Source organism: Grus americana, chromosome 6 (assembly GCF_028858705.1).
Source record: "Grus americana isolate bGruAme1 chromosome 6, bGruAme1.mat, whole genome shotgun sequence".
NCBI lineage: Eukaryota > Metazoa > Chordata > Aves > Gruiformes > Gruidae > Grus > Grus americana.
This window is the reverse complement of record NC_072857.1, coordinates 14,561,131-14,631,977: the sequence shown is the minus strand read 5'-3', so window position 1 is coordinate 14,631,977 and position 70,847 is coordinate 14,561,131. Positions and strand designations below refer to the sequence as shown.

General features: G+C 46.4%; 1 protein-coding gene across 3 annotated transcripts; it reads left to right on the top strand.

The window, feature by feature from the left end:
* Nucleotides 1-22,195: 22,195 nt before the first annotated feature.
* MRAS (muscle RAS oncogene homolog) lies at nucleotides 22,196-63,182 on the top strand. 3 transcript variants are annotated; one of them, XM_054830550.1, is made up of 7 exons: nucleotides 22,196-22,307; nucleotides 22,804-22,984; nucleotides 44,670-44,880; nucleotides 54,209-54,362; nucleotides 57,699-57,798; nucleotides 59,108-59,187; nucleotides 62,232-63,182. In XM_054830550.1, the coding sequence occupies exons 3-7, from the start codon at nucleotides 44,688-44,690 to the stop codon at nucleotides 62,329-62,331; spliced, it is 627 nt and encodes a 208-aa protein (XP_054686525.1). In that variant the 5' UTR covers nucleotides 22,196-22,307; nucleotides 22,804-22,984; nucleotides 44,670-44,687; the 3' UTR covers nucleotides 62,332-63,182. The 3 variants fall into 3 exon arrangements, with proteins under 3 accessions (XP_054686525.1, XP_054686523.1, XP_054686524.1); XM_054830548.1 differs by lacking the exon at nucleotides 22,196-22,307 and adding an exon at nucleotides 22,402-22,550; XM_054830549.1 differs by lacking the exon at nucleotides 22,196-22,307 and adding an exon at nucleotides 22,402-22,550 and having other exon boundaries at nucleotides 44,667-44,880.
* Nucleotides 63,183-70,847: the final 7,665 nt, after the last annotated feature.

Here is a 70,847-nt window from a genome sequence, read left to right as displayed (position 1 = left end):
TAGGTAAAAAGTTTCCGTGACTACTTTCCCCCTGCCTCCCCCCCTAAAATTACAGCCAATATTACCAAACTCAGGAGCTTGAATTTAATGTTTTGGGATTTCCCTACTCTCAGGGCTGCTACTAGAGTGGGAATAGATAAATGGGGTAGGGGATGCTATCTCCAGTCTGTCAGAGCCTGCCAGTGTAACTTCTCCCTGCTTCCCAGAGAAGATGGTCCTTCTGGCTGCTTCACTTACTAAACTGTCACCAGTTGCAACTAGAATTGACTCTGAACTCAAGCCCTGGTCAGACGTTTTCCTAACCCAGGTACAGGGTCAAGGAGTCAGTCTTACAGATGGCTCCTATGATTTCCAAAGGAGTATGCAATTAGGACCTTCATGCACAAACTTCAGTCACTACAAGGCTGAAAATGTAGATTGAGCTCCTAATTGAAAACTTGGAATGGATGGGGGGGTGTGAAACCTTATTTAATGAATAGGAATATGAAGATACTTCAGTTGTTGTCGTAAGGGATCCTAGTTAAGCTGCCACTGAGCAAAATTTACAACTGTCACAAAACTATTCTGTATTGATGGTTTTAATAAATCTGCTTAGCTATCAGAGATGATCTAAGGTTATAGTGGGAACAGGTACCTCTCAGGAGCTGCCTTACACTTCCAAGTCACTTCTCTACTACTGCTCTCATAAGCATTGAATGGGATCAGAAGGTAACACTGACAGGTCCCTCTTTGAACTGAAACCCCATGTCTTCTTGCTTTAAACTTCTCCTAGACACTTGTTGAATAAATCATCATTTTCTATGTGCAATAGCTGGGTAGAAAACTTACCCTTCTACTCATCTTTCTGCACAAGCAAAGTGGAAATTCCCTCTGGCTGTGAAAGTAGCAAGAAAAAAAAGTCCACAGATGATGTTGCTCTTTTGGGTCAAGTGTAATAATCATAGAGGATCTATTCTAATGTCTGGACCAGATGAGGAAGATATTGGAAAAGGTAGGAGATGCTGTCATGCTTACCTGACTGAGGGCTACCTGCTTGAACTCTCCTAGCTACAGCCCTGTTGCATTTGAGAGGCAAGATAACAGTGAACCTGCAGTTGGGTACCCAGTAGAGCTGGAGACTGTTCTGCAGAGCATGAGGAGGGGAAGACGTCCATGGTCTTCTCTGTATACTGCTGAGCACACTGTTTTTCATGCTCTGCGCACACCTGAACAACCTGTCTCCGGGCCACGTGAAAGGCAGTGGGATGCAGCAATGCTGGCATGGAGTACGCTGTACTTATGGGCACCATCACAGTTTGCTGTTGAACCATTTAAGAATCACAGAAAGGCCCCTTTTAGTTGTACTGCATGGGAGAAGCTTTGAGTAGGAGATCGGGACCTTACAGGATAATTGTGGACAGTTTCAGAAATGGAGGCATATAAAATAGCTGAAGAGATGCTTTGAAACAAGCTGCCAAATAATGAATAATCACTGAGAATTTAAATGAGACCCATAGTACAGCCTTTTGTTTCTTAAGGCAAGCTACCTCTCTTGGACTTTTTTCCCCTCGGAGAACAAAAGGCAGAATCAATAAGCCAGTCAATGAGACTACTGGAAACCACTTTGAAGTTTGTGATGAAAGAGAATTTTCCTTCCTGTTTGAATTGCAGATTCCTTAGCACAAAACATGGCTGGTTCACTTCCACCTCAGCAAATCTGACGGAGGAGTCTAAGCTCCCATCCCACCCCGCTGCCCAACCCTCCTGAGCGCGACTTCACCGAATTAGTTCAGTCAGCTGTAGTCTGTACTGCAGACATCGCTTTTCACAGTAGGAGCTGAATCTATTGTTTCACATCCCAGCTCTCAGGAAGTTTTTCTGTGGCCATTTTAAAGGCTTTATATGTTATCTGGAGGGGGGGAAAGTTTTTCAAGCTGTCCTAAACTCTTTAGCCTTTAGGTTTTGCTTTTAGTCTATGTCAAGAGAGCTGCAATAGTACTATAATAAGTGTTAAGTTGCATGTGAATTAGCACTTGATAGCCCCAAACAGTTAATGAACTATCAGTCAGAAACTGGTTGGGAGCTAAAATGCCTAATTCTTAAATATTAAATAGTCTGAGTGCTAGGAACCATATCAGTCTTACTTTTAGCTTTTAAACTAGATAACAGGGTGAAGTTGGATCTCTCTTGACTTTCTAGCTCATGCTTGGAAGACAGTACTGCTTTGATTCTGGCAGCAAGGGGACATTTGGTCACTACTTGGTTCCTACTTTGCAGATGTACAGTTTCTTCTCTGCAGTTTCAGAACTGTTCAGTGGCACAGCACCAGCGAAGTAACTAGTATATGGGTAATTGAGGCCAATTACATTTTAATTTTACAATAGGCAGTGCTTCTCATCCTTTGCTGTCATTATAAGTTAGAGACCTCACCAGAGACAGGGGTGGTCTTTATTAGCGTGCAATCATGTAATACAAGATTGTCTTTGACCAAGGCAGCTCTCATTTAAAGTATCCAAGACAGAGATGTCTTCTGTGTTCTGCATGTTTGCAGCACCTGGCAGTCTGCTTTCCATGGAGGGTCCTTAATACAGTCATTAATTAATATTTTACCCCATTCAAAGATGGGACCTGAGACATTAGGATAGCAAGTTCCAGCTAGACTAGAAATGGGCAGAGTAGAACTCAGGTAAGCTTCCTTACCCATAGAATTTATCTCGCTAACACTGGATGGTCTATAACGTCTTCTTGCATCTCACTGCATGATTGTTAAGCTTTCAGTTGGTAAACTACAGCCTTTCAACCCACCAGGGCCTGCTTCCTGTCTCCAATGGCTTGTGCTGCTCATCTAGTGTGTCCCAGGAGATCTGGCCTCATCCCACCTAGCAACTCCCTGTACAGATCTTGGGTCCTTCAACTAATCTCCCTTTTAGAGAGGAAATGCAGAATGACAAACCTTGGTGCCTCATCTTACTAACGGTAAGATGGATCCAGGATGAACAGTGTTTCAGAGATCCAACAGAAGACATCTCCACCTTCCCTCAGCCTCTCCCAAACACACTCCAAAGGACACAGGTAAGCCCTAGGCTTCAGTCAAAGACTTTGTGTCCCTGTCGCTGCTTCATTGCTCACAGAAATCTCTACCAGACCAGTCATTTCTGGAAGAAGTTCACCCAACAGAAGTGCTCTGCTACTGCAAGTTGTTTTAAACACTTGATTTCTTTCTGAGTTAAGGTAAACAGCGGAGTCATCTTCAGGTGGCCAGTGGGGAAGAAAAGGTTAACCAGCCAACTGCAACACCATCTTTTTTAACTGAAGGCAGGGAGGCACACTGCATTTTTTATAGCATGGGAGAGAAAAGTGCACAGTATGTGACATTGATGCAGAGTAAATGTTTCATGAGTTGGTCTCCTAACACGTCTCCCTGAGAGGAAAGAGCTGTGACAGCTTGAGTGCCTGCAGGAGTGGGCCATGAAGTCTCTGGTAGCTGAGGTGGCTTTCTCAGAACCTGAGGTTTTCTCCCTTGGACTTCCATAGCGTTTTGTTAAATAAAGTTTTAGCCCCGTCTTAGCAGAAGGGTGCAGTGCATCCAGCAGATGCTGCACTGATGGACATCAGAGCTGAACAGTACTGGTGATGTGTTCGGTGGCAGCTCTGAAGGCTGCAAGCCTGCCAGTCCTGTACTTGTGAACACATGAATAATTGAATGCTCTGCCAGACCATGCTCTTATTTTTAGTAGCATTGTTGCAAATGTCCTGTGTGCTACAGACATCTCTGAGAAAAAAAAAAAGTCGTTTGCAACCTAGTTTTAACATGGGTAGCAGATTTTGCAAACATAATAGTCTTGGAAAAACTGTGCAGGATAAAAAACTTTGGTTTAGTCTGAGACTGTTATTATTCTACCTCTTATGCTACCTCAGATCTACAATGGCAGGACAAGTTAGAGGAAAAGTTCTTGTCACAGCTTGCAGTGAAAAGAACCAGTGTGGCAAAGGAGCCAAAAAACAGTGATAAGAAAGTCAGTGATATATAGCTCTGTAGGATACTTCAGTCAGGTATTTAAAAAATGTCAGACAACAAGGTATTGTTTCAGCTTCCTGGCATCTAATAGAGATGTCAGATTTTTTCTTTTCAGAGTAACTAAGTAAATTTCTCCACATTCTTCTCATAGAAAATCACTTTGCTCCAACTACTGGTGAATGATCAGGCACCTTTTCCCCCAAGTGATGCTGATGCCAAGGTCCTTTCACAGTCCCACCACCAGAAGGTGCTGAAAAATCTTTTTCCCTGATAACAGCATAGCGATCCTCACCGCTCGTAAATGAGATGTAAAAGTCAGTGCTGTATCTTATGTCACTCTGAATAAGCTGAAACATTAAGCTGGCCAGAGCACTGAGCTAGCATGAAGAAACGAGGCTTGGAGCATGGAAGGACGAGGGTTACGATGCTTATTACACTGCCAGCAAAGGGGATCAAGTTTTGTCATTTATTCTGTACAGAACTTGAGCAGGATCTTAGTGTGCTCGTCTGGAGGTCAGTGGTGCTATGGCTGTGTGTGTGAACACTTGTGTGACCATTTTGCTATTTGGTCTGGCCCTGGGCAGCTCCAGTGGCCACTAAAACCAAGATATTGCTTCCTGGCCTCCTGCGGAATAGGGGAGCTGCCTTCCACCGAGAGCCACCCGCAAGCTGCCTCGGGTGCGACGGTGTTATTATGTGACTCTCCACGTAGTGTCCTCGCTTGCTTGCTTTTGGGATCAGCTAGCAAAAGGGAGGGCTCTTGTTTCAGTAAGGACACAGGCTAAAAAGCAAGAAGACCTGAGTATCTGCATTAAGGAATTAATCTGCAAAATTAAGCCCTTTCTAGGCTCTGAGCACCGTGGGGTTTGCAGCATCTCTCCTAACAGCCTGTTGTGTTTGAGTGGCTTCAGGACACGACCCATACTTTGTAGACAGTGTAATCCATGTTCAGGGGCTTGGCTTAGCTCCCCTGAAGCCTGTGAAGCGTGGCAAACTCTAAAGTGTAGGGCTCAATAGCTGAAAATCCCTGGAATCCCTCCCGATCCAAAGAGCACAGCTGTCCCATCGTGGATAAGCAAGTGCAAACGCTTTCACACCATATCTGCTAATGAGTTACGGCACAGACTGTATTAGTCTCACTTTGGGTCCTGATTCTGTAAAACATCGGCGTGTGCTTCATGCTGAAGCCAAATCCTCCCTTACATGTTTATTGATAAATAAGTGGTGAATTGAGAAACCTCATGTAGTTCTCTGTGTTTGCTTCAGACTGAAGGAAAGCTACCTGTCTGTTGGGTTTTGGGTGGGGTTTTTTTCAACTTTCCCTGTTAAACTAATATCACAGTATCTATCTTTAAACTTCATCTAGCTCATCACTAAAATCTTACTCCCGAGATATCTAAAGCTGTAAAGAATAAGGTCTATGTCCATTAGCTCATGTATTGTGATTGCCTGCACATCACAGGTCATTTAATACCACGTGGACTTGCAGAGCAATCTCTTCACATTTCCCCCTTGCCCTATTCGTCAAAACTGAAATGGGTCTCTTTGTGATGGGAATTATTTTAATAAATGTAATCAATGAATTTTTTACTAAGTTGTTAATTTCAGTATGATAACTATCACTCACCTTAAAGAAATGTCTTCATAGTATTTACATTATGCAAAAAAGGAGATCCAAAAGTTTTTACCAGCCTGGACAGAGAAGGGATTGAACCAGAGCTCCATAGTGCGGATCAGCCCTGGGCTCTGGCACACTAATTGTCACGGGCAATCTTTCTTTTCTGTCCTTGGGACTGGGGACTCCTGAAAGCTTCACTTCTGTAGCTGGTGGAAGACAAAAACCTATTTCAAAACTGAAATCTTTCATGAAGGAACAACATTGTGTTTCAGATGATCCTAATTTTACTAAGTTCCTCCATTTTAAGGTCAAAAACTGTGGGGTTTTTTCCAGATCTTATACAAAGACATTTTGTCTCCATACAAAAGCACAAATGGGAGAAAATCCAGCCCTTCCACCAGGGATTTGTTCCAATGATAAACACCAACTTTGGTTTAGAATACTTTGCGTTATTTCTTTTGTGAAACTTTTCCAGCTTCAGTTTTCAGCAAGTTGTTCGAGTACTGCCATTCCCTGCTAGGGTAAACTCCAGAGGGATAAAATTTCCTGTTAATAGGGAATATTTGCACGCATCAATTCATGAGTTGGACTTTCACCCAGTAATTCCACCAACAATTTAGTAGTGTAATAAGAGGATTACCTCCTTCAGTTCCCATTCCTGTTCCCCAAACTCAATACTCATCAGCCCAAAGTCTCCTAATTATTTTCTAGGGCTTCCATCCTTTGTCCAATTGAGCATTAACTTGTACAATTGTATCTGACAATATTTTAAGTCTATTTAAATCCAGCTTAATTTGATCTTTCTCTTTTGCTATATAATTCTTGACTCCTTTTCTTTGTCCAGTTAAATCTCAGGACATGGGCTTCTAACCTGAACCTTTCTCTTACGAATTGTTAGGATCCAGCTTGTGGCTATTGGGAGCCAGTTGGCAGAGCTGCTCTTGTGTGCAAGATCAGGACCAGAGCTGAAAAAACAGAAGCATTTATTTCTCCAGGGTGTAGTCTGAGAGCAGCTGGAAGGCTCAGGCTGTCACTAGTATATTAGGTGTGAAATAGCCACTGTCTTTAACTAGGTGAACCTCTGACAGCAGAGCCTGTTATTCATGGTGCTAGCAACAGGACTGCATCAGTGGGCCAATTTTCTCTGTAACCATAAATCACGCTGCATTTCTTCATAGAAGAGAAAACAGAGAGAACTGATTCTATTTGGGTGAGTTGTACTGAAGGAATATTGCTATTTTAGAAATAACCATTATTGGTTTTGATTTGATGTGGAATACAATAAAGCCTAAGCCAAATTATGCAGGGTTACTATAATTATTTTGAAAGCTCAGCATGGAAAAATTTGTAACAGCTCATGTCCTCGCATCAGGGTTCGTTTCAATTTTACCCTCATGAACAGTTGTTCATTCATTGCTGATTGCAACAATCTTTTAATCAAGAAAACAGCGTGGATATTTTACTCCAGCTGATACCAGGGGTTGGGGGAAATAGATTAATTTTACAAGCTGAATTGAGAAGTGAATTTCTTCAAAGTAATGATACTTGTTTGTCCTGGTTTCAGCTGGGATAGAGTTAGTTTTCTTACTAGTAGCTGGCATAGTGCTGTGGTTTGGAATTAGGATGAGAATAATGTTGATAACACACTGATGTTTTGGTTGTTGCTAAGTAATGTTTTCAGCTTCCCATGCTTTGCCAGTGAGGAAGTGCACGAGAAGCTGGGAGGGATCATAGCCAGGACAGCTGACTCAAACTGGCCGTTCCATGCCATGTGATGTCATGCTCAGTGTGTATAAACTGGGGGAGTTGGTGGGGGAAGATGTGCCATGGCTTGGGAACTAGCTGAGCATTGCTTAGCAGGTGGTTAGCAATTGTGCTGTGCATCACTTGTTTTGTATATTTATTATTCTCATTATCCTTTATGTCCTATTAAACTGTCTTTATCTCAACTCACAAGTTTCACTTTTCCGATTCTCCTCCCCATCCCATGGGGAGGGGGGAGTGAGCAAGCAGCTGCGTGGTTCTTAATTGCTGGCTAGGGTTAAACCACAACATTGCTAAATAGAAAGAAGTGGTTTTAAAGCTTCTTTAAAAGGAAAGATGGTGTCAAATTCAGCCTTTACGCATTGGGTTGCAAATGTGCTCCAATCTTAGAAGCAGCAATGGGAAGGTCTGTGTCAAAGGCAGCCTACAGAGGTGGCTTTCCCCATTGCTCTTCATGTGGCATCAAGGGGCAAGAACTCTGGTTTGCTTCACCAGCAACAAATTATGAATCAGTAAATCAATGAGCCAGCACACAACAAAGCAGCTGGAAGTAAGGATCTCTCCATTCATTCTCCTCACTGCTCAAATTAGCTCATGCAGTGCTTGCTTACTCTTCAGTGTCCAAACCCAGCGTCTTATTGAGTACCTGAAAGGCTGGTGTTATTTGACAACAAAAACGTGGACGGATGCTGCAGCTATCTTCCCAGACAGGTAGATGTAGGGAGGGGATAAGATAACAAGTCTTTTCTGCATTCTCAAAGTCCCATATCCCTTGCAGGTTACCTTCACAGCTGTCTGGAAAGCACCTTTCATTATTTTCCCCACTCTTAATGTGAAAGAGGGGAAAAAACCAGGAGGATCTCTTTAGGTGTTGTTGTCATTGACTTTTGTGGTTTTTTCGCCCTGCAAAATGTTGGGATTAAAAGTGTTAGAGGTATTTGGTGAAAGCATGAGAATTCTTGATGAAAACTGTTTTGAGGGTGTGTCATCCCCCAAAAAACAGACACACACACTTTTTCAACAGAAAATGGTACTTCTAGAGGAGAGAAATCCAACTTTTCTGACCACTGTTTGCACAGCTGCAGGACCATGACAAATCCTTCAGGTTCTGATCATAGTCTGATGGTGTCTCCCATCATCATTTTTAAGCAAGGTCCACCTGGATATGATTAGCATAAGCAACAGCATTTGCATTGCAGGGTTGCCTTGAAGGACCCATCTGGGCATCACGAGTGTCAAGTGAGCATTCAGCTTCAGGTTCTCGCATGGCCCAGTTGCCTGCTTGTACTGTGCCTGCTCTGGCTCTGCTATTGACCAGTTTGGATCCATGCTTCCTGATGGGACACTGCACTGAGAGTACGATGCTAGACAGACTTCTTAGATGGCCCATCTGAGGAGAGAAGAGCAAAGGAGAGTTTACGCAACAGGCCTCACAACTGGTTTCAGCGACCAGGTTTGGGGGGATGTGAAGGAGACATCCAGGCTATGAGAATCCACTCAGACTACTGCAAACAGGCAGGTATGAAGCAGGACCAAAGCCCTGCCAAGCCACGTAAATATCTGGTTTGCAATCAGGAGATATAAGTAGTCCATACTGAAATGGGACGCTTTGCTTTTATAAGTGTTTTTTTAAATCTAGTAAGCAGAGGAAAAACTGTCTCAAAGATGTAGTTTTTAACAGGAAAATGACACTGCTAAATTATGTACAACTTAGGAGCTTTTTCTGTCAAGTATAAAAGGATATGGCCAAGATGCTTTAGCCTTTGCAAGTACAGCTGGAGTGACTCCAGATATGAAAGGTGCAACTGAGAGGCTTCCCTCCTCCCTGCCCCAGTAAACTCTCAGTGGCTTCACTGGGAATCTTGCATACCTGCAGAATTAACCTGTATCGTTAATGCAATAAAAAGCAAATGAGAAATCCCTGGTTATGTACTACCTGTTTTCCCAGCTTACTTTCCAGACAGATTGGGTTTAGGGGATTGTTTTTTCTATTGCCTGTCCTGGAAAGCTAATAGGCGCTGGGAGACTTAAACATATTCATATTGTTCTCTTGATATTTCTCATTTATTTTTATATCGAGATCATTCCATAATGAGAAAACATTTGGATTTGTCAGACAGAATCAAGCAGTTTTGATATGCCATGCTGTACCCTACCCCGTATCTTCTACATGGAGGGACTATAAATTGACCTCTGTCACAATCATATTTTCCTTATCTTTCTTCGTAGCATGGAAACTGGCAAGTAAATCTTCTAGAGAAGCTCCCAGCACAAAAATGAAACTGAAATATTTAATCTCCATGGGAACAGTTTATCATGGACGGAGGATTTCCCCCAAAATCAGCTTGTGAGCTTCCAAGAACACACCCTGGAAACAGTGATTTCACATCAAAGCTGAAAAACGGAGTGGGAGGAGAAGAGCTGAGCTTTTGGGGAGGAGGGGGAACCTGACTGCTGGTGTTCACCCAGCCTGTGCAGTCTCAACCTCCGTGATCTGACTCCTATGGATTTAGTGTACATATGAGCACTTCCACAGATTTTAAGCACTCCAGGCAGAAGTGCCATTGTTAGGTATTTAGTCTGAAAGCAAAGAGGATCATCTTTCTTCCTTTCAAATCTAAATCCCTTGTTAGCTTAGTTGCTTAAGAGAGGAACACAATCAGTTTTTTTTCCCCAATACAATTCAGAGTCAGGCTTTTTTTTTTTCTTTACTCCCAAAGAAAAGTACAAGTTACAAAGGAATGCTTACTTTTATTTGTAGGGTTTTTTCTGATCACTGAAGTGCATGTGATTTGTCAGCTCCTTAAATCCCTTTATTCTGTGTCTGAGTATGTACTCTTCCAAGTATTTTATTTTCAGTCTGCTGCCTCATTTTCTGCTTTCCTCAGAGGTTTTTCTTTTAATTGCAACACTTTAAAATTCAACACCCACATACCATCACACATTGAGACCGACTTCTCTTAAGTCTTAGATTTCCCGCTCCTGTTAGTGGATCTCTACTTCTAGGCAACGATGCAATGCACTTGATTGCTTATGCCATCCTCCAGCGGCAGAAGAACAGAAAATCTCTTATGAATGGCCCAGACCACTGTCCACAACCCATGGGTGAACTAGGACCCCCTGCCCCTGTGACCCAGGATTTATTTTCTTTCTGCAAGTGACTGAATTTTCCTCCTACTCTGTTATGGTATTTCCTCAAATGTCTCGAGTCATGACACTTGGACTTCTCTTTTCTGTGGCTTCTCTGCTTGAGAAACACTGCTCAGGCTCTCAAATCATGTAACTGCTCATGATCTTTGCACAGCTGAGGAGGAATGGGTAGGTCTCACTTTGTAGTCAACTTTAGAGCCTTTTATTTCTAGGCTTGCTGGTTTGGATCTTGGCTGGGGTCTGAGTGAAAACTGACATTACTTGACAGCTGCTTTTAAAATAAGCTTACAGCTTCTATTTTCTAAAGGGGCATGGCTGATATGGGATACTGGAAATTTTGGTGGCACGCTCTCAACAGAAAAGAGGCCTGGGCTTGAATTAGCATGTAATCTGAATTACTGGAGCATGCTGAAGTATCACTTTAGATCAATGCAGCTTCTTGTCAGTGCAAACAACACCCACGTGCTCATTCAGGACACACTTTGGATTATTCCTTGGAACCCAGACTGTCAAAGAATTCAAAAGGTTACATCCTTAGATACATTACCTGTGCAAGCAACATCCTTTATCCAAATGGATTTCAGAGTAGCACGATGCTGAGGGTAAGGCGCAAGCAACTTTGCATGTGTCCATGCAACTATATTCAAGCAGAGGTTCTTGGAGCACTAGACTTCCACTGAAGTTCTGCAACCCTTAGCTTTGCTTCTTGCAGAGATATCGGTAAAAATATAAGCCTTCCATGAACACCATCCAGGCCTGGTGAGTAAGGGGATGGGGAAAGAAGGCTGAGTTCTTGCTCATTCAGCACCATATCATTGGTTTCCCTCCAAAAAGAAATAGTCCACTTTTATAAGAACTTGGAAGCAAGCAGAAGAAATGTGAAGAGTAGCACAATCCAAGTAGCGTCCCCATAAGGTCTCCCAGTGGTGCCTGGATGCTGGGTGAGCAGTGACTCTTCAGGCTGAAATCATTAGTCTGCCTTTGAAACTGTTCCAAAGTCAATTCCCCTTCAGGAAGCACCAAAAAAGGACCAAACCTGTACCAACCATGATGGTGATCTTAGCAACTTTCCATTTCAAGGCCTTTTTTGAGTAAGGAGTATAAGTTTGTTTATGACCTGATCTAATGCCTAGCAGATGCACTGAGCTGTGAGTAGGCTGTGTCCTCCTAAAATTTGCTGTGCTTGAAGGTTTTCCAACGACCACCTTTAAAACTGTGGGGCAAAGAGGTGTTGTTTTCCCATTTCCCATATGTGAAATGAGATAACAGTTCCTCTGAGGCTTGATTTACTGATGTTTGTAAAGCGCATGGTAGCTTCTGCTTGGGGATTTCAAACGGCTGCACTTCTGTCTAGTGTAAGTACCCTGACTTCAGCAAAACTACGAACTAGATGAATATCTCCATCTTATGCTAGTAACTCCTAACTAATCTTATTAAATCCTTTCCAGACCCAGATCAATATCTGAAATGCACTCTGTCCTGTAATTAATCTGATGAGCCATGCTACCCATGTTTACAGGTCCCTTCAAATTTTTCTTCAGAGTTTTTTATTTTAAAATTAAACTAGTTTAGCAGAAGCAGGGTCATGATCTCTGTTTCTCGGTAGCTTTTTCATGCCCTTATTAAATATCCTGTGCTGAGTGCACTCAGTAATTCAATGATCCTGCCCTGGTGAATAGAGGTGGATACCAGGGTCTTAAAGGCCCTGCACAGGGGCAGGTCTAGCAGTTTGATGGCTCATGTGTGAAAGGCATCAGTCAGAGCAGTCTGACAGATGCAGAGATTTGTAACTCATAGACATAAATATGTGATGAAGCATGTGGACCTGCATGAGTTAGAGCAGCGTCATGTCAGCACTCCTGGTTCTTACCTTGTGCAGTCATGTGTCCTCACCTACGCTTGGTCAGCTTCAGCTCTTGAGGGCAGGATCTACTTCTTGGTGAGGACAGTATTCTGACACCGGGCTCTTTTGGAGCAAAGGGCTATTCAACAACAACCCTGATGATCAGTGATGGAATAAGGTACTACTAATTGGTGAGGGCATAAAACCACCACCTTTAGTTTTATGTGCTCTCCAGAAAAATGGACGTGTGATCTTAGTTGGGATTCCTGACTTCACTAATAGTATAGATGACAGCAACACTTAGGTAAACTGTAAGAACAGAAGGAATTAATGTAATAATGTTCTGACTCAATTTTGTTGCCGTTGACCAACGGTCACATAGTTCAGGAATAGAAAAGTGCAGCTGGCAGTAATTAACACACTACAGTTGTGTCTGGGTTCAAGACCACGGCTGGCTGGTCCAGCGTTGGCAATAACTTCCAGTTTGAGCAGGAGGTTGAACTACAGATATCCACAGGTCCCTTCCAATATACTTTTCCAGGAGTCTGTGACCCTGCCCAGGAATCCTGTCCTGTTGCACGATGCACAAATGTTCACACCCTAGTATCATAGCAAGGGGTCTAAGGATGGGGAGAGGATATTGGATATATGCACAGGGAATCATGAGAGAGCTGGAAAAAACATTGCAGTGCTGCTTTCTTTTTCTTCATCAGTCTTTAGTGTGCTTCTTTGAAGGGGACTCAGGTAATTGGAGGCATCAAGAAGGAGGCACTGGAAAGGTTTATGGCAACGGGGACAACAGGAAGTGCAAGGCTGAGCCAAAACACTGAGATACTGGGTGGAAAGCAAAGCAGTCTGTACCAACCAGAGAGATTATCTAGTCTCTAGAGTTTTCCATGGAAATCTGAAGTTTTTCCTAGTTAAAAAGTAGAAATCACAAACATTTTTGGTCTTAGATTTAAGGTTTCTTCATGAGACACAAGAATATTGCACAGCTGAAAATGCAGTACTTGGAATCAGTGAGGACGTTTTGTTCACCTCTTGGCCAGTGCAAGAGTTGCTAAAGGTGCTCAAAGGTCCTGTGAGGAGGTTCATCCCAACCCCTTCTAGTATTTGAAGTTTACATGGTCATGGAGAGGTGAGGAAACAAATGGGCCCTTGTGTCCCTTCTCTAGAGACTGGAAGTATTTATCAGCACTTCATCTAATGATTTGAGTTTGTGGTCTCATGCCCAGTTCAGTCTTGCAGCTGGTACACGTGCTAGTTTGGACACAGACACTGTTTAAGAACATCTTCCTTATCTCTGAGGGCGTTTGCATGCCTCACTGTTCCCCTTGCATAAAGAGGAAAGCCTGACCATCCAGCTTGTGAAAATCACCCCACAGCTAGGGCACTTTTGTACTACAATTTTAGCCTGGGTCTGGGTCACGTAGCCTTGACCTGGAGAGCTAACTTGACCAGCCAGAACAGTGCAGGCCTGCCAAGAAAATGGCAAGCCCTGCCCTGTGAAGAGCTGCTCAGCTCAGCTGCTGCTGGGCAGGATGTGAGGATGAGAAACCCTTCTCGGTCGGGTTCTGGGGCTCAGCTTGGCCACATGTGTGGGCTTCACTAACAAGGTCACACAAGCACCTCCCATTCCTGCAACTAAATTTTAGGAGAGTGCTCTGCATGGTTTGAATATCCCAGCGTGGGGTGGGGGAAAGGGAGCAGCTCTGGGTCTCCTCTCGCCCTTCCTCCTCATGGGAATTAAACATGAGAGCTAAGTGCTTGCTTTTCTGAAGCTATTATTGGCAACCAATGCAAAATGTCCCTTTTCATGACAAGTAAATGACCTGCTAAGTACAAGCTATAAAAATTCAGGTCATGTTTTCTGTTTCATTAATATGCTGCCTGACAAAGCCTTTGCCTGCTGGGGCTCTCTGCTGGGGAATGGGAGTTAGAAAACCCTTAAGGATTTCTCACTGTCATTATGAGATAGAAAGGCAAACAGGCTTCTAAAGGAAGGAAGGCTCCCAAAAGACAGGCTGCCTTTGTGTCCTGATCTCATGAGCAACCGCAGGAGGAGGGAAGTAATGCCATTTACACACACAGTCCCGGTAGTGTGGGGTTCGAATGCTTTTATGTTTCACTAATAGCTGGGCCTGACTGTCCCAGAAGTCAATAGAAAGGTTTTCCTTGATTGAAACAGGCAGTAGACCAAAAATGTTATTCAGCCACAAAAACGTTTGCAAAGTTGGTAAGTAAGGGGAGAAAAGCAATATGAATTGGAAAGAGAATCCGAGGGAGAGCCTCTTTGAAATGCTTTTCTACAAAAATATTTGCTACTTTGGCCAGTAGCATCAAGAATTTACTGGAGACAGCTGTTCTTTCCACATCAAACTGTCTTTCAGAAATCAGAGAAGTGTCTCCCTGCAAGGGACATCTAAGGTGGGTTCAGGGGGTGCATCATTTCTAGGTGTAACTACAGGGCTTTCACATAAAGGAGGTAGGGAGAATGGACCTTTGTTCACGTGCTTGGCTAAGGCAAGATTAATCTAAAGTTGGATTCTGCCACCATATAATTCTGGAAGATGTTGGGATCCAAGACCTTTTCCGTGTGTAGGGAGTTTGTGCTTGAGGGAGTTTGAAGAGCATTAGCTTTTGCTCTTGGCAATGTTGAGTAGGATGCATCCTGCCTTCTTGACTGCATTCTCTGGGCTCGCAGGGTGGTATTCGATGTGCTGGCAGTGAGGTCGTGTTGCCCTGCCGAGGGCTGAGGTTTGGCTTTCCAACTCCAGGTCAGCTCCCATTCGTCTCGCCTGTCCTGCTTCCTCAGCTATAAGCTGATAAAGTGAGTTTAATATGGAGACCGTGGTGGCTGAGATGCATCAGAGAGATCTGAAATGTAACCTGACAGGCCAGCGCCATTCAGAGGGTTATAAATGTTTCCTCGAGCCAACAGGAATTTCCCAGTTTGGCATACAAGTGGTCTGCTGAACCACCTCTTGCCAGAGGTGGGTTTGAGGGACCAGGCTGCTTGATGCCACCTTCTGTGTTTTTCACTACCATGTACTTTGCTCTCTTTAGTGCTCTTGCCCAGAATGTCAATGTTTTGGAGCAGCACCATCAGCCTCGTTCGGGGATACTCAGCCTGCAATGAATGCATTGATTCATAGCTTATTTTTAAAGCCAGAAGGAATTGCTATGCTCATCTGCTCTGACCTCGAGCATGCAGTGGGCACAGGAGTATTTATAGCTCTGTTTACAGCATTCTGCTCTGTATACAAGCCAATAAGGCCAAGAAAAGAGCAGGTCCCTGCCCCAGTGTAGGTTTGACAGCCACTACAAGCTCAACTGTTTTATTAAGGTATTGCCCTCAGTAAATGGCAGGGCAGACTAGCCCTGCTGAAACCAGGCCGTGTAGGCAGAGAGTCACCCACGCACAGGACTTGCTGCGCGTACATCTGTGGCCCGTTTGCAGCAGAAGCAGAAATAAGCTCCATGTGCAAGGACAGATAGCTGGGAAATCCTGGGTCTGTGCTTTAGTGTTTCTTAGTCTCCACGCTGAGCCTGTCTTGCGTATTCTCTTGGGGGATCATCTCTCCTATGTTCTAACCATATTGAAGCAGCCCTAAAGATGCATAAAGTCACTTGATAAGATGGTTGAAATGAGCCTAGGGAATAATAAATAACTTGTAGGAGTTGCGGGACAGAGCCACCACCAACTGCAGCTGCTACAGCCCTCCCTGTATAATATTTCTCAACGTGTGTTCCCTGCTTTGTATTTGGAGTTGCAGGCTAAGGCACAGCATACTCCAGAGTGCCGTAGCGCTGCATCTCAGATGTGATGCTTGAACTGACCTGCCCAAAGCTCAAGCACTCCACGATAAGCTCTCTTGTATGTATGGGACTGAGACCATTAAAACTGAAGCAATGCTAAAAGATACCTCGCTTCCCACTCGCTGTGTCCTGTCTTCAGGTCTCACAGCACGCAGACAGGGTCCAGGCCACTTGTCTGTCTTCTATGCTTAATTCTGTTGCCCTACCTCCTGATGCGTGGTGAGTGTCCAGCCAGAAACCTGAGCGTTACCTGGACACATTAACTAGGTAGATTAGCTAGTTTTTCTTCCTGTTCGATGTCAGATTTCTGCAGGTTAATGCCCCATAACTGCTCTTGGACTGCCAGAGCAACGTAAGAAGCTTTTGTCATTCTAATTCCAATAAAATGGCAACTACAATATTTCTTATAATAAGATTTTCATAGCTAAATTTTGTTAGTATTCTGATTGACAAGTGTCCTGTCAGGTTCAAATTCCCCTGAGAGCCTGCCTGTTTCACCAGATTGTATTTGTGAGTGAACATGTAACTGTAACATTGTACATCCCTCAGATGAAATCCCCAAGAGGGAAAATAATTGCCTTTTTACATGCAGAAATGGTAAAATCAGCTGGAGCTAATGCTTTGATAGTTAAGAGAATCAGTTATTAATATTTCTGTATGGAGACAGCACAGCCACCAAAGCCCTTGCAACTCTGAATCTCACAGTCTTGCTCTTGGGCAAAGTATACGCAGTCATCTCTAATCTGTTCCATCTCTCCACAAGCAGCTCACCCAGCAGTGTGAACAAATTGCCTGGAAATGTCGTCATCGAGCTTCATCTGGCACTATCTCCCCTTCTGTCTGGGTCATTGATTTCCTCATCTCCTCTGCCTTAAAACTCACATCGTACATTAATTTGTGGCTCTCCAGTACTGAAGCAGCTGTACTGTGCCTTCCCTGCTCAACACCAGCAGCTTTCAGCCCCTGAAGTGTCCTTCACTGCTGCTCATACGAAGACCTCCTGAATGTGTCTCAAGTGGCCTCCCTGCCTGCTACGTAACAGCATGTGCTCTGCCAGCTTTTGTTTCATCATAAGAGAGCTTAGAGCTGTTCTGCTTTCGGAAATTGGGTAAGATTCGGTCTCCTTCCTACAATGACTCAGTGTGCTGGAGAAATGACTCCTGCCTTGTACGAGCAGCTACCGCGGAGCTCTCAGAGCTGTGCCAGCCTCCGCTAGCCACCAGCTGCCCTCTGGAGAGCCCCTCAGCCAGCAAGGAGCTGGGGCTGCTCCACGCTCTGCTCTTACAATTGCTAAATATAGAGTCCATTGATAAATAACATAAATGCATGAAGGGCGCAAGAACCAACAGTTGTTGCAGTCGTCTTAGCTAATACAGCCTTTTCCTCTGTTCTGTCGCCCGTCTCCCTGCGGCCTTTGCATTTTGAGTAGATAGCGCACCAAATTCACACTCAGTTCTCGTTGCACGAGTGTCCAGGATCGGGCCTTCAATATGTAATTCAGCCCAGAGAAATGATTCTATAAGAGATAAAGTCTTGTCTGGCTAGTCACTGGTGCTGTGGTCGCTCTCTGCTTGTGCTGGTCAGAGTTGATTCCCAGTCCTGGTCTGCTGCCATCATTTAATAGCCAGGTACCACTCAGATCCTGTATCAGACCTGTTTGCTGAGCTGAAGCCAGCTCAGGTGGCTAAGCCACAAACTTTTGCCTACTGTAGGTTTGCACACTATTCTCAGGGATCTAATGTGGCCAGCAAAAACTTAACTTTCCTTGTGTTTTATCAGGAGTAATAAAGTCCCACTTTTCCTCAACACTTGTAAACTGAGTGCATCTGACATGGTAGTAAGTGCAAGATGGTGAGGCCTCAAATGTGAAGCCCTTATCCATAAATTAATGGTGATCTTAACAGGAATAATTCCATTCAAAGGAAATGCCAGATAAAATGAGTCTATTTCCTAGGGAAGTGTGTTCTTTTATAAAGCTCTGCTGATCCTTGTCTTTCTAGAAACCAAATTGGCAGTCTCTTTGTTTCACAGCCAAATTCCTCATCCTAGGCCTGGAATATGTCCGGAAAAATATTTCTAGAGAATCCCCTGTTATAAATAACCTGGAGGGGGGAAGTATTCTATGTATCCTTCCTAAAACAGAGTGGCAGGCTGCAAAAGGGTACAGAGAAAGGACTGATCTCTTGTACTAAGGGTGGAAAAAAAAATCTTGATCTTTAGGCTGATGTTCACAATGTGTGCTCAGGGTGAGTCACATGAAAGGCAAATTGAGATAAGAGCAGACTCCTGAAAGAAAACTACTGATTTTAATCTCTATTCCTCTCTTACAGGGTCTTTGCTATAGAAATAAAAGCTCTGCACTTCCCTGTAATGTCTCCTTGTTAAAAGGTGCAGCCACACCAGCTCCCCAGAGTTTTCTGTCTGTGCCTTCGCTGTATGTTTTACATGTATAATGCCTCTCCAGGTTGTTTTTTTTCCTTTGTGACCTGTTTATAGAGGGTTCTGTGTGGTCAGCCTGTCCTAGCCCTCTTACAGCCACACCATATCCCATCTTTAGCTATGCTGGCTCTTAAGCAGCCACACTTATCGGATTTATGTAGTTGCATGTGAATATCACTAGATGTCCTCTACTGCTAAGTAGCTTCATCATAGTCTGTGCCAAGCACCACACAGAAATTCGGTGAAATGAATCTCAGCTGTTTAAACTGTCTTCTTTTATAGCTTCATTGTTCCTAGTCCATAGATGCACAGCAATATTTCTCATCATTCCTTCATTACCTGAAGGAGTGATCCGCTACCGCTTACCAACTGGACTTACAGTGACAGCAAAGCTATTGTATTGGTTTCACGCAGATTTGGAGTCATCTGGCACATCATAGGAGCACCTCAACTTTTTCTTTTGCCTCTCATTTGAGATTGAGCCATCAGGCAGGGCTCAGACTTTGGTCTCCTTGTGATCTTCTCCAAATTCAACACCGAAGGTCAGGCCCAGGGGGCTCCCCTCTTGCAAGGTCTGATCTGGTGCAAGATGGTGCGTGCATCTCTGCAGGGTGCAGTTGGGTACAGCTCCCTGCTCCAGCACAACCCAGCTGCCCTCCAGGCAGCGATGCCAGCAGTGCCTTGGGTTAGCTCACGGGAGGGCCACCGCATGCCCTCAGACCCCATCTCTACCCTCTGCCTTCTCTGCTGTGACCTCTTATCCCCAGCTACGTGACACTGGCGGGAACTTCTACAGACAAAAATCTTACTCGTTGCACTGTTCCTGCAGAGAAAACATTGGTGTTTTTGTGCAAACAGTCCCTGCCTTGCTGCCGTGCTGTGCAAGTCCCTGTGCTTGCAGCCGCTGGCTGCAGACCTCAGATTGCGTGCAGCGTGCCAGGGGCGGGCAAGGGAAGCATCCCCAGCCAGCCCGAAAGGCAGCTGCCAGCAAAACAAGCCAAGAGGCTCGTGCTGCGTTAACCCGCTCAGCTTTAATATGGGACAATAAACAGCCACATTCATCTAGCCCTAATAGTGAAATATTATGCTTTATAAATAACACGTCCTCTTATTTGGAGATAGTTCGCCTGAAGTATAGTCTGACCTGAGCAGTTCAGAGACTGTACGGTCACTTTAATCTATTAAGTGAAGCAGAAACAGCCTGGAAATGTCGTATGCTTAAAGCTGTATGGGGTGAAATGTTGGCTGAAATTTTAAGGCACTTTTTTCTTTTATCTTTGTATTAAGTTCCACAGTTTGAAGTGTTGCCCATCCTGCGCTCGCGTCCCCCTGAGGAGGGTTGGGAAAGGGGGGGCTCTTCATGCCACCACCTCTGCTGTTAAACTGAACATGAAGTTTTGTTTGAGGGCTCCTTGGGGTGACTCAGCAGGATACAAAAATGTACTTAAATAGGAGTTATGTTGTGTAAGTGCTCAACCACAGCAGCAATTCCCCTTTAGCGATGTTGTTAACTAATACGTACTACAAGAAATTTAATGCTGCTCCAGATACTGGCTGGAATTGAAAGAGGAGGTTTTGGCTTTCCTCCTTACATAATTTTAGTATTTCTTATGGGCAGGAAGGCTACTGAGAACTGAGGAATACCCCGGAGACCTGACATGCAGGAGCCAGGCCACAGGCTTTTTCTCTCAAATGCTACTGACTTCGGTATGAAATGCATCAGAGATTTTCATGTTTGGGTATCTGAATTATTGGGCTTGGTTTGGAAATACAGCTGTCTCCACAGAGGCAGAAAAGTGCCTGCTCCGAAGGGGTGATCTGTTTAACATGCCCAAGTACAAAGCTGGATACTTAGATTTCAAGATCTAAGCCTGAAACCTTTGGCCTACCAGGACTGCTGCATCCCCAGTATTTAGTGACAACGTGTCCACACCTTTGAGGGTGTTTTGAGACTCACAAATGGGTACCGCTTGCCTAGGTAGTGCACTGCTCACCAGCAGCTTTGGCAGCACTGCCCTGGTTCGTAGAAAGAGGTGCTGATAGGAAAAAAACCAGGCTCCTCATAGCCGGCCACCTCCATTGCTGCGCTGCACAAAGCTGCTGACCAAGTCTGCCCTCAGGAAACTGAGGAGACCTGGGAGGAAAATTTGCAGCCAACAGAGGAGCCAAGTTTTGCACCAAATTCGTACGCAAACCTGTGACTCCTGTTGTCAAACACGTGCCTTACAAACCCAGCTGTTGATTCATGTGAACAAAATGCCTCCGTCCTGAGGTTTGGTTAGGAAAGCCTGCGAGGGTTCCCATGGACACTTCTCCTGTGTCTCGAGACGGGGTAAGATTCATAAAGAATTTGCAGGGTGAGCCAGCACAGGTGCCGTGGCCAGGTGCGTGGTGGCCACTTACTGTGCGTCTGCTCCCTCTCACCTCCTCCGTGCTGCTGGACCAATCCGGATTTTGAAGCAAAGACTCATGTATCTTGTTTGTAAAATGGCAGCGTGCTCCTCTGTCTCTTACTTATGTGGGAAAGAGCATGGAGGCTCTCTCTTGTTTCGTGCATGCCACAGCGCACTGCCAGACTGCCTCAGGTAGACATTTTCAGGGAGTAACGGGGGTGTACATAATGCTAATTTGGCACAGGAGGGGAGCTGGGTCTGTTCACTTGTCTGTAAGAACCAATTTGAATCGCTTACATCTGCTTTGCAAACTGGCATGGAGGTGAGCCCTGACCCAGCAAGGTAAGTTAGCAGGTGCCTAAATGCAGCCCCCTGAGATGCTCTGGGCGCTGGGCACGTGCCTCAGCACCCTGCAGGGTTGTGCCCAGGATGCTCTGGTGGTAGGACACAGGGCAGAGCCAACCGATCAGTCCTTACTCACGTGGATTATTCTCACATGCCTATTGCCTGCATCCTCTGTGAGTGCAGTGTGTGTAAATAAACGAGTGCACATGCAGAAGCAGGGCTTTGGCTCCCGTCAGCTGCAAGGGGAAGGTGTGAGGTGGCAAAGGAGTGTGCATGTGAGATATTAAGTGTTGCTTTGGTTCTGTCTCCCAGCACCAAGGGCACAGGGAAGAGGTGGGAACCCACTATCCATGTGTTCCCTGCCGTCCCGTCTGGGATGAGCCCTGTTGTATTAAACACAAATTCTGTTATTGTGATAAAAGTTGATGAGGCTTCCTCGTATTTAGGATAAATGTGTGTGTGTGTGCATACAGTAGCTGGTTCTTAATGGCACAGTGTGTGCCGTGTTCACGTGGCACGAAGTCCGTTTGTACAATCCCGTGCCCCCCCGGCTGCTGCCCTGTCCATCAGGCAGCGCCCGCAGAGATGCGGTTGTTTCCTCTCCTCCTCCTCCTCCTCTGCTGGCGGCTGCACAGACCCCCGCGGCCCGGAGGGTCGATCCGCTCCCTTCCAGCCACAATCTGCCGGGGGGTGCCGGGCGGGGAGAGGCGAGGCACCGGCCGCTCGCCCGCCCGGGCGGCTTAAGGTGCCGCCGCCCGCTCCCGCCGTGGCGGTCCACCTTAACGCGGCGGCGGCTGCGGCGGCGGACGGGCCCATTGCCGCGCCGGGGGTCGGCGGGCCCCGGGCCCCCCGGGAGCCGCGCCGCCGCCCCGCGCCGACCGGAGAGCGGCATAAAAATGAGTCAAAAGTGAGAAATACGTCGCTGTCACCGAGCCGCAGGTGATGGCGGGTCCCGGCCGCCGCCGAGAAACCCCCGGCGGCGGCACCCGGCCCGGCCCCCGGCGGCGGGGCCGGGCTATTTATAGCAGCCGCCGCGGCGATATAAGCCATGGCCGGGTGCGGGCTCCCCTGCCGCGGCCGCCGGGGCGGGAGCGGGCGGGCGGGGGCCGGCTGCGCTGCCCGGCCGCGGACGCCTCTCAGCGGGCATGGGCGGGCGCTGAGGGCGCGGCCCCGGCAGCCCGGGTGAGCGGGGCTTTGGGGACAGGGGTTGGAGGAGTCGGCGTTGGGTGGTGCTTTTAGCACGGGGGGGAAAAGCAAAAACAATAAAGCGCAGTTTCTTTAGCTTCCTCCCCACGAAGCGAGGGGGTGCGGGATAGCGCCGCGAGGAGTTACGGCGCTCCACGCGTGAAAAGCCCGCGGGAGGGGTGGGATCACCGTGGCACCCAGCGGTAACTGCAGCGGGGCTTCCCCCTCTCGCCTTTCTTCTTCCCCCCAGTAATTCCTGCTGAAATGCGGTGCCCCGCTCTGGCATGAGCCCCCCCTCCCCGCCGGGAGGAGCGCTCCCCGGGCACCGCCGCTTTCCCTGGCCGCAGATCGGTGTCGGGAAGAAAGGACTGTCGCCGACTGTCGCCGCGGAGCCGCCGCTCTCAGCAACGCCGGACGCCGGGCTTGGGACGGTACGGTCGCTTTGTGCCGCGGGTCTCGCTGGGCGGCGGCGCTGGGCGTTCGGTGTCCTGGGGGGCTTCTTTCCTTCCCTGCTGAACGCTTGAAAGTGGACTATATAAAGCAATGGTTGGACCGCTGTGGGTCTCGTGTCTTCCTCTGGGGGTGTGGGGGGAGAGGAGGTCACTCTGAGTTTCACTGTGTCATGAAAGATCTTTAAGTTGAGGGTTTGCTGGATTTTTGTTTGGTTTGGGGGTTCGCCTCCCGCAGATTAAGAGCCACGCTAATCACTTTCCTAGCCTTGCGTGTTCTGATCTGTGTATTGCAAGATTTCTTATCTTGCATTAAACCTGCTCTTGGACCACTAAATACTTTGTGAAAGCTTCCAGATTCATGTGTTTATTTGCTAGACTTTTAGAAGGAAGATATAGATGCTATCTTTAACTACAAAGAAACAAGGAGAGGAGAGGGAGGAGTACTTTTCTGATTTTACTTTTTGTCAGCTTTAGGAGAACGAACTGAACCACAGCTGAAGGATTGCTGAGGATAAGAAAGAAAACTTGTAACTTTTTTTTTCCTTTTTTTTAAATGGCTCAAGAGCTCTAGAAACAGTGTTTAGAAAACCCTGCTTCCCAGACGGAGAAACTAAGATAAAGCCACACTGGCTGCAAGTTGAGGAGCAAGTTAAGAGTTAGACCTTGGGTGGCCCAGTCTCACCATCCTGTGCTTGGCTGCTCTAGTGACCCTCCCTGTCGAGCTGATCACTTTATGCAACAAACTGGGACTCCACACCACGGCAGTTCGAGGTAGAGGCTGAGGTTTTGTTAAAGAGCAAAGTGCACGGTGGAGCCCTGACCCCCGTGGGAGGCTTCCCCCCACACACACGTACCTACCCGCAGCACTTCTGCACCCATCAGCTGGCACTTTCCTACCTCAGTTGCCTCATGTTACAAACGTGTGAAAACCTAAGCCACCAACTCCTTAAGTATCTTAAGTCATCTAAGTTGGGATTTTGGTAGCGGCCTTAAAGGGATGCTATTGACTGGAAATGTTCTGTTTATGCCTTATCTGGAAACTGTTGTTCATGCAAGAGTTGGTACTAAGAACAAGCACACCAATTTTATAGTCATACCTGGATATAGATGTGCTTCCTGAATCTTCAGTATGAAATTATACAGTTAGCTCAGGCCCTTTCTGCACGAGACAGATGCATTTCAAATGCCTAGGACTGCATGGGTCAGCTGTCATTATTTTCCTTTATGAAAGGTGCTTGTCTGTTGTTCTGAATCTGATAGGGGCATTGCAAAAATGGGGTCTATTAATTTAAGAAAAACTAGGAGAAGATAAGAGAGAGAACAAGGGTGTGGCAAGGAAACTATGAAGTAATAGCTTTTTAAAAAAACACCTCTCGGTAGCATAGCTTTGGACTGCCTAATAGAGATAGCATTTCTTTCATGTACTTGAGTCTGAAAATACAAAGCTGACAGTATCTCTTTAAAAACAATAGTGCATATAGAAAGTGGGTACTCTTCGTATTATAGTCCTGCATCAATTTGTTTGAGTTGCTTTGATTTTGTTACATTCCAGGAGACATCCCATACAATAGAGTGTGTAGCCCAGATTGCGGGGGGTCAAACACCCCACTAGCATGATTCCCAAATCAGAGCAGCTGCACCAGGGTCAGAGCTGGCCCAGCATCTGTTTTCAGAAATGATGTGAAAGGCAGTTTCTATTTATTGAAGTTTTTGGTGGGTGTTTTCACAAGCTCAAAAATTTTTGCAGAGGAACTAAGAATTACAGAAACAAAGCTTGCCTTCTTCATGGGGGGAGTTTTTGGTATGTGTTGCATTGGGTGGTTTTTTGTTTTTGTTTTTTTCTTAAACTGTGACTGAGGCTAACAAAAGGGAGAAATAAAACTGTATCATCTGGTGGTTAGAGAGGACTTCTTTCCTTCTCCCCACACACTTTTTTGGCACTGGGGGAGACATGGCATCTGGGGACTGGAAGGAGGAGGATGAGTCCTGTACTTGAGCTGGTGTTGTCTTGGCAAAGTAGTGCACAAGGGCAACGTAAGGACAAGTGAATATAGGACAAATGAATGTGATGAATCATTATTGTTGACATTCTGCTGTGGTTCCTTAGAGCTCTTCTTTAACTGTGGACAGAAACAGTGTCCTGTACCCAAGACCTGCGTGGCCCTTCAGCATGCACCACAGGCTGTCAGTGCTGTTTCGCTGTTGAGACCATCAGGGCAGAAACTCTGCTCCCTTCTGCTCTTAATTCTGGAGGGCTCCTTGAGGAAAGCTGTTTGGCACCATTCATTTGTGCCCTGTCCTTTTTATCCTACCTCTTTGTGTGTGAAATTCGGGTGTGAATTTTGTGGCTGGATTCAAGCCAAGAACCTCTACCTACCTCTCGTGGTTTCCAAGCTGGGCATCCCTGCTGACCTGCCGGGTACAGGTGAGTCAATTCTTTCTGATGAATCAGTCTGCCCAATTAAAGTTTTGGGCTCCAGACTTCAACTGGATCAGCCTTAATTTGGTTTAGCCTGGTTTTTTTGCTTTGCACTGCTTCTGCGATGCAGTCGCTCCCGGTGGCTCCTCGCTCCAATATCACTCACCATTTGCAGCCTGCATGGGGGCTGAAGCATAGTGTGGTGCCCCTACACGTAGGAACTGCCCTTGCCTCAGGGTTGTAACTTCTCCATGACTGCGCATCCCGTTACCTCTCTTACCTGCAGAGGTGGAGGCAGGAGGGATTGCACCTCAGCATGGGATTCTGCAGCCCTCAACACTGAGGGGACTCCAGGCTCTGGAGATGGAGAATATTAATGTGAATCCACTGGAACGAAGAGGGAAGTGTTTTTGCATGATGGCAGTGTTTGCATAAGCTTTTACTGTCATAAATAAGTAAATCAGGATTGAGGGGACAGATTGAATACAGAAAATGTGGAATTCATTTTCAGGCTTCCAAGACAGTACTATAGACAGGGCTGAGGAAGAGAAGTCGTGTTAGAAGATACGGAAATGTGCCTTGAAAGTGACCTTTCAAAGATCAACGATATTATTCTTGGTGTCTGAGGCACCCAAGTTTAATGAAGTATAAAGCAGAAGGGGTTGGGAGGATTTGGTCAAAGTGAAAACAGAATGAGTGTGGGACTGGCAGATGGCAGGAATGTTAGCCCACTCCTTGGTGGAGTTATTGCTGCTTTCTCTTGTTGTTGCTTACAGAGGGACTTAATGGAAGATACTCAGTGGGGAGGGGAGTACAGCCTTCCTCTTCTACTTGAATGTCAGTGGCTGTATTTTTCTCCATGGGGAAATGAAGGTCCAATGCTGCAGTGGGTCACATCCTGAGTGTTTGTATCCACTGTAAATCTAGAGCAAGTCCATCAACTTCAGTAACATCTGCAATAAGCCATGACTGGCTCTTTCTGAACAGAGAGGAGAAATGAACAGCTGTAACTTCAGATGCTGAATTTTTTGGCGTACTCATTTTTTGAGATTTATGAGTCTTATTCTCTGTTTGAGAATGTAGTGGAGCAATTGCTGATCTGTGCATGCATGTATATGTGAGAAAATGTCAGCGGAGGAGTAATACGTATGGAAGTTTTACATAGAGATATAGCAAACTGGCCACCTGTTCTTAGATGATGAAATAATTATACAAAAATATGTCTCCTGAAATAATGATTGAGGGAAGAGGTGGGGGCAGGGTTGAGGGAGGTTAATGATATTTTTAAGTAGTTTGCTGTACTCATTACTGACTCTCCTGCTAATTTTACTGCTTCAGACACTAGTTTTTCAGTAAGTGGTGGTTAGTGCTGCACAGATGTATAGGTTTCATCAGAGACCAGTCCAATGGCTGGAGCTAGCTGAAGAGATGGGAAACCTGCCCCCAGGTACCTTCTCTGTCACAGGCTGCCCAAAGGCAGGTAGGTTAAGGTCAGCAGCTCTTATAGATACCCATAACTGTGAATCTGCCTCTCTGTTTTCTTCTTTCTAAAATGGGGTAGTAGAAGTTTCTTCTCTGTGGGATGCATTGGGAGCATAAATGTAGCAAATGCTGAGATACTTCAGAAGGCATGTAAGTATCTGAGATACTCTGAGACTGGATTCCCCTTCCTGCTGCTTCTCTTCTGGCCAAAATTGACCAGCAGACTTGCTCAGTGCTTCTACAACAGAGGTTTTTTATTAATTTCTGGCTAAGTCTTGTTTGCCTCAGAATTTGTTTGCCATTGATGGGCTTGAGATTAAAATCTTGAACTACTTTCTTGTATTTTCTTCTAGTACTGCTATAGAGCAGCTTAAAAAGTGTGCTGACACCCCTTCACCTTCTCCCAGAAAACTTTACGCCTGCCTTGCCTTCCCTTTCAGAAGGTTCTGCTTCTGGAAAGAATGTTGTACCAAATATATAACTTTATGCGGTGTGGTAAAAATGGTTTATTCTTTCTTCATCCCTCTTAGCTCTCCACTATCTAAGCCTTCTTTGTTGCTGCAAATTCCATATGGTTTCATACAAAGCCTCTCTTTTGAATATACAACAGTTCTCATTCCCGTATTAACTTGCTAAACCTACCTGAAGTGGGCACTTCATTTCATGGAGAGGAAAATCTATGTATTTTCCCAAAGGTGGGGGAAACGCCCCCAAATGGTTTGCTGATCTCTGCTCTCTCTGGTTATTGCCAACTCCTGCCTACATCTACCGAGTTTGTGGTGTAGAGATGAGTGTCTCTGAGGACTTGTTGGGGACTAGTTCACATCTGAACGGTGACTTGTAATGATCAAACATGGTGGGCCAGACTGCTGGTTTATGTAGTGACTGGCGTTAGTCTACTGAAGACCAAACATCTGCTCCACATTTCCATCATCTCCAGTGAAGACGAGTACCACTGCATCAGTTCACAGCCAGTTTATGATAAACCTGCTCCCTGGGCTGTGGGTTAACCTCGCTAAATGTCTTCTGGGGTCAGGTCTGTTACTCTTGTATGTGAAAATAAGTCTTGGTGTGCTTTCTGATTTACTGGAGTATAAGTAAAGCGAGAAGGTCTTTCACTTACAGGCTCACTCATCAGAATATATTAGTAACGCTCATCAGTTTTTGACTGGAACTTTGATGGCATAATTACTCTAAAAGGGTAACATATTCAAAACTACCTATGTGACTTTGGGAGTTGGATTCCTAAGAGTCTTAGTCATTATTTTAAACAGGAATCAGCTTTTTAAGCCACACATGCTCCTGGAAGTTTTAAGAAAAGGCTTCTGTTATCATGTCTTTAAAATGACAGTTTCTAGGATGAGGGTGGCAGCTCTGCCACTCCACTCATTTCAGATATTAAATAAGGAGGTTGAAGACATGATTACAAAAATACTGTGGAAAATAGATTCTCATGGGTAATCTTACTAGAGAGGTCCAAGATGTAAAAATGTCTGTTCTTCAGTCACTTGTCAGCAGGATGGATGTGAGCATGTATTTTCAGCTATGTCTTTAGGACAGCTGGGAGGATAACTGATGTCTCGGCCATCACTGTAGACAGAGCAAAACATACATTTCTCCAGACATGATTTAGTGCACTGAATTCAAACAACTTGTGACTGGAACAGTTAGAGTCACCAGGGCAAACATGGTTATCAGAAGAAGCAGATAAACAAAGAAAATAGTCTTGCATACTCTAGTATTTATGTTTGTGTAGGTAAGACTTTAATTAGCTATCAATCTTAGGTTTCTTTTTGAGCAGTGATGGATTAGTCTTGGTACTTGTGCAATTTTTAAAGCATTCCTGTAGCAGTTGTAATGCAAAAATCTATTTATTTTGCAACATACCTGTGACATAGGGACCTACTATATATCTCAGTTATACAGCTGGGGAACTGGAGTATTCAGTAAAGCTAAACACTGCACGTGGGATCACGCAGGAAAGTCAGCAGCAGGACAGGCAGGAGGGTGTTGAAACTGCGTCTCAGTTCCCATGAAAACCACCAAGTTCTGGTCCATGCTCTTCCCATCAGGTTCCTCCTTGGTGCTTCTGAGGCAGCTTGGGGCGTTTCCTTGCCTAGACAAGGTGAGGTTTGGCTTTTCTAAGGAGAAAAGCTCAAGCCTGGTGATGGAGGGAGGAAGATGATGTATCTCTGGAGGAAGATGATGTATCTCTGGAGGAAGATGTGGAATGAAGAGCATTTCCCCCAGCCAGAGATGCCACCACTACTTCAGCAATCCCAGCTTCCCCGATGCTGGCAAAGGCTGCTTCACAGCTATCGAAAGTCCGTTCCTCTGGGCAAATCCCTGCTCTTCCCGTGCCTAGAGCCAGCTCTACTCTTTTTAATAAAGTTGATGTGAGTGGCTGGCTTGATGATGAAGCCTTCTGCCCAGCTGCTGGCTCCACATCTGCCGCCACCATACTGTATCCCTGTCCTGCCTGGGCTCCCTGATGGAGGAGAGCCACCTTCGCTCCGTCCCGGCCTTGTGAGGGGCACCAGTGTTTTGGTTTTGGGGGAGAAAGCTGTCACAAAAGTGGCAGGAGGAATTTTTTGTTTTGGTTGCGTGGTGAATGGTAACAATGAGTTTTATTGCTCAGAATGTATCCACGTTTATAGGATGCTATATTTAAAAAGGAGAAAAAATGAGTCATGGGGAGCTATGCTAATGCTCAGTATTTATGTCTACCTCTTGTGAGGCTGAAGGCAGTGAGAGTTGAGCAACACTCTTGTGAAGTGCCTAGAGGATTTACGGATCAAACTAAGCCCGCTGAAGTCAGCTGTAAGTCATGCTGTGCCTCGCTCGGGGCCCATAGCGCGTACCTTGTGCTGGTTACAGTGCAATACTCTTCCTGCAAACCCTGGGAGCGCTCAGTGCCGCTGACTTCCCTGAGCTCGGGTGGGAGCTCGCCGAGCCAGGAGCTGCAGCAGGGATCTTGCCCTCGCAGCAGTTACTGCTGCTCTGCTGGGGTCACAGCCGGTGGACGGGTGTCCCTGTGCCTCAGGCCGTGCCTACAGCGCTGCACGAGCTGGTACCTGCATCCTGAGTGGAGCAGGCAGAGCCGGGGCACAACTCTGCTTCTGCCCGCTCCTCTACAAGAGCAGTAGTCCCAAAGAGATGTAAGGTCAAGGTCTGCTCTGGTATGAGCTGCTGGAGCTCTCCTTCCAGAGCCTGGTAGGGGTACAGGGATGCCAGGGTTTGGATACTTTAGCTTATGGCATGTCTTGACACTTATTCAGTTGGCTTGCACTTAATTATGAAGTGCAAAGGTTGGGTTTTGTTTGCTTGTGTTATTTAAAAGTTCCTTAACGCAATACTGTTCTATTTGAGAGTGCCAGTGAATTCAGCTTTCCAAGTGCCTGCTTGCCAACATGGCTCAGCTCTGGTTGAGGTAGAGGAAGGACTTTGGGATTTCACTACTGGGTGGGCCAAGAACAGAGGATGGAGACACTCGCTGTGAACAAACCCAGGCAGCACTGTGTGCCCAGAAAATGCAGATTTGGTAACAACAAGGTGCTCTGCAGCTCTTCTGTTTTACCCCCTTATTTGAGAGGAGGAGTTTTCAAAGTGAGTAGAAAACAATTATTAAAGTGAAATCTTCAGGTTTCTTGGGCTTTTTGTGTTGTTGTGATTTGTTTGTTTGTTTTTTAAGAATTGGTCATATCAGTATGACAATGACCATGTTTAAGCTTCCTTCAATATATTTTTGAGGGGTACACTGGACAACAGAACAGGGCTTAATAATCTAAGGCTGGTTCTGGTTTGTGGAGACAAATACTTGCTCATCTTGCAAATGTAAGAGGGGTTGAAAAGCTTTTGAATAGGGATCTGTTATTTGCATTGCTGGAAGCGCAAAGCCTAATGGTGAGTCTGATATACAATAGCTGGAACAAAGACCCACCCAACCCAATTTAAAAGGATGTTAATGGACATTGGTGCAATGGGAATCCCATCCATTTTTTTCTGGAACTGGCCTTCCCACTTAAAGGACTACTAAAACATCCACTGCAGCATGTCTCCAGGTCACTCCAAAAGAGCATTTAGAGGATTTTCTTCTCTAAGTTTGTGAGCCTGTGATACAAGCTCTTTACTGGTTGGTTGTTTTGACACAGAAAGACTCCAAAAAGGTATGAAATGACAAAAAGTAACATGATGCAGATGGAATTTAATCTTTCAGGCACATCCAGATGCTGTTATCGGGTCTGTCATCTGTACTTAACATACCCAAATAGCTCGAGTGGTCTGCATAGACAGCTGGCAATTAAGTAGAGATTATGATCTTCAGAAAATATGTAGCTGATGTCTTGTGTAGTACTTGGTATGGAAGTATTGGTGCCACTAGTGTAAGTACAAGACTTGCGGGGACAGAACATCTATCTATAAAGTAGGAGTCCTTTTGGGAAGAAGTTATTTGGTACCCAGCACTCAGTCTCAGAAAGAGTCATGAAGGGCATTCACAGAGCTGGTGCTGTGGGGTGATGAACTGGGAAGGGGGAGATCACTGAGGGAATCCTTCCAGCTTGAGTGCTCGCTGCTGAGCTGCGGACTGGAGGTTGGTTTGATGGCTGCTGGCATTTAGTGGGGACAAGAGTCTCCAGCTAACCCAGGAAGAAGAGACATGCCCCAGTGCTCTGGCAAAACCCCAAGCTGTTGTGAATTGTTTTTGTGAAACGACAGTGCAACATCAAGTATTGCCGTCATAGCTCTGAGTAGCATATGATCTCGCTGTTAGGTATCTGCCTAGCCACAAGTCTACCTCTGACGTAACCGTCCTTGGAGAACAAGGCAGGTATCGCTTGAGCCTGCCCTGTGCACACCCTGCTTTGCTTCCACCTGAAGAGACCTTGGTAGGATTGTAACTCTGGATTAAAGTCCAAGTGTTATGATGAGCCATAGCGATGAGATGGACTTGAATGAGTACTTGCAGCTCTTCCCTCAGAAAATATTTTGTAGCTCAAGGGCAGAGCTCTGGGAGAGAGACTTCTCTGTTTCCTCCACATGTTGTGGATGCTTTTAAATTTAATCTGCAAACAGGCAAAATAGCAGGCATGAGGAGCTGAGCAGACCATTTGCTTTTCTTGAGGTTTGGTCTGAAAAGCTCTGTTAAGATGCTCTGCTGAGCATCATTTCCTCTGTGCGTTCTGCAAATGGCTTCATGCGGCACAGAGATGCTGATAAGATGCTGCATCACCCCGTCCCATCAGCTGTGAGGGTTTTGTTACATGAGATTTACCTGTGGAGTGCTAAGTCCATCTTCAAAAGTTTGACTTGGACTGAACGCCTGTGGAGCGTGAAAAGTCTTTCATATTAATCGGCAAAGTTAGCTAAGGGGATATATAATTTCTTATTCTTTTTGCAACGTAGCAAGTCTGTTTAATTAAACATCTGGGATTTGAATTATTAAATAACAGAACAGTTTCAATCTACTTTTCTGTTGGTAAAGATCTCCAGCAACCCATTTTTATTCCTTGGATTTTTAAATTAGGAGCTTCAGAAACTCTTGGAACCTCAGGAGGACGACTTACTGGATCCAGGAGGGCAGAGGAATACAACTCTTTTTCTAAGGTCTCCTGAGCACAGCAAGTCACTCCCTGTTGTTTACATACCAGCCTCCCAAGAATATGCGAATAAACGTTAGGTTGTTGAAGCAAAGCAGAAAAATTACATTTTCAGACTTATCCTGTGTTGAAGCATCTGTTTGGTTTTGTGCAGCGTAAGATTAAATCCTTTTGCTGCATGAAACACTGGGAGCAGTTCTCTGATTTGGAGGTCAGATTGCCTTATCTGGTTTGGGGGGGGGGGGAAATACAGAAAGATAACATGAGTTGCAGTTCACATAGGCTTGGGAAGGCTCACAAAGCTGGACGGATCTAACCAAGAGGTGGGAAGGGACAAAGAGGAGTTATCTAAGCCAAGAAGATAAAGGGTTTCAGAACTCAGGTGGTGGATGGAGGTCTACCACCTTGAAGGCAATGAATGAGAAGCTGGGGAAGGTGAGGAAGTGCCTGCATGCATCCGTGATGGGGGCAGAGGGGCTGGATGTCCTTGTGGGCAGCGGGAGGTGATGGACTTGCTGATGAAGCCGCTTGGCCCCGATGAGCTCCCAAAATGCCCCCTAACCTCAGGAGCTAATGTGCTCTCACTCCCATTGAGACCGGTGCACTTCAAAAGCCTTCTTGAGTGGAGGGGTGGGTGGACATGGTGGGTGGAGCTGATTGACCCAAAATATCATTTCCCCTTCCTAAGGCTGGGCGTATACCACACTTGTGTCTCTGTGTGGTAAGAGAATATGAACCAAAAGTGCTGAGAGATGCAGTGGTTAAGTTGAAACACGCTGTGGCAGGATGAAAGTAATCTTGTCCCTTACCAGCCCATAATGCTTTAGGGGCTTTATTTATTTACTTCAAGTGGCTGCAGTCCATGCCATCTCTATCTGTGCTTTTAATAGAGATATTTTTATTTGCAGAAACATGTCAAGACACCATCAGGGTAAACCATCCCAGGTAGTGTTATAACTCACAAGGTCAAGATAAAACATAAGGATATCTACAGTTGTCTTTCAGTTCAAATTTTATTTTTGCCATGTGCTTGAAGCATACGAAGATGACCCCTGCATGGAGTCAATGTCCCTTAGGGAGAACCCAGCAGTTCAGAGAAGGGTCAAATCCAAATTTCTTGCTCTTTCTGTGAGTCTGGTATGGTAAATATGAAGCAAATGAGAGATTTACCTGAGTTACCAAGACTAAGGCTAACATCTCTTTGCTTGATGTTTAAAAATGATGGCACTATACAGGCACAGGAATGGCATATGAAGTCTACCATAAGGTCAGAGCAACACATCACTGTATCCCACTAGTGCTGACAAAAGACCTTGATGTCTTGACTCTGTTGTGACCTTGCAGCAGGTTATCTGTGCTTCACAGCTGTGTAGTGAATGGAAGAAAAAATGGATTTTCCTGGGCTCTGATGGCAGAACCTAAATGTTTCTGTGAATATTCTCAGCTGAGATCTGTAGGGGATTAAAACTCGGGAGAATCTGAGCAAGGAAACCTGTTCACATAGGAGAGCAGAGTAATTGAACCAAAACGATGCCCTGGAAGAGCTAATCAAGAACGAGAGATTCTTCTTTGAAAGTAGCTCTTGATTTGATCTTGAGAGTCTAGACTCAGATACTTTGTCCGCTTCCTTTGCTTTCTTCAGTTCATGTGTGGTCTTACCTGTGAAATGACCCTTCCCAGGTAAAGCAGAAGTCCTGTACGCTTGTGGTACCCACCGCTCTGTGCCACTGCAGGTACTACTGCACATGGAACCACTCACAGTTAAGGAAAAGTGAGTGTGTCCAGCCCCAGTAAATGATGAGCAATGTGGTGATACCGGTGTTTAACCAATGTTTTTTCCTCTTGTCCCATCAAAGGTCCTTATCCACCCCTTCGCCAATACCTAGTGGTGGGTATGCTGCCCATGTTGCTGCAGGGAAGGAGCTCCTTGGTGGGTCGGGTGCAGCCAGCGCATCTCCCCATCCCTCCGGGATGGCATTCCCTCAGGGAATCTGACTGCACAGTCTCTGGAAATCTGTTAGTGCCAGCCTGATGATTAGACAGATGGCATCATCTTTGGCGTGGGGCGCTGGGAGGCTGCGTACCTTCAAGGCTGACTTCTGAAATGACTGTAACCGTGTGTGGTGTGTTTCTCCCATGTGAATGCTAGAAACAGTTTATAGGGCAAAAGCAGAAGGTGTTATTGTTTGGTGTGTGTGAAAGATGCTTTGTGGTGATGGCAGCGGAGGGTGTGCCTCTCCCTTTAACTGCTCTTCCTTTTTCTTTTCTGTCCTCCGCCCCCCCCCCCCCAAATGGCAATTGATTTTTGAGTTTATCTTTTCCTGAAGTTGTGAGTGAATTTCTGATGTGATTGCACAGAGGTAGTGGTGGTTGGAGCCCTGCTGCTGCCTTGTTCGTTGGAGGTGCTTCACGAGAGTGCAAAACACTTCTGAGGTATGATTTCCCATAGCATGCTAATCCAGTGAAGTGCTGTAGACTCGCTTGCTGGCACTGTTTAAATCCATAATGCAGCACCACCTGCCAAACCACGGGGCATAATGGAAGTGTTAATGAATGTACATATATACCCTCCCACGCTGCTGCAAGTTGAATGACTTAAAGGTTGAGGCAGAGGGTTTAGACTGAGCACAGAAGGAACAGGCTTAGGGTGTACTGATGTAGGTCTGTGCTGAAACTGGGGGGTGAGAGGTGGCCACAGGGTTCTGAAGCTGGGTCTACTGACCCGTATGGTGTTTTCAAAGAGGTGTTGATTTTCAGCTGCTGCTCTCTGATATATGGGGAATCATCCACTCGTGACACCTGAGGAGAAACTTGAACATCCAACAGCAAAGCACAGGTACTGAGGAGCACCGACTGGGACTCCAGTACATCTTTTCTGAAGGAGCATCCTCGTGGGATGCTTCTCTCCAGTGCCGGCAGGGTGAATGCGCTCGATAGGAGGGAGGACTTGAGTCATGCATGGGTAAACTCTGTTCTGCAAGGGTGGTTTGGCCAGTTGCCCATTGGTCTGAGTGTCAAGGTGTGCATTTGCCACCAGGAGGGCTTGCCCAGGCTGGCAGGGAGCAGGAGGAGGACAGCAGGGAGGGAGCAGATAGACACGCAGCTTGCCGGAGAGGAGGGCTGAGAAGCAGCACGGGGGCCAGCCCGGCACGTGGCTGGAATGCTGGTGGTGTATGTGCACCCTGTCCTCAGAGGGGTTCACAGGGATGCTGTGGCCTCGTGCGGCTGTGGGTCACCGTAAGTGGAGTGGAAGAGGGGAACATGCATCCTCTCCATCCCGCTCCTCGCCCCAGTACCCAGCCCCGAGCTCTGCCCACAGTCCTCTCAGACAAGCCTGTTGGATTTGCCAAGTACGGAGTTGCCTCCCCAGCATGTTGTACGTAAATAAGAGGCACGTGCTCTTGGCAGACACTGTAACGAGCCTGGAAAAAAATGACTGTTACGGATCCTGGGCCAGTGATGAGATGTTAGAGTCTTCCAAGTGGCAGAGTAATGCCGTGGACCTGGGAAATGCCTGGAAAATAGCCTTCCATGTCATTCTGGAATTTAGAGTCATGAAATTCTACCCAAAATCTGCAACATGCCTATTTGTGTAAACCTGGGAGATGACTGTTCCTTCATCTTCTGAATTTCACGCTGGTGAAGTTCTACTAAAGGTCCAGCATCAGAGACTAGCATACTGTATGCTCTTCTGTACCTGTAAATGAGTATTAAATGAACTGTGGGGAACCAGGAGGACTGTCCTTGACCCATCAGCCATCGACCTGACAGGATTCACCCATCCCTGCATGGAAATGCTATTACCAGGGACCTTCCAGCCTTCAGCTCTGTACAGCTGTCTGAAGAGGGGCAAAGGGTGTTTGCCAGGAGGAAAGGGAGTCTTTAAAAAGCCATTTATATCCGGTAGCAATATTGGAGATATAAAAAGCATTAAATACTGAATTGAGCCTGACTGGAAGACAAACTTTGAGCCAAATGCATTGATTAATTTGCAGGAGGGTGACTGGAATGAGATGGCCCTGTACCCTTTCTATCCATAAACCATCTCCAAAGCGTCCATAGGTGCCGTGAAGTCTGCGTTGGCTCAGCCGTGCCTGCCCTGTGCATATCATGATGTCCATAAAACCCCAGTGCAATGAGCCATCGAGGAGCTGGGCAGGGGCTAGGTGCACAGCGTGGTCAGGGTACTATCGAGCACCCATTGTTTTGGCAGGGGGATGCGGGGCCGTGGTGGGGAAGGCAGAGTGAAGCCGTGAGTCCATGCTAGGCAGTTTTTGGCGCTGCTCGGGATCCACCTCCTCCAGCTCCGTAGTGCACGAATTTGGCACACGGACCACTCTGCTCAAGGTGATGCCAGCTGAGGCCAGGAGCGCTGTGCCATGCACATCTGGCTGTGCCACACACATCTGGCTGCATCACCAGCAGTGGGGCCATGTGCAGGCAGCAGAGCATCTGGCTGCAAATCAAGTGCTGTCACAGCGCTGGGCTATTGCTTTGGAAACCTTACTGAGCAGTATAACAGAGCAGCAAAACCACCCAGGGCAGTGGATTTGGGGTCTTTATATTGGCGTGTCAGCAGGCTGGGATGTGTAGGAGGGAAGCTGCCCATTTCCAGGGATTGTGTGAGCAGGAAGGGCAGCTATTGGAATTCGAAGCCGCTTCCTCCACTGTAAATTTGTTCTTGTTGTGTTATCTCTGGCTGGGCGGGGCAGGGGAACATCTTGGATATCTGATTTTTTGCTACAGTATGTTTAGGTCAGCTTCATCAGTTCCATGATAACATAGGAGAGGCATTCCTGGCCTCACTAGCAAAGAATTTTCAAGAGTAATAGAAGAATCTGTCATCCCCTGATGTCTCCTGAGAGCTTTGGAAATAAATGAATAAGGAAAGGGATGGTGGATTTAAACACACAGAGATGATGGAAGTAAAAGTAGCTGAGCCATCTGCTTCCTCGAGGCCCGGTCTAATGTGGAAGGATGCTCTCATTTCACACCTTAGCAAAAGGCTTGGATCAGCTTCCAGTGGACACCCCTAAACTGGAATCCATATGGTTTTAATCAAGGTCTGGGAGATACAGGAATGGATCTCATGTAGCTGCTTTCTGGTCGCATATCTGGATTCTCCTACAAAAATGTTAGCGGCAGTGCTGTAACTCTATAGATGACCCAATGTGTTGTTTTTAATTTAAAAAAAAAAAAAAAATCTGGCTTCTGCATCTGAGCGTTGGCTTGTCAGAGTGACAGGGATCTTCATACATATTTTGAAAAGGGCATTAAATCATGGAGAGAAAGAGGCTGAAGATTAAGGGAGTGGTTGGGGAGGTAGAGGAGGAGTTGGGGGAGGGAAGTGAGTTCTTAGGGATGACATTTGTCAATATGATTGACGCATGCGGGGCTGCATTTACATACAGATCAGGACACCAACAAGCACGTGCTTCCAAGTAAATACAGGTGAGCGCCTGAGCCCAGCCTGGCCACGGGAAAGCAGCAGCTCAGTGCTACCGCGAGGGAAGGGCTCCTCCTTATCGCTTAAGGATTCACAGCGGGGGGAGACGGGGGGGCCGCCTACCACCTAAGCAATTTCCAGTGACGTGGCTTTTTATTATTATTATTTGTACAGACTATAATTCCATGTTTCCTGAAATAACTACCAAGTATTCATGAGGCAGCTACTGCCTTTAGCTGCCTTTTGTGTGAATCTCAAGTGCTTCATTACTCCCCTGGTGCGTTTTCTTTCTCTTACAGTAAATCTGAGCAGCATCTGTGTGGTGGGGGAGGTGATGTGGTCTTGGGTTGAAAAGGAGAAAAGGTCTGGCTGGCACGGGAAGCTGATGAGGAGTTCAGGGAGCACAGCCCTCAGGGTGCAGCATCTTTTTGTGCTGGAGGGGAATTTATGAGGCCACTCTTAGGACTCGCAGCTACATCTCCCAAATTCAAAACCCAACTGGTTGCAGCTTTTTATTGCTGGGTTGAGGATTTTATTTTTAAACAACAGTTGGTTTATGACTTTTTTTTCTCTCTCCACTTTAGTAGTAATCTGATAGTGCTTTGATCACTGCTCCAAAGGGAAATGCCTGTAATTTCCTGTGCAGGTCTTGCCAGGTGCTGGGCTCCATCAGATCTCCTGGAAGCTGATGGGAGTTGAGAGCGCTCTCACCTGGCAGGATCCTCCTTATTAGAAAACCTCAGAGAGTTGAAATTTCACTTGGGTTTTGAACAACTTAATGCCAGAACTACAAAGCTCTGGCTTCCCACATGACAGATCTCTTCCATGCTTACTTCCCACTGAAGGCTTGCATGCAGCCCAGCTTTGGCTTGGTGCGGCCTTTTTGAGGTATTGACTGCGCAAGAAATCTGACAGACTGGAGGAAACCTGGCTAAGAGTTAATCATCTTTATTTAATAATAGATGGCGATAGTTGTTCATACACCTACAGGTCCTTTGGCTTTCGAAGGTTTGGGACATGGTCATGCCAACTTGAAGGAGAAATTCCTGAAGTTCATTTGGTCCTGATCAACATGACTCAAGGGAGGCAGCTGCCTCCTAAAAGGGCACATCCCATGTTTCAAGGGTTCTCCGTAGCTCCCAGTCCAAGGAATTGCCTGCAACACACAAGGCTGAACTATTTTGGTACCTGGCGAGCGTCTCTGGGTGTGTCGTGGTGGTTGTATGGCCGCAGCCAGCAGTCTGCAAAGAGGAACAGAGAGGGAAGTGTTCAGATCTTGCAGAGTTCAGCCCTGGAGGCATTGCATGGAGCTGCTAATGCTTGCAAAGTGGCCAGGTAAAAGGGCGTAATCGAGTGAGCTGTGGCAAGAGGAAGAGTTATTAATTGCAACCGTAGGAGTAGTTGGCAGCCTCCATGGCTGATAGTCTTCCTTGGCCTCAGTTGAAGTGGTCGTCTTCAGGTACGCAGAGCTCTGGCAGGGCATTTGTGAAGATCTATCCATGGACCAAAGCAAGCCCATGATAGAAAAATTCCCTTGGCCATGGGCTGATGGAATTGGGGTCAGCATACAGACATACATATACCTAATTATATGCTAAATCTCAGCCTATTGCTGTAGCGGCCGCGGGCTCCCTAAAGTTGTCAGTTTTTGAAGAGCTGCAGCAGAGGAGCAGGGAGCTGGTGGTTCCCACGCAGATCCTGATGCAGCTTTTTCTTGAGGTTTCATAACAGAATTAAACAATTTGTGTCATGTGTTGCCATGGAGACTGTAAATCACTGTCATGCTGGGCTTTCTGTCAGGGAGCCGGTGTCTTTAATTGCACTAACCTCCCCTGCAAATCCAGCGCTTGGTTTTGAGCTCTTTACCTGCTGCAACGGCTTTGCCCTGGGAGCTCTGCCTCCAGGAGAGCAGAGCTGGAACCGGGGATAGGGGTGCTAACACATTGAGTATCAACTATCTGGGGTCGATTTTATTATTGTTGTATGTGGCCACACCTCCGCTCCGATGAACAGAAATTATAATGATTTACCCAAGCTGAGATCTGTCCCACTTGCATTCAGGGCACGTTTTGCAACAAGGATGGGGACCGGATACACTAACTACATGTTGTGGTGACCTGTTGGAGCTTGGTGGTCCAGTCGCACAAAATAAGCTGAATTTCTCCATCTTTGGTGTTTTTTATTTTACTTGGCTGCTCCAAGGGGATAGCTCAGCCCTTCCACTCCATCCCCATGTCCAGACAGGTAAACGAGGTTTTATGCAGTTTATTCTGCCTCTGTAAAAAATCCTTTTTGCACAGGAGACTCAGCCTCAGTGACACTCTTAGGTCTGTGTTTCTCTTTTTTCCTTGCCATCTACCCCAGTAGCCACATTTCTGACTGTCTCAGCATTACTGGCTTATTCTGTCAAGACACAGATCTTGCCCGTGGTTATGAAGGCGGTGGTATAAATCAGCCTCCTTCCAGTGACTTAACCAGAGCCCTGACGGCATTCATCAGCGTAGGGTATGGATCCTTCTCTTGGCTCCTTCAAAATAAACAACTATAAATTGTAAGATTATTATCATCAGAGCTTATTAGCGTATTACCACATGCTGCTTTGTATTCAGACAATAGATAAAAACGTCTGTGCTTCGTTTTCTCAGTCAGATCTACAGCAAACACGCTTATTCTTGCTCCCATCTGAGGAAGACCGTGTCAGTACTCTTGCCAAAAACACGTGAAAATCAGCCCAAGTCTTTTGCACTTGCCCGTAGTGACGTAACCAGCCAGCGTGGAAGCTCTGCACACATTTGGGAGTGTTTAATGTTTTCCAGGAGGTGACACATGTTGTTTTTAAGGTTTGATTTATTAGCTGGTTTAGATGATAATCTTGTCAAGGCATGAGCTGTCTTCTTGCTTTGGTTATCAGGGCAGGTGGAGGTGTAGAGGGAGTGAAATACTTGGCTTTTGAAGGGTTTGCATTACGTACCTGCATAGTGGGCACAGGGGACCTGCCATCTCAGTAGAGTGTTTCCACGAGCAGTAGAAACAGCCCTGCAGAAACATCTAAACTTGCTGCCTTTTGACACTCAATAGACGTTTTCATCTGTTCGTGTTAGCATGACCTAAAATATGGGTGTTTGTGCTCAACAAACCAGCCTACAGTTCTTGGCTTTTTTTTTTTTTTTAATAAAAAAAATCAGTTCAGTTCTTGCTGTTCTCCCAGGCCATGTAGCTTAGATGTACAGTATGGCCAAACCTCTGGAAACGACGGGAAGCAAATGCCCTGATTCAACCCATAAGCATGTTGGGCAGAGTCACAGTTTGTATAATGGGCTAAATATTATCCTAGTACTTTGGAGAGCATTTCATGCAAGATAAGCTCAAGGCTTCTTAGGAGCGAGTTAAAGGGGCTGGTACTAAATGTCAATGAAAATGTAATGCTTGTCTGCCGAGCAGTAGCTTGTGGTTTTATGATGAGGTCAAAAATCATGCACAAACAGAGTATGGTTTTCACATCCACGGCCTGTCCCCCATCATGGCACTAACAATTGGCCTTTCATACCGCCTGGCTGGAGCTGCTCCGCTGTGTAAAGAAGGATGGGGTGAAATCTTGGTGACGGGCAAAGCAAAAAATTGTTGTCAAATGTGTTAGGGAGGCAGGGGTTTAGCCAGGGTCTCTGTCCTAAAGAGCCTGTAAGGATTGTCTGGACCTAGCGGGATTATACAGAAAGAAAACTTGGTCTTCCAAGGAAAAATTCATAGGTTTCTATCCAGCCAAGCATGCTGATGATGTCATCTTGTAAACATGAGAAAGTTGCTTACTCTGCCTAAAACGGGGGTAAGAGACTTTTCCTTGGGATTATGGTGAGGAACTGCAATAAGACTGGTTGAGATCTCAGCTGGTCTGTGGTCTTCTCCCCGTGCAGCAGCGGTTGCTTGCAGTGGAAATTCTTGCTGTTCTCAAGAATTTCTCCAAAGATCATTTAGAAACAAGCAAACTTAATCATGTTTCTTCTTGCTCTGAAAATTTTGGCTTGTTTCAACTTGGACAAGAGGCCTTTGCAGTTCTTACTAGCTTCAGTGATCTCACCTCTGTGATCACCCTCTCTCCCCTCTTGCAGGGTTTTCTTTTCAGAGGAGAAACTGAGACAGTTCCTAACCATTCGGTTCAAGGAGAAATGTATGTTACATGACCTTAATTAGGGGTCAAGGCATCTAACCTGCACAACATACAGATTATGCATATGGGGAGTTATTCCTGTGTTTGCAGAAGTCCCTCGAGTGCAGTCTGAACCTTGTCATCATACATAACGTGGTGCTGGGGAGGATGGAGGAGAGGAGATTCCCTCATTTAAAAAATTGAGAGTTTTTCTTTTGGCATCGAGCTGTGACTGTAGGTGGGAATGTAACTCCCAGAGTTGTGTCCTGCTGGCACTAGTTGTATTATGGTGTGGTGATCAGAGGCAAGAAATAGCAAGGAAACCTTGTTCTCATGCCTACCTTGTAGACAGAAAAAGCACAGAGTGAGTGAAACTCACATTTCATTGTCCTGATACTGTCTTTGGGCATTACTATGGTTTGAATGGTGCTTTTATGGTATGCCTCAGGTCACCTGCTGACAAGGAATGTTTCAGTGAGTTATATTTTAGATTACAGCTCAAATTCAGATACAACTGCTTTGGCTGGAGGATCTTTTTCCCGTAAGTAAAACTTAAACTCGAATGTGAATGGTCACAACTGGTTTTATTTTGTCTCCTTTCATGCACTTGCCTGCACGCATGGGCAGGTAGGTAGGTAGTGGTGGGAAAAGCTGATTAGTGGAGCTGTGAAATGACTGTGAAAAGCCCTTTCCCTGGATGAGGTCTCCAGTATACAGTAAGGACCATGGGACCCCCAAGCAAGTGCCTTTGTGATTCGATAATTGGGATTAAACTGAAATAGTGAATTAGGAGAAAGGGACTAGAGAAACTAGAAAATAAACTTGGAAATCTGATATCGTCTTCAATATGAAGTCAAACTGTTAGGGGGTTATGCTCTTGTCTGTTTGAAAAATGGTTCAAGGTGGCTTTTGGGCCTTTCTGGAAATGAAGAGTCAAAATGGTTTGTTTGAAAAATATCAGAAAGAAAGAATTTCTGGGAAAAAAATATTCTACACTATAGGCTGAAATAAAATTATATTAGTTGGTGTCTCAACTTGCACTGTGCACGCAGCAGCCCTGCATTTGCGGCTCCTAAGCACCACCTGGGTCAGCCTGCAGCACCGAGCACATTGGCCTTGCTTGGTGCTTTCTGAGAACAAAAAGGTTAAAGACCTCTTCTTAATGAAGAAAAATCCCTCTGGTTATTGGGAATGCCTCCGAAAGCCTGTGCGGGGAAGTGGGGATACAGATCTGGATGCCGACAGTTTATGGAGGCTTCCTCAGAGCAGATCACAGAATCATAGAGTCAGATAGTCTAGAGTAGCCCTCATCCCCCCGCAGCTCTGACCCCAGCCAGCGCCTGCAGCCACAAGGGCACAAGCAAAACCAAAATGGATGGGAGCAGCTGCCTGCAGAAAGTGTCACCGCAGCTGCTCCCGCGCTGTACAGCTTGCGTCAAGAAAACCGATACCAAGGAAATCAACTGCCCTCTCTTGAGCCTTATCGTTAGGATGGGGGTCTGGTTGGTTGGTTTTGGTTTTTAACTGTCTGAAAAACATCCCTGAAAATGCAACGGTCATTTGAATCTGGGAGATGGCCACCTGTTTCCCATGTGATTTAAGTAATCCTCGCTGCCGCCTGCAGGCAGGTGGAGGCCACCGCCCTCCGTAGCATAAGTACCAAACTGCTCGCCTGGCTTCTTCTTAAATAAGCAGCCACTGCCATGGAGTGCTGAAATGGGCCGTTCAGCAATGGCTGTCTCTTCTCCTTTCCCCGCACACATGTGCCGTTGCCCAGTTGCAGCTGGTGAATTTTTTTCCTCTTTCTTTTAAGAGTCAGTTCCTCCGCGGCTCACCCAAGATGAGGGGAGCGGTGTGACCACACTGCAGGGGAAGCAGATCTCCTGGCTCTCTGGGCTGCGTCATAGCCACAGAAACCAGCCTTTTAAAAAAAAATAAAATAAAAACCACCTGTCATTCCTGGCCTGCTGCCTTCTTATTTTTATTCCCCAAACTTGAAAATGAGGGAGAAGAAAGCAGCTAAGTGCATTTTTGTCTGCCAGCGGAGCCAGGACTGAACCTTTAACTCCGGTTTCATCCATCACCGCTGCAGATCTGGCCCTAGGACGTAACGTGCTGTTTGGGGTTTGCTGTACCCTGGGTTAAGCAGCAAAGAATAGCAAGGCTCCGGCTTCTCAATGGGGTTTGATCACTGGCAACTGGAAGTTATCTGGAGCTTGACAGCTGCACTGACCCAGGGTGGTTTTTGGCTTGGCCATACGGGTTTGGGCCCTATAGAAAAGATGTTCAGATGATAAAAGTTTTGCACACGTATTTGGTGGCAGTTAGTGATCCATGTAGACAAGGCAGGAATAAACAAGCCACAGCAGTGGGGTTGTCTGCACTTCTGAGTGATGGGTCCGGGTTGTGGTAGAGCTGTTGGGGAGGGTGGGTGCTGCTGTTCCTGTCCAAAATGACTTTGGATGTCAGTACCGCCTTCATCCTCGCTTCTTAGGCAGCAGGTAAAAGCTGCCCTGTGCATGTTGCCTTCTTTTTGTTGCTAACAAGTGATCAGAGATGATCTCTTTCTCCAGCAGGTTTAGCACACTTGAAGCATGGCTACAAGTGCCGTTCCCAGCGAAAACCTCCCCACATACAAGCTGGTGGTAGTTGGAGATGGTGGCGTGGGGAAGAGTGCTCTCACCATTCAGTTTTTCCAGAAGATTTTTGTGCCGGACTATGACCCAACTATTGAAGACTCCTACCTGAAGCACACGGAAATAGACGGGCAATGGGCAATTCTTGATGGTAAGCAAGCTACTCTCGTGGTCCCCTTTCACTTCTAGCTGATCGTAATTGCAAATAGACCTCAATGCCTCCCACAACGTGTTGTGCCCTCGTGTCCCTCCTACTCTGCTGTGAGCTGCCAGGAATCTGAGTGCAAACGGGCCTCTTGAGCTGCGGCACATGGTCTGCAGCTGATCTTCAGCACACCTTCTGCTTCCACTTGCGTTGGTTCCAGTTCTGCACAGAAATGCGTCTTGCAGGAGTGTAAAAACCTGTAGATCATCATAGACGTTTGGGGTAGGCTTTTGCTAAGGGTGAATTATAGCACTGTGAGGTGGCTATTGCTAATGATGCTTCATTGTGGTTAGGCTCATCCCCTGGGAAATAACAGCAAGTGGGTAACTGAATGAGGGTTATAACCAGAAAGAACATTTAATCACAACTGTCATCCACTGACAGTGAAGAATTGTAACACCTCTTAACTCCTGTCATTCAGGCATGATGTTTTCATATCTAGTTACCCATTTCATTTAAATACAGGTAGGGTACCAGCCTGGAGAGCTGCTGTAACCAAGATCTTTCAGTTCTTTGAAGAAAGATGGCCTTTTTTCCAAACAAAAACAAAAAAAGAAAAAAAACAACCGCAAACCAGCCAATCCCCCAAAAAACAAAACCAAAAAATCTTGATTCTGCAGCTGAGGAAAAAGCCCTATGATACCTAAAGCCCTGTATTACCTAGCAAACTTATTAGTTTGTGCTGCAAGAGACAGAGTGACCACAGCCACAAGGGGAATCTAGCTGTTAAATGTTGTAAGTTTTGTTTGGCTTTATACAATAATTAGGTAGCGCATAAAAGCAAGTAAGTATTTTGTGCCTTAATTACCCCAGTGCATATATGTGGCCACCAACACAACTGAACTAAATTTAACCTCACTTGGCGTCGAGTTCCTACCTCCACCCTCTTGTCATGAAGGCCCTCAAGATCTTTGGTGTCTCTGCGTATGGTGTGTGGGGACAGAAAACTGGGGGACTGGCACGAGTGGTAGAACCTGGCGGCTGGTGGGGTTTGCTGTGAAGACTGTGAGCTTGGTCTGGAAACTTGAGATCTTAGTCGCACTCTTACGAATTTATCAGATACGATTTAGTGAGTACAAATGGCCCCAAGGTCCTTCAAGAACAGCCTTAGCTTAGTATTTAAACAAAAAACCCAACTTAATCTTGCCAACATTTGTTCATTTAAATATGTTAGTAGTTGATAGCTGATAGGAGGGAATGTTTGTGAAATTGGTGCCCAAATGTGTCTCTTGTTACCTGCATCAGAGATACCTGCTCTCATTTAACCATTACATTATGTACCTGTGCACATTTATTTTTAAAATGCCAGTGTTGTATAAAAGAAAAAGCCAATCCTTCTGTAAATTAAATCCATTCTTTCTTTTTAGTCCAGCATCCAGCCCTCTAAAACAAGCAACCTTTATCTTCGCTGGTATGCCCCGTGTTCTGATATAACAGTGCCGGCTGCTGTGTGCATTGGTGTTCGATGAAACAGCCTGGATTCTGTAAATTATTCAAAAGTAGAATAGGCATCTTTCACTGAATATTTGGAATTTTTGTTTAGTCAAAAAAACAAAAAACAACCCTGACCTGGGATGGGAGTGGGGTAGGAGGTTGTTCTTCAACAAGCAGAAACTTAACCCTTTGTTTTAATGGAAAAGCCTTTCTTTGCTCAGCTGGAGTTTAGTGACTGTACGCGGGCTGAACTGAATTCAGCTGTGGCCTTGAATGGCATGTTGGGAATCCCTGACTTTCAGAGTTCGTGTGCCCACAGATGCCTTGCAGCCACAGAAGTGAAACTGCAGCTTCTCCTTCTCTTTCCTCCTGCTCGAGATTTTGAACAATCAGAATTTTGGAAGAAGGGCAGTGTTCTTGCTTGGAAAAGCATGTGAGCCTTTACCATCTGCCCAGTAGAAACAAGGCATAAAGACTGACTCTCACGTTTGTCTGCTGCCACAGCTTTCTGTCGTAGGCTGTGGATCTAGGCCATTCTCGGAGGTCACCATATACTTGGACAGCTGCTCTTGCTGTGGTTACACGTGGTTGCATGAATCACTTATGGTATAAAATTAGGGACAAACATGATAGGAAGGGTGAAGATGCATCATGATAAATTCTAGACTTTCCAGTTGTCCTTTACGGCCAAGTCCTTTACAAGCTGATTTTTTGTGCAGTGCTTGGTGGGGGGAAGAAGCTGCCCACTCCTGAAATAGGAACTAGTTTTAGAAAATGAGACTACCAAGTGAGGATATAGTGTGAGGGGCTCAATAAGTTTCTAAGTTTGCAGAAATAGTTATTAAAAAGACCACACAAACAGATACATTGGCATCCAACAACTTCATTTAAAAAAAAAAAAAAAAAGAAAACACAGCCAGGCTGTTGCCTGAGCAGTTCTGTACAAAGCTTCTCTACCATTTGGTATCTGCACCAGTATTACATTGTAAAAAAACCCTCTTGTGCTAGCCAGCTTGCATAAAGCATTTGGCTTCCCTCCATGAAGACCTCTACCCACATTTATTCAGTAGTGCTAACTGGCAGTGTGATGAAACGTTTGACTGGCATTTTTTTTTCTTTTCTGAAACCTCTCACTGAAAGTAGACTTCAATGGAACAAGCTTTTATTGCAGATTTTAGACCTTGGAGCCAAACCTACATTCAAACTCTTTTACATATTTGCTGTCTGGCTTGGGCGTGTCTCTGTCTATTTTCTTACCAAAGAAGAGTCTGCCAGAAGATTGTGGACCTGTGTTTGGTGTGTTCAAGTCCAGCACTACACAAAAATCCTTTATTGTTGGCCTCACGCCAGCTTTATAAGGCCATCGATGCAGTGTTTGGAGGACAAATGTTGCAGAGCGGAATGGGGCATTTAACCTGCATAAGGGATGCAAAGGCAATTTGTGGCTAGCCCATTTTTCAGTTGCTGCCACCCCAATGAGGCTTTAAGATCAGCCTCCAATTTTTTTCTGCATATGTTATCTTCATTTATTCCCTGCTGTTCATACTGGAATCAGCACGGTGATGTGCCTGGTTAAATGCATTCACACGCAGGTGCCGTATAGACGCATCAGGCCAGAATTAAGTGGGGGCCAGGGTTAATCTGCTTTGATTAGCTGTTGCTCCAGTTGAGTTGCTATCATTAATTTTGTACTCTCCTTTCTGCATGCAGGCTAACTTAGCAATTAGCAGAGGATTTCTTTCGGTGTGGCTGCAAAATGCCAGTCTGGAATTATTAATCTGGGCATGAAGCCAAAAGTGGAATACAGCAAAAAAATCCCAATGGTTCACAGTTCCTTGTGGCTCATAAACCACACGTAGATAAAAAGGTGGTGAGGAAGAGGAGAGGAAGAGGCCATAAGCACATGGCTTGGACATGATGATGACTTGGGCTAATCCCTTAGCTATCAGTAGGACTGTGCCAGTTGGTACCAGCAAAGCAAGGAATTGTGCCCGTGTGTTGGGTGAAAGGAGGCTGTGGTCTTCCTCCTCGTCCCTTTCCTTACCCTGTATGATTTAGATGAAACTCTCACTGCCTAGAAGTTGTCTTCCTACTCCTGCACTTCAGTTTTCCTTTTTCCCTCTCAGTCCTGGGGTGCCCTTGCCTTGGGCTGGCCCTGCGCAGCCCTGGTGTGCACTCCCATGGAGTAACACCAAGCACCATTCCTTTCCCCGGGCTCCCTCTCTCCTTGCCACCCATGTCTCCCATACATCCCTTTTTGCCGAGGGTTTTTGCTGCTAGTCATCCTAGGACAGGCTGTCTGCTTTTCTGCTTTTCTCTTCAGGAAGCTTGGGAACAGTTCAGCCAGGAGGCCAGCGAGAGATCAAAGGTCACTTCAGACTTTGCAGGCAGAAGTGCTGGTTTGCAGCTCGCTTTCTTTTTTTTATTTAAACTTTGGGTAGCATCATTGAAAGAATTAAAATTCAAATTAAGTTTGTACTTTCATTCTTTTATTTGTGTGTACAGAATTTTCCCTCCCTTAATTGCTGGGATTTTGCAACCTTGAAAAAGGGGGTTTTGTCTTGGGTTGTGGGGATTTTTTTTCTGCCAGGAAAATTTTGATGTTGCAACATGGAAAACACAAGGCTTTGAATGCTTGCCCTTTGTTAGAGAAAGAGCTCCTTTAAGGACTCACATCTTTATTCTGTTTATTGATATGGAACCCTTTCTTCTGAAGGCCCCTCTTTTCTTAAAGAAAGGGCAAGAATTCAAGTACTAGAGTTTTCCATGTTATAACATCTGTGTATTTAGTTAGGGCACAGAAGGGCTCATAAAAGCCTCAGTGTTTCCCCGTTGCATGTTTTTCCCTGAGGAAAGCTCTCATGCTGGAGGCAGCATGGCTGTATCTGAGAAGGAGCAGAAGTATCAGAGTGACCAAGTGAAGCATCTACCTCGCCTTGCTCACAGCATGGACGCCTCATACCTCCTCAGGGTGACTTGAGGTGTGGGAATACAGAATATAAGCCATGGCCCCTGCACTCCATCTGCTTGGTGCCCAGAATATTCCTCAGCTGAAGCCAATGTCTGATGGGGACTGCCCTCTCCTACCATGCTGCTGATGGAAGGAAAACAAAGACCGTGGGGATGGCTTTCCTCAGCCTGAGACTCTTTGGTTTGACTTGTCGATTCAAGTTAAGTTTTCCCTTGAGTTAGCCACTGGGGATGGAGTTCCTCTCTAGCCCCGCCTTTCGAAGCAGAGCTGCAGTGCCGAGAGGAAAGCAAGACTTGGAGAAGCGCCATGAGCCGTCCGGCCCTGTAACCTGTGGTCCCCTGACAGTGCCACATCCCAGTTCTGCTCTTTGCTTCAGGGTCTTTTCCTGTATTTCGTATTAAGAAGTCCAAGAAGCAGAAAACACCTGGTATCAGACTCCTTTGCACTGCTTCTCTCCCTGGTGCTGTGAACCCACGTTCCTATCTGCCTGCTGACCCATCCAGCCCCTTAAAGGCTTGCATGTGTGCTGCACATACCTAGCCCAAGGGATTTCACTGGAGACTACTTGCAAAAATCAAGTTGTACACATTGTGTTCGCCTTTTGGAGCATGAGATCAAGGCAGACACAAACAACTGTGTCCTGTCTCTGCGCTTCATGATGTGCAGCCATTCTTTGGGATGCTGGAGGGCAAAGCACTCCAAGAGCCGCATTGAGCAGCTTTCAGGACTGGCTGCAGCAATGTGCAGTCATTGCGTGCAACGGGCTGCTGGTGTCTGATTCAGGCAGTGAAACCCAAGGGCTGAAGGATAGAAAATGGGGTTAACTTGCCAATCTGGTCGTCTTTGGCCCCTTCGATGCCATGGACATTGGAGAATCTCTCTTGAATTGATCTATACACCTAGCTGCCCAGCAATGTAAAGATAAAGACGTAGGAGGGAATTTTGCCTAGGTAGGAAAAGAGAAGAGGAACACACCTGCACAACCAGATCTCAGCTCCCCGAAGGCTGGGAAGGCTGTGTTTGAATCTGAACTGAATCCAGCCTAGGCTCTAGAAAAAGCAGTGCCATGACTTAGATTTCATAGTATGTCTCTGCCCTTGGCTTAGATTCACATGCCTGTGTCTCTGGCATTTAGAGCACTGTCGGTTACTGAGACATTGCCACATAAAATACCTGGAAGCACCAAGTGCTTCTATGTTAGGTCACAAATTCCTGTGTATTCCTGGGCTCCTGTGTGTGCTCAGAGGTGCTCTTTAAGCAGCTGCACTCTTGCCTAACCCTTCAGGATTCACAGGAAAATGCTGTGTAGGGCTCTAAGGGGGCAGGATTCAATTAGCAAGGAGTTCATAACAGTTGGAGTCACATCCACTGGGAAGAGGAAAAGGCCATCTCTCTTTGCTCAGCAACTTCTTACCTGGAAAGCAGGAGACCTCTCTGCTGGGCTCTTACAGCCTAATTGCTCTTAATTTAGTCTCCAGCTGATCGTGTGATAGCTCTGTAAAATGGCTTTGTCCTCTTTGGATGTCTGTTCCTACGTGAGCAATAGTCCTTGGCTTCTCTCTCCTCAATCTTTACCAAAACGCTTTCGTTAACACTCCTCCTTGCTGCTTCTTCAGTCAAGTTTGTGGGAACTTCACCAAGGTTGCTGTTGGAAGTCCCTGACCATGCGCTGCTCAGCCTATGAATCTGATTTCAGTTCTTGGAAGAATGAGGTAGAGGAAACCCGCTGCGCTTGGGTCCAGCTTTGTTTCTACATTGGCTTTTATACGCTGCCAGTGGGGCAACTGCCAGCGAGAGGCAACTACTGTTTTAAAGTGTACCAGGGGAAGAGAGAGCTCTCAGTTCTTCTCTGCTATGTCTTCTGGCAACCCGTCTGCAGAAACAGGAATTTTAAAAGGAGGCGAATGCTGCCTAACATCGTAAATCTCCTCACCCCTTTGGGAAGCCTGTCAAATCACCTTCCCAAGGTTTTTCTTGCTACTTTCCCATTTCTGTAGGTAAGAATCTTCTTGAAGCTTTTATGCCACAAGACTGCACCAGAAGCAAAGCCACTTGCATCCGGCCCTTTTTTGGTGCTGATGCTTTCCAGGATGGGGTCCTGTCCTGTCTGTGAAAGGTCCAGATCACACTCTCCTCTCTGGTTATTTACAATTCATGAAGCACAGAAGCGTTAGGATGGGGGGGGTGTCTTTATGATGAGCAAATTTAAAGCTAAAAGAAGGACTTTCTCTGGCCATCCACATGATGCTTAATTTTGCATGAGTAACCCATGTGAGATTAACCTTAACTTTCACTGCTGCATGTCTTTTACTTGCATTTCCAAAGTGCCATTTTAAACGCTGTCTGGACTTGCTTGCCTTTCTATGAATGCTGCAAGTGAATTCCCTTTAAATAGCAGCTGCTGACACAGCAGCTCTGCCTGTGTTTAGTGTGATGCCGTGGCCAAGATCCAGGCGAGATAGGAGTGGCAGGACCGCAGCCCTGTGCCGTCCCTCGGGTATCCCCACAGCTCCCCCCAGGCTCATCCCCTGCCCTCTCATGGGGGGTGGAGAGCTTTGGAGAGGCAGCAGCTAGGGATGGGTTGATGGGTGCAAGAGCAGAGCTGGATGCTCCTTGTGTTTCATGGGAGGTTTGCAAATGTGCCAGAGCAAGGGGAAGTCCCTAAGCAAATTACCACGCAGGATACGGCACATCCATCTCCACCTTCCTGCCCACGGCTTGCGCTCGGGCACCTGCCCTGTCTCGGGGGGAGGGAGGGCAGGAGAGCCTGGCCCCCTGCGAGAAGCTGTCCCACTCCACCACAAGTTAGGTATGTGTGTTGGAGAGGGGAAGGGAGTGTGTGTTTGTGTGTGTGTGTTGGTTGTCAGCTCTCAGCCCTGCCCTGATACTGTGTCCAGCCGGTGCAGGAGTCAGATGAGGGCAGCCCAGCCTCTCCTTACAGGTTGGGTGGGTAGGAAGGATTAATTTCCTTTTCCATCCTAGCCACGCGGTCCTGGCCTTATTCCATGGTAGCAGTTCTGCCCAGGGCATAGAAATTCACCAGCGCATGCAGCGTCTTTGGGTTATTTTTCTATTTTCTTTTTTCTTTTTTTCCTTTTTTTGTACAGTCCTTAAGAATAGCCTGGATGCTTTTGAGCCGAGACCCTTGTTTCCTAGATTTAGAGAGGAGAAGCAGGATCAAAGGCTATGAAGAGACACCCGTGACTTTCCAGCAAGCTCCAGCTACTTGGCAGACAGACCTAAATCTCAGGGTCCCTGCAAGAGCCTCGAGGCTCTTTTCACCTCATGGAAACAGACATTCAAGACCAGCTGAGGCAGGCAAATGAATGAGGCTGAAGGCTTTAAAGGGCCTGCCATCACCAAGTAAGGTCTCCAGGTCCTCCAGCGTAGCTCCCTTTGTTCCAGACATACAGCGAAGGTGTGGGCTGGCTCCTGGGGCGCGCTGTGACGCGCAGCATGTCCGCCTGTGGCCACCCATGCTGATTCAGCAAGTAACGCCGGCAGCAAAGTGGGCTTTATCCTGGTCCCATCTGGAAATCAGAGCAACCTGAGTACTTACCCCTACAGGGAACATCTTGCTAGGACTGTGGGCCTGCTCAGACTAGAAAAACCCGTATCAAGCCCTGCTGCTCTGTCAGCAGTACGTTCCTGCCACAGTCTCCATCCACCACTGCCCTGGGCTTTCCCCATCACTCGTGGGCAACAGATGCTAGGACTGTGGCTGTACAGCAGAGGTGAAAACAGTTTTCCCACCCAGGCCAGTTGACTGGGATGTGAAAACGTTCCCAGTCGTCATGAAGGTCCCACATTTCCCTCTAGGATACACCAATGCATGAGGACTCTTACTTCTGAGCAGCCAATGCATTTTGAGCTCAGACCGTGTTTGTACTGGCAGAGCCTAAGCTGGTGAACTCCTCTTGTACCCTCCTCCTGCCAGCCAAAATCCTGGCAGCGTACTAAGCTGGGCCCCAACAATTGGCATTGGTGACGTGCATCAATGTGTGGTGTTTACCCAGAAGGCTGGCGTAGCTTGCTACACATGTGGTCCGTGATGTGGCTGATGGGACCCCCTGTGAGATGGAGAACCAGTGAGTTATGGTCATGTTAGAGGGGAGGTTAATCTAGTCAGGAACAGCATCTGGGTTGCTGCCACAACTGAGGTGTTTTAGGGGATTTGAGCATAGATGTAGGCATTATCAATGCACAGAAATACTATCGCTATGCAGGATATGCAAGTTGCTTAAAGCTTTTCCACCTGTTTTAACTAGCATCTCAATATCAGCACACCACTTGGGACTAAATATTTAAGGAGAGTTCCTTAAGGCTGTACCGTCTTGCTCTGAAAGCACATAATTGTGTAGAAATAATATCCAGGCACTGAGAAAAGGAAAATGCTTGTAGCTATTACTCTGGGTTGCTTCCCAGCTCTGCTTCACTATGCAGTTTGAGATTGTCCCTGACATTTAAACTGACATTTAATTACTCTTCCAGTCTTGGGTCTTTCCATGTGGGGAAGAGAGGGCTGGAAGATGGACGGCTGCAAAATACTTTGAGCTGTATTTTGCCAGAGGAGCAACTCCCCAAGTTCAGTGGTCAGTATTTGATGCTAGAAAAGGAAAGCAAAATCGACGTCGTCTTCTTCCCCTCCATCTGCTCCCAGTGTAGGCACGCAGTGATGAGTGGGGTCTGGGAACGTTTTTTACTTTGTAACAAGAAACCACCATGTCCATCTAACTTGCTTTCATCAAATATTGTCACCTTTGAGAGGACCAAGCCCAGCAGAGGCAGAAAGGCCATGTAGGACACATAGCAGTGACAGCAGCCACAGGTCCTCACAGTAACTAAAAACTTTCATCTCTTCTGTCCTAGTTCTGGATACTGCAGGCCAAGAGGAGTTCAGTGCAATGCGAGAGCAGTACATGAGGACCGGAGATGGTTTCCTTATAGTCTACTCGGTGACGGACAAGGCTAGCTTCGAGCACGTGGACCGGTTCCACCAGCTGATCCTCAGAGTCAAGGACAGGTGGGTGCCTTGGAGCCAGGTGCTGCCTGATCCCGCTCCCACCGCTCTGGACACGGTGCCGTGGGGATGATTGCACGTCTCGCCCTGCCTTTTACCTCCTGGATGTCCCAGGACAAATGCTTGCATGCTCTGTGTGGGTTTGTAGACCTGCATATAAGGAATAAGAAGTATTTTCCCTTTTCTGCTAAGCATCTAGTGCTTTTAACATGGAAAAGTTCAGTAGTGTTATGATGGAGTGAAAATGGGTCTGAAAGGGAGGAACTCCAGCCAGAACAGTCTGATAGAGCAGTGTGAGAAAGGCAGGCACCTTTGAAGGTAACCACTTTGGCTCTGAAGAGGGAGAAGTATGCCCTGTGCACAGCACAGGCACTTGGGGAACACCAGCAGGGAGTGAGCAAGCGTTCGTTCAGCCCTGATCTTTGTGTGTGTCCTGGCAGCATCCTCCTTTCCCTGGCTTCAGTTTGTGCCAAACAAACCTTAGCAGGTCCTGCATGATTTGGGGCTGTGAGCAAGCGCCTTGAAGGGGAAAACACCTCACATTGGGAGGAAATGTATTTCTTACCAGGGGTGTAATGCAGTTAATGCATCGTGCTCTGCAGCAACCATTTTCAATGAATAAAACATCTCTGTGTGACCGGGGAGAAAGCAAGAGAGGTCACCCACTCCCCTCCTTGTGTGTGCGTGGGAGAAGGTAGTGCTGAGAGTTTAATTGTGGTAATCAAATGTGTCCTGACAGAGCAAGAGGAAGCTGCCAGGGTTTTATCTCCGAGATAACTCCCTTTTCCCATCCCGGTTCAAGAGGTGATGAATCCATCCACACTGGGTGGGGTGTGAATTAAGCCCTTATATGTCTACAGCTTTGAAACACTTAGTTTTTCCATTCATAATGGCTTTTAATTATGGAAGTCATCAAGAAAAGCCACCAGAGGGTTCGAGCCTCGTTGCTGGCTTCCTTTCGCAGCTCTGAATAACTTCCCCACAGGAAGGGTGGACTCGTATCATGTGAGGTTCACAGCTGACAGCTCTTCCAGTAAAGCATCCAAAGCGGAGCCCACAAGAGTGAAAAGTAAAGGAAAAACCACCTTTTGATTTCATTTAAGTGAAGAGAAATGCCACTCGCTCAGTCTGCCTCCTGGATCATGACACTTCTCTTCACTGCCGGCTCAGCTTGGGGCAAATTAAATCTGTTTCTGAAAGTCGAAGAAGACGGGACAGCGTTTCCTGTAACCTGCCCCAAACCGATGTCGGTTTTATCTAATTTAACTTTGTGAAAATAAGGTGCAGTATTCATTGTTTTTCTCTGGACTGAAACTTTTACCCCTCCGTACACTGTGCAAACACCGGGGCCGGCGTGTGGGAAGCAGGAAGTGAAACGGGCTGGTGAAGTTGTTTTTGTTTCCCCGCTCAATGCCACCGAAGCGCAGAGCGTGAGGAGCTTAACGCTTCATTCAAAACCTGACCTTGTTCAGAAAAATCACAGCAAGAGGAGCAGCGTGAGTAAAGAAACCGTCCTGCCAGACCCGCGGGTAGCCGGGAGCAGAGCTTTGCCCGGGGTTTTGAGCTAGCAGTCAGTTTTGGCGACTTGAAATCCCAAGGAATTGCAGGCTGCGGCGTTAGCAGAGCAGTTCAAAGCCTTCCTCCGGTTTCTTTCCATAACCTTCACTACAGTAAAACTTCCAACTATAGTAGCTTTGTCCAACTAGCGATCGTAAGGCTTACAACAAGGAACAAAGTCCCCATAAAGTTTTACGTCTGATGTAAACAAGGCAAATGAGATACTGTCCAAATGCGATCCCTTTCTTATCAGTGTGCTGCAAGTCAAAAAGAAATCAAATAATCCAGACAAGCGAGTGTTTTGCTCCAGAATGTTCAGAGTCAAGATATATCAATGGTGAGGTATTAAAATTAAATCAAAGCAACATTATCAGAATGAACAACTGTAACACTCATTTAAAATGCAGAGTGCGGTACGGTATTTTTCCAGCCAGAGCAATGGGGCAACATGCCAGAGAGAAGATGGAGCCCTTATCGTCTCAATGAAAAATGACCCAGAAACGCTGTTTGAAAATCCAGAGTTACTCAGGGAAGTGTTTTATGCAGAAATGAATATGGCCAGGCCAGCTGCTCCTTACCCCAATAAAATCAGCTCTGTTACAGCAGAGAACACTGCAATCACTTTAGGAGGGTTTAAAGTTAAATATAAGGAAATAATACTGCAATAACTGTCGATTAGCAGAGGCGACCTCCTCCCTCAGCAGTGGGTAAAGGCCCTGCGGCACGACTTTGCTCTCTGTCACGCAGCTGGAGGAGAGGCTCCCGTATGGGAGGTGGGGTGGGCAGCAGCTGCACTGCCAGGACCTCCCATGGCACAAGCTGGCTCGGTTCGGTTTAACCACCGGAGCTACGGGGCTTTCTACCGGGGGAGAGCCTGACCCACACACCTCGTCAGGAGAGCCTTGCGCTGGACGTGCTGTGGATAGATGGGTCTCTTGTCAGGCGCGGGCTGAAGACAGTCACTTACCTGCCTGGTAAAATTAGAGAAATACTGAGTATTATTACAGAGGTAGATGGTTTTGGTACCAAAGGATGGTTGTTCATCAGGGATTTTGCTCTGGGATTAGAAGCAGGAGATGGTAGGTAATAGCATCTGGAAGCTTAGCAAGACTCTTTGGTTCCCTCCAGCCTCCTTCCAGCTGCCACTGCCAGTCTTTCAGTTTGGTGTGGGGTAACAGCCGATGGGGATCTTTGCTCCCAGTCATTGTCTCCCCCATTTGATGCCCCTCTAAGCACCAGCTCCCAGAGTTCATCTTTTCTTCCCCCATGGTTGCTCTCAGTGGATGACCAGGACAAGAACTGACACCAGTTCCTCCACCATACCTCGTTACCTTGTAATGACTAGCACTGCCAAGATACACGGCTACTGAGACGCCTTAACCGTTACAAGAGAGTCCCATTCTCCTGTTCGAGATCTGTCTCTGTGTCTCCGTTAATTTCCTGACTAATTCTGTAGTTCTTCGTCTAGTTGGATCTTCAGTCTTTGCTATTATCAGGCATTGTAAAAATGATGACACTAAGTCCCTGAAGTGCCTGCAAGTAAGGATGAATGTATGCATGCGTGCAACTTGTCAAGTAAATTTTTTCGATAGGAACATATGCGTAGCACAGTCTGGGGGCTGATGTGTGTTTGTTTGGTCTTTCTTTATATTTCTTTACACGTATGTGGTATGTCTGTAGCTGAAAATGTTAGATGATGTCAGCATCAGAAAATGAAACTTATGTTCAGCATTTTTTATTGTAGTTTGCTAATAGTTGGGTGGTGGTTTTGATTTTTTCCAGAGAGTCCTTCCCAATGATTTTGGTGGCGAACAAAGTTGATCTAATGCATTTACGGAAAATTACAAGAGAACAGGGAAGAGAAATGGCAACAAAACATAATGTAAGTTTGCAGGATTGTTTAATTGGTTGTTGTAAGTGCCATTACAGGCATTCAGAATTGAATTCCTTGCTCATTTGGAGCTGAATTAAAGCATTTCTCTTACAATCGAACGTTTGCGATTACATTTTCGACTACTGCAGAGTAGTAGCTATACAGTTTCTTTTCAGTAGAGCCTCTGCTGTACACCGGGCTGTAGCAAAGCTGTGGCCATCAGGAAACCACATATGCAAGGTGTCTGCAAGTGGTGAGGAACATTAAATGTTCAAAATGAGGGAAGAAAGTGCACCCTCCTGGAGTGAAAAGGCAGAGCCAACCGTTGGGAATCACGCCCAGGTGTCCGTAGGAAGTGAGCTTGTTAAAGATAATGAAGTTACAGGGTTGTTAAGCCTATATAAATCTGGCCCACCATCTTAGCTCTGCATTATTCATGCCATAGTTTAGCCTGAGAAACTGGTCTTGGATCAGCGTAGATGACATGATATGTCACTAATCGCCTCTAAATGCCAACAGCCCCGAATACCCAGAGGGACGCAACAACTCCCGTAGGAGGGACTGAATGGCAAGGTAAAGGCAAACAAGCCTGAGACCACTTGGCAGCTTGCTGGGCCTAAACGGCAATCTCTGCGGTGTCTCTAAACAAGCCGCGATGGGAGTTTGGCTGGGCAGGTTCGCTCCTTCCCCTCCCCAAGGAAGCTGGTTTCTGTGGGAGCCAGGACTCCTGAACTGCAGCATGTTGCGCCCATCTGTACGCACACACTTTGGAAAAGGCCGTGTACGAAAATACCTTATCAGAGGCAGTTTTATAAATCTGCCAGTGTGCTGGACAAGCACTCTAGGAGGCCCCATCTGGCTGTCAGACTTTGAAGGAGAAGATCATTTTACACTGAAGGGGAATTGTAGTCATGAAATATTCATGCAGTAGTCCTAATAAAATATGGCAAGCAAGAATTTTTGGCAAGTGCTTGTCTTTCAACAACCTTCGGCTATTTTCATGTCTCCTAGCACAGCTTAGAGGGAGAGAACATCTGACGACATAAAGCCTATGATTATTCTTCCCCAAACCCAGAGCTTTGATAGCAGCTGGTTCGCCTGGTGCTTATTGCAGACCTTTTGTAAGCGCTCGCTGACCTTGCTGTGAGCGTGAAGGTGTCGACAGCAGTGTCATGACAACACTTTGTTTACCTGTATTTTCCCCGGTCTCTTAAGCACCCAATTTCTCCAGCCTTTAGTGTTTTTCATTTTGAAACTGGTTTGTTACCACTGTGTAGGCTGTTACTAATCTCTATCATGATATGCTGCTCTCCTCCAGATTCCCTATATAGAAACGAGCGCCAAGGACCCACCTCTAAACGTTGACAAGGCCTTCCATGATCTCGTGAGGGTAATAAGGTAAGCTGCAAACTCTTCACTTCTCACTGCCCGTGGACGGGACGTGCAGGAATCCTGGCCTGGAGAGCCAGGAGCCAGCTTTTGGGGAGCAGGGGCCAGGTGTGTTGGTTGGAGATGGGAAATTTCTGGGGTTTATTAAACTTTCTTGTCCTGTGTCTGCATAGGGATGTTACTAGCACTTAGTTACCCATCACAGGTTGAGAACTAGCTGTGGCCACAATGAAAATATATTAATCAACGAACAGTGCAAAGCCTACTATAACGATCAGCTTCAGAAGGCCCGTGTTAAAAGTTCTGCACCAGTAGTTTGAGTTCTCATAGCTTTGTCTTCTCACAGCCTCATGTTGCCAGAGGTTAAAAAGGACTGGCAAACAATTCTACAAAATTCTAATGTTGTAGGTGACTTCTAACATTTTCTGCTCACTAAATGGAAAAAATTAAGCCGCTTTGTATGAGAAACAGCATGACCTAATGGCTAAGCCACAGGTTTCCTCCTCAGACTGCAGAGGTTTGTTCCCAGTTTTGGCATGAGCTGCCTTTGCTCGCTTTGGCAAACGCCCGGTCTCCGGGCGAACCCCTGCTCCGGCTGCGGGCGGGGAGGGACTGCCTTCCAAAATCCCGGCTGCCCTGCAGGAAAAGAGCTGCACGCACATCTCGGCGTCTCGGCTGATAACCTCAAATCTTTCTGAGATTTGTTTTTCTGGCACCAGTTGTCTGCCAGATTTTTCTGGGCCCTCATTTTTCATGTTTCGGGAGGGTGCTGAGCTGAAATCATGCTCCTCCCCGCCGTGCAGTCAAAGTGCCTCGCTCGGCAATTAAACCATGAGGCATCTATTCACAGCGTATCTGTACTTGTGAATATCTTAGCGCAGCCTCGAGTCAGCCTCCATCAAAAGCAGATGGTACTGCCCACTCTTCCCACATGGCTCAAAAGCAGGGGGCAGAAAGCCTTTGGAGAACTGCAGAGCTGAGTTGGAAATGTCCCAAGCTATTTCCCAACTGTTCTGTAACTCAGCATTAGCTGGCTAGATACTCCTTTTGTGTTACAGGGAGCTCTCACCACCATCTATTCTACTCTGGAAAAAAAAAAACCAAACCACACACAGCAAAAATAAGATGGTGAGGCTCTGTTTGCTTTTTCTACGTAATGTGACTCTAGACAGGCACAGGCTGGAAGGAACGTTGTAATGAGACATTGCTAAGTTCAAGCCCTAAAAACGCACTCAATAATGTCAAAAATAGGTGATGTACCTCAGTTCCCTGAGTAGTTACCATGAAAGTTGTTGCCAGCCAGGTGAAACTCTCCGTGGCATCAAGGGCACCAGAGATGTTCACAAGAGCTTGAACTCGGGTGAAGTCAGAGAGCAGAGAGGTGCTGTGTGATCTGGCTGGTCACTTGCCACAATGCGGCTTCGCTTGGTCTTTGGATGTTGCAAACTGTCCCCAGCATGGCATCACCCACCATATATTGCTTTTTTTAAGTGAGCTTTTCCAAATAAAATGTAAATTTACAACTCCCTAATAACCATGTTGTTCCTGGAGTGCTTTACAAATGTCGAGGCTCCTCAGAGCCCATGTGAGTTTGCAGGGTGAGGACGCTCGTTCAGGGTTGGCACTGTTTGTGCTTCTTGCACTTGGCTGATTCCCAGTTTATTTAGCTTCATGCAAGAAACTGTTGTCTGGAAGTAATCCAGAAAGGAGTGGGGTGATTGAGTCCACCCGACAGATCTTTTAAATTTCCTGATAGCCATTTTTGTGCTGCAGCAGCGCGGACACATGCACTGTCATAGCAGAAATCTTGAGTGGGCATGGGACGTGGTTTTTCTGGATCTCTAGAATAGTTCCAGAACACTGTGAACAGCTTGTGGCCACTTAGTGTTTATCCAAATTAACTTTAAAGTGTTTTTTTTTTTTTTATTTCAGCTTTCTAGATTTGAGCTTTAAAGTTTCATGTTTTTCAAGCCTCCAGCCTTCATACTTGCTGCAAAAAGAAATCTTATTAGTCAAAGCTGAGTTTTTCAGACGGTTGCAAGCATTTGGGAGCTGAGGCTGTAAGAAAAACACCAAATAAAGCCATAATGATTTGTCCCCCAGCTATGTCTCATTCTGATCTGGATAACTTGGTCTAAACACTCAGTTTAGTGCCTGGCGTATTACATAGCAAAGAGGCTGGTTTTGAACTGTTCAGACTCTCAGGTTGTTTATTTATAACACTGTTTGAATCTACGGAAGCTGCTGGTGTTCGTATGGTTTATCTTGCAATAAAATCTAAGTCTACGGACTGCCTATGAGGTGTGTGAACTACAAAGCTTTCTTCTGTTGAATTTGCACCGCTGGGCTAGCTGAGTGGCAGCTGCAAACAGATACAGTTGCAAACAGGCATTTGAGCAATGCCTGATCTTAATTAAAAAGGGAGAAGCCCTCAATATAACATTTCTGGTGGCTGTGACTTCAGACAGCCAGGGACATCTTTCTGGGGTCAGCTCGCACCCCAATAACCGTGCTCTGGTCCTCTTTACAGCTCCCAGGGGAGGCCAGAGCCCCATCGGCAGCAGACTCTGTTTTTTCATTATTACGTTTTCACCTCCCCCATGACCAAGTTCACAGCAGTGCAGTTAGCTAAGGGCAATGCCAGCTGAAAGCAAATCTTTCCAGGAGGGTGTATTTCTCCGTGCGCTCTGTATCTCTTTTGCCCTCCTCCCTAACGAGTGTTAGCAGCAGCGTGATGAATGATGTTGCACTTAGAGCATCCCTGTTTCCCAGAGCAGCCCCCTGGCAGGGGAGGAGGCAGCAGTTCACCCAGGGCAACCGCAGGTGTAGTGCCCTGGCAGGACATACATCCCTGCCGTTAGCCTTAATGTTTAATTAATTGATGTCTTGTTAGCTGTGCGGAGTGGTGTGGAAGGGTATATGGAGGTACATACACAGATATCCATATGCATGCCAAGATGCCTTCCACTGGCTGCCCTGGGCTCTGGATGCTGATGTCCAACCCATCTGCTCGTGTCTCACCTGCTTATTTTCCTCTCTGTCTCCCAAAACAGGCAACAGATCCCAGAGAAAAGCCAGAAGAAGAAGAAAAAGACCAAATGGCGAGGGGACAGAGCCACAGGCTCCCACAAACTCCAGTGTGTGATTTTGTGACGGGACCGCCTGGGAGTGCCTTGGACGCCTCCCTCCTCCCCCCTTGACCCACCGCCAACCCAGGCGAGGAGCAGCAGTGCAATGCCCACACGGCCCCGCCGCCCCCTCGGGCTCCCCATGGGGGCTCGGGCTTGGAGGAGGTGGCTCGATGGGGTCCGGACCCCCCCAGAGGGGGGCTGCGCATTGGGGCTGGTGTGGGAGCCGCACAAACGAGAGGCAGAAGGGATCAGCAGGACATCGACTCTCGAACATCCCCAGTGTCTTCCAGGGGCCTCCATGATGTTTATTTAAAAAAAAAAAAAAAAAAAAGGAAGAAAAAAAGTAAAAAAAAAGTGTTGGTTTTATCTGCAAACATTTCTTGTTGTGACCCATTTCTGAACAGCCATGAACAGCCCCCCTGTTTGGTACAGCCCTCGGGGGGGGGGCGGGGAGGGAAAGGGCTTTTCTTTTCTTTCTCTATTTTTTTTTTTATCCTCTTCTCCTTTTTCGTTGTTTGCTCAGCGAGTGTTGGGTTGCAAAGAAACACGGCCGGGGTTAGATTTTTTGCACTGAACTCTCTCTTACGCGGCAGTGCCAAAACACGACTTCATATGAAAGTGCATAGATTTGGAGGAAGAAAATGAATTCCAGCTGCTCTGGGTGCTCCAGACATTGTGTCAGACTCTGGAGGGCAGCCAGCTCACAGACCATAAGCTCCAGCTTAGGAAAGGAGGTTTGGGCTTGGATTATTTTTTTTTTCTTACTCTTTTGTCAAGAGGTTTTGTTTCTGTTTTGTAATTTGGGGCATGTCAAAGTTAAAGACGTTTTTGTTAACCTGGAAATATTTAAATTAAAGTAATTTACAAATGGAAGGGTATGTCATCTTTAAGTGAGGGGAAAGGGAGAGAGGAAGTAAAACCTGAACTGAATTTGTTATCTGGGGGTTGAATTTCTCCCTCGTAAATGTGTGTAAAGTGGTGCGATCTAAATCCCTCTTTATTATTCCTTAACCTTTCCCTGCAAAGCCACTCTTGGGTAGGTGAATTGTTTTGCTTTTCCCAGGCTCATCTTGCGCATACACAAAAAAAAAATCTGTTTATGAGCTTTGGCTCAACGTTTCTTTATTTCTTCTCCCTCCTTCGCTGAAAGTTGGTGACTTGAAAGGAAGAGGTGTTTTGAAAATGGCTCAAGTGGGATGTGTCTCTTCATAAGCTTACTATATCTAAAATGTCTCTCTGATAACAGCGGTGACTTAAGTATCTTCATGCCTTATGAAAGGGCAAGGCAAGAAGCCTGCAGCCATTCAAGCCGCTATCCGTGGCACCAGAAATAGGGTTCTGCACATCCTGGAGGAGCCACATTTTCTCTCACACTTTTGCTAGCACTAAGAATTGCAGTGGCAATTTTTTCTTTAATGGATTGTCATCTGCTGGACTGAAGCCATCAGCTCCATTCACAGGTCAAACCCCTTTAAAAGTAACAACTTGCTTTTCATCAGCTTGAATCCTATTCAAATATGCTTTACGGGCATGACTTAAAATATTGGCAGAGTATGAATGCCTGAGATTTGTGTGTCTGAGTGCAGAAAATCCTGGTATTGGATACTGAAGTTCTATTCAAGATGGTGGATCATCACAGGCTTAGTTGTTTATGTTTGTCTTTGCAATCTGTTTGCCACTGGATTTTGTTTCTTGACTCTTTGCCAGGCCACCTTCTGAAATGGGAGTTGGCTGCTGATTATTTTTCAGGTGAGTGCAGCTAATGAAAACATTTTCCTAATTTGTCCAGTTGTGGTCAGAAGGTGGCAAATGTCTGCGGCTGGCTCGGCAAGCTGGTTGGCATAACGCTGGTTCTGCTGCCTCCGTCCTTTTCCGTGCGATGACAGATGCTGGGGCTGGATTAAGGAGGGGGTATTGGGAAGAAGTATCCTGAAGGAGGGTGGATTTAGATTAGATGTTAGAAAGAAATTCTTTACTGTTGGAGTGGTGAGGCACTGGAACAGGTTGCCCAGAGAGGTTGTGGAGGCCCCATCCCTGGAAGTGTTGAAGACCAGGTTGGATGAGGTTTGGGCAACCTGGTCTAGTGGAGGGTGTCCCTGCCCGCAGCAGGGGGGTTGGAACTGGATGATCTTTGAGGTCCCTTCCAACCCAAACCATTCTATGATTCTATGATCTTCCATGGACTCTTGCGTTGGGTGTGGGCCATAGGCTTCAGTAAAGTTGCAACACCCTGTGTCAACTGCGATCTGGCCCCAAACCGTCGCAGCATTTCTCCCACTGTATCGTTTCCCTCTTGGCTGAACTGTGGTGATTGAAACCATGCCGGTCAAATCCTGACTCTTGAGACTCGCCACTGTCTTCTGGGGGTGAAGAGCTCCCTGTAGGCATCTCATTAGTTCTGCCTTGAAAACCTCTGGTAAATCAGGTGGTGTCTGATACATGCAACCAACCCAATTTGCTGTAACCCCCCATTACCACTTTGCTGCCAGAATCTGTCTAGCCTGACTACTGGCTTTATTATTTTTTTTCCAATTATACACAACTAATGCTATGGAATCCCCCACACAAGAAGATAATAGCATTTTCAGGGAGCCCTGCTAATACCCCCTAGAGCCCTTCCACTTAAAAATAACCTGATTTCTCCTGATACCCCTCATCGTTATTTTTATCTAAACCCTTGGGAATACTTGCCTGAAAACAGCATGTGTGTATCTTGAGTCACATCTGCTGGATACTCAGCACTGCGTGTGAGAAATTATCTGCTTTTTCTGAAGCGTCTTAATTGTTTCTTTAGCTTCTTTAGCAACTAACAGCTATTGCAGAATAATGGGGGGCGAAGGAGAAAGGAACAGATTAACAACTGAATATGGGTAGTGGCAAATGGGGAAAGCATGCCCATTTTCTGCTATGTTCATCAACTTGTTTATAGCAAGGAGTGTTTTCCAACAGGCATCGCATCTCTAACGAGTCTAGGGTGCTCAAAATAGGTATACAAAGCCTCAAACTCACCCTTTTATACTCAGGACTGTAAGCAAACCGAGAGCACCTTCCCTGCCATACACACCACCTCGAGACCCGGGTCATGACACACTGGTTCATTGTACTTACGCTGCAGAAAGCGCCAGCCGTGCTGGTGGGTGGTGTGGTTTTTTCTATGGAGCATCCGATGGACTTTTGCTGTGGTCAGAGACAGTCTGGAGAAGGATCCCGAAAGGGTGTGAAAGCTGATGGTCCAAGTGACCTAACATCATCTTCAGCCCCTGGGTAAATCTGCATTCACTTGTCTTGGAGCAATCTGGTTCCTCTTCTGCTAAACAGGAATTTAGAAAGGGGAGCTGGCCGCAGCCTTACCTTGTTTTCAACAGACATTTACAAACAAAATGAAAAGAGGGGTAAAACATTGCAAACTTGTATTCGATAACCAAATGGCCCCCTTTTTTCATTTTAGGCACTCAATAATATTTGTAAAACAACAAAACAATTCTTAAGCTACAGAAGTTTTGGCTTTGTAAAGGCGTAATTCGCCTCCCCAGCCTGGGTTCCCACCCCAGCTATACCACTGCCTGCAGGTAAATCACGTTGCTGTTTCCTCCCTCAGGTCCTTCTGTCTATAAAGCAGGAATACTCACACTATCTTGTTTTCTTATGGGCTTTTGAGACACATGGCATTTATCGTACAAGCAAAGTCATCTGTCTACCTTTGTCTCGCATTTAAGGAAAAGGGGGAGATGGAAAGGAAAAGAAGCAAAAGTACCTGGCTAAAATATTTTCCCCTGGCATGAGCAGAGGATTTAATTATTCCTTTCTGGCTGCCAACTTTAAATGGAACAAAAGCCTGAAAACAACAAAAAACCCCAAAAATCCTCAACTGTGCAGGCCCGCAGGTGGTGGGTTACCTACAAACCCGCTTTCTTGGCTGTCTCAGCCAAGGCCAGGGCCGTCGCTGGCAAAGCTGCCCAGTGGCAGTCTGGGTACATCTGAGGAAACCACGCTCAGATGCTGGTGCTCAGCAGAAAAACACTAGAGATGGTGAGTTAAGCAGGAGCTTAACAAGGGGCTGAGATTGCTTGGTTTGGATCAGATGTTTCAGTTTAACAAGAGGCCATTGCAGTATGTTGCTCTGTTTCTTAATCTGTCATAATGAATTTTGGCTGGCTCTTTAAACCTACAGCTGTACTCAAATTTGTAAATGGGGATAGGCTGAGGGTTTTAGACATACATGATGTGTCTCGTCTCGGGAGGAAATGAGCATTATTAGGCACAGAGAGGACAGCATTGTAATACTGGCTCAGACTTTTCTTTTTCTTTTTTTTTTTTTTTTTTTCTTTTTGCTTGTTACCATCCTAAGGCCAAAACCGACTGCCCAGAGCCTCGTTCAGCTCCAGTGATTTCCAGGGATGGTCGCTAAATGCTGCTGAAGTGCTTGGGAAGGAGGCAATCCCCCCAAAGCTCTGCTAAGAGTAGAATATAGTGGGGAACACAGAACATAGTAGTGTTTTAAGAGACACAACTTGTGGACTAGTCCAGTATTTACTAATGAGAGAGAGAGAGCTGGAGAGAAGTTTGGCATTAGAGAAGCAGCCAAGCCTCTGTGACAGCTGCCACATCCACCTGTGTACCTGGGAGGGGACAGAAAAGCTCTGTGTCTGGAAACCCAAGCTCTGAGCTGGGGTTCGGTGGCCAATCTGTTCTCTCTGCTGTAGGTTGGGCAGAAAGGAGGACCCTCGGTGCACGTATGGAGTACTGCACTACAGCTACACAGCAAACGTTACAGTAAAAAGGAGACGAAGGATGCTGCGGCACAGGGAGTCTTGTAGTTCTTGGTCAGTGCTCCCTGTGCTGGGAGGTCTGCTGGGGCCAGAGGTCACATTGGCTCAATTCTGCGTCTTGCATGTACGTATTTAATGTCCTTTGAGATGCCTCGGGGTATCCAGGGCATTTGCCTGAGACTTTCAGTTGTAACACAGGACCTGTGGGAGATCTGTGCCCTTCTGGAGCAACAGCTGGCAGCCAGGTAAGATTCAGCTGAGCATCTGAAATGGTTCTAGATGCGTATCTTCAAGCAGCTAGTTGGTGGTTTGAGAGCCTTTTCCTATTTCACAGCAGTGCTCTGGCAAAAGCCTGTGGATATTCCAAGTGCCTGTGGATATTCTAGCTCTTCTCCTGCAAAGTGATCTCACCTGGTTTTCGGGGACTCACCAATGCATCAAAACAAAGTCTGAAGTAGAAGAGACCAATTTTGTGAAATTATTATTTTATATAATAAGTATTAATTGCATCTTGCAGCCTAAGTGATCTCACGGGTATTGCTTGCACAATTGGGCTGTAAATAATTCAATATTTGGCTATCAGGGATTCCATCAATATCGTGCAGGCTTTTTGCTTCTTTTTCTCTTGCATGCGAGGGGAATAAATATTTCATAGATGACCTCACAGACACAGTTTCTGGGATGACATGAGACCTGCTTGCAGCAGAACAGAGCAGGGAGATGACTGTGTGCTGGAGCCCATGACAGGGAGAGACAAGGAGCGGCAGCACAGAGGTATGCTCTGGTTTGGGGTTTTTTTCCCACCACTGTGGCAAATCACCGCTGCTTCCCTCCAGCTCCAAGAACCACGTGTAAGTGGCCAGCAGGTCGGGCAGGCCAAGGCTTCCCGAGGCAGGAGAGATGTGCGGGTGCTGTGTCGCTGCCGTGTGCGGTGCCAAAGGGAGGGGGCCGGCGGAGGAAGGCTTGTGCTCAGCACGTGAGACCTGCCCAGTCGGTGGGTGTAGGGATTAGCGTTCCCGGCGGTGATGGGGATGTCCAGCAGTGCTGAGTGCGGAGCAGAGACAGGCAAAATCCCCTCATCTTCCTGGCAGTTTTGGAACAGCTTTATTTATTTATTTTGAATTAAGCGCTCCTTTTGCCAAATCCTGGGAGACAAGCAGCATCATTCCAAAGCCAACACGTCAGGCTGACTTGCCGCAAGCGTTAATACTTCTCTAGTTTCCATCCTTCCTCCCAGGTCTCTCTCATGCAGATCAGGGCATGCGACATATAGTCTGAGAGCTCAGACTGGACATGTGGTCAGGTCCAGCAGCCAAAGAGGAGGGACTCAGACAAAATCCTGGATTTGCTCAGTAAGAGAGCAGGAGTAAGAGGAGGAGGAAGAAGCTTTGTGAATCAGGAGCCTGTTCCATAAAGCCAAATCCTCTGCAAATCTGGGTAAGAGACATTGTACGGTCCGTGATTAGGACAATCTCTGCCGAGCAGTCAGCCCAGGTGAACAAGTCACGAGCTGGTCCTCGGGCTGCTGCATGCAGAGGTGGTTATCGTGTGGCTTCTGTGACAGCAGCTCCTCTTAACTGCAGTAGTCAAGCCTAACCCGCCCAAGACCCAGTCAGGTATTTGGCAAGCCTCTTTGCATCTCAATAGCCCACGTCCCCATCAAGTGGGAGCCCTGGCGCTGGGAACCCACTGAAAGGCCTGGGCACATGCTTATGGGGCAGGGGTTTCTTTTCTGCAAGCTCCATAAGGGCCGTGTTTCAAAGAACAGGCCCCGGGATGCGAGCCGACAAAAAAGCAGGAAATTCGAAGTGAAGGCTGATGCGCCGGGCTCTGCTCACACAATTGTGGAGGTTGAACAAAGCACAATGGTGTGAGCTGGGGACAGGGTGCTGCCTGCCATCCCCAGGGAGCTTCCTGCCTTGCCTTGCCCTCATCGCCGTCTCCAAACCTTCACAAGAGCTTAAGCTGGTTTCTGGCATGGAGTTTCCCACAGAGCTGGTCACAGAGTTTCATTCCCACGTTTTTTTTGTTCAGCTTGATGAAGTTTCTTTGTTTCCTTCAGCACCCTTTGACCAGAAGGGTTAGCTTGCTGATGCGGGGGCGGGGGGGGGGGGGGTGTTTGGGCAGCCTTTGGCAGAAGGTGTTTCGTAGGGAAGAGGAGTCACACCACCCGCATGAAATACTCTGCTACGTTTTTGGTGGGTTTACTCTAACATGCAACAATTATTCTAGGAAAATTCACACGATACCTGCTGCCATAAGAATAGAGAATTGGCACTAATGATTTGTCATTTCAGGATCTTAAAGCATTCATGAATCGGTCCAACCACTTTGCAGTCAGGATGCTCAGAGGTGACAGATCTTGTTCTGTACGCTGCAGAAATGAGAGCGCAGAGTTCTGAAGCATGGAGAAAGAAAGAGCTGAAGTTGGTGAGATGCCTGAACACCTAGCACTGCTGGGACTTGTGCTCAATTTGCATCAAGCTGAGAAACTGTGATTAGCATAGACTTAACTGAAGATAAATATTAAATGCTGAAAGAAGAGGTCTAAGGCCAGCTGTCTTGAGAGGTTCAGTCCCTGATACAAACTGTAAATACCTCCTAGATATGGGCTGCTTCCAGAAGCGGCATATTTCCCAGTATTTTCAACTGACTTTTTTCCTAAACAATCCCTCTCCTTCCTAACTTCGGATTCAGCTTGTCACATCATGGAGATAAAATAAAAATGGAAAAGGTCACAAGTTCTACTTAATTTAGAAAAAAAATTACTCTTTGTAAAATGCCTTTGGACTTATTTACATGACGGCTTTGGGGTTTTTTTACAGAACAAAAGCTTGAATCCTGCTTGACCCATGGAGTTGCCAGTGACTGTATCAGCGATGGGCTGCCCTGGGAGAACAAACCCGTGAGCACCAAGCGTAAGCCGTGTGAGCCCACAGCTGGGTTGCTGTTTCAAGTTTCCAAGGTGCAGAAGCTAATGCTTATTTTTAAAATGATGAGTTCTTTGGCAATGTTGTCCTAAGGGAACAACAAACTAATGGTGCTATCTAATGCCAGTCCGGCCGTTCCTCTTAGCATCCAGAGAACTTTCAGAACTGGCCATACAAATAATGTTACTGATGCCTGTGTCGATTAAACTACTTCTGCTTCTTGGGCGCGTTAGCATCAGCCTCACCTGCAGGGAAGAAGGCTGCCTATATGTTTCCTATACTTTATTGCCAACTAATGCCAAACTGCTGACTTATTCAGTCCTAGCAATGGTCTCAGTTGGGTTTCCTCTTACTGTGACCAGTATGGGGCTTGTAACACTGAAATATCACTGGAGAGCTAGTTTGGCTATGGCACAGCATCTTTTACTGCCCAGCTGCCTCTTCTCTACAACAGCTTTTTACCACGATCTCTGTAAAGGCAGGACAGAGCTGGTGCTCCTCCCTGGGGAGAGGCTGGCGCCTTGAATTTGATAATGTGGGCTTGGGTTTGTATCTACTGCGCAGCTTCAAGGACAGGATCAAATTCATTGCCAACCTGTACCACTAAGAGGGTCTTAGTATCTCTTTGGGGCAATTTGGCTGTTTCCCAGAAATGAATCCCCTGCGCTGACCAGATGAGGACGGGAACACTTTGTGTTTTCACGTGGTATCAGGATTAGCTGTTTTATAGGGAGGATAGACCCCGGGACAGCATCTGCGAGGAGGGGTGGCCTTACCCGTCGTGTGGACTCACCTTGTCCCGGTGCTCTCCATTGGTCCCACCTGCCCCTTGCGATGAC

Bases quoted from the DNA above. Each gene is read 5' to 3' on its own strand.
- MRAS (XM_054830550.1), top strand. From the start codon at position 44,688: ATGGCTACAAGTGCCGTTCCCAGCGAAAACCTCCCCACATACAAGCTG. The intron at 44,881-54,208 runs GTAAGCAAGCTA...CTTCTGTCCTAG, and splicing joins GCAATGGGCAATTCTTGATG to TTCTGGATACTGCAGGCCAA. The intron at 54,363-57,698 runs GTGGGTGCCTTG...GATTTTTTCCAG, and splicing joins ATCCTCAGAGTCAAGGACAG to AGAGTCCTTCCCAATGATTT.